Below are 72,089 nucleotides of genomic sequence, written 5' to 3' on the forward strand. Positions count from 1 at the left end.
AGATCTAAAACTAATGAATAAGGAATGGTCCATGTCTTTAGCCTTGTGTGATTAATATTTTATTGAAATATTATCCGTGTACTACCAATATAGGTCCAAAGTGCCCCACACATACCAGAAAGAGTTGTGAATGAATGTTTAGTCATTCTTCTTTGTACTAAGCAATGTCCAAAGGTCTGGTTTCCAATTCCTTCATACATATCCCAGTTGTAATTATTTCCTCATACTCTGAATTCCATTTGATTTTTCATTTGCTTGGCTTGCTGCAACTGAAGCCACCCACATTGGAGGGTGGGTCATCCAAAGTGCTCTGAATATAACTCATTGCTTATCTTTCATATTTGTTTCCTGGACTCAGACAAACCCAAATATAGCTAGCACCCACACATGGAATGTCCCTGTCTACAGACATGTACATGGAGCCTCTATACATTAGTAGTTTGGTGTATATAATCTGTACTAAAAAACATTCTAGACTGTAATATTAACTGTTCCCTATTTCTCCTTTGAGGAATTTATTATCTGAATTTTTCACCAAGAGGGTTTTTAAACCCACAGGTCCAGGGTTTTACTGAGAGATTTTAGGACTTGTTTATCCTGGGGCTTATACACCAACTACTGTTTAAATAAAAAAAATTTAATAATTTTTCAGAATAAAATAAAAAAGCAGCTCTTTTAATTTATTTCTACGGGGTGGCATTCTATTATGCACTCCGACAGTCGATGTCTTCTTCATATAATTGAATTGACAATATCCATTAATGCACCAAGGGGCTACATTTATTGTCAGTAGGTCAGATGTCTCAGCATACATAAAGAATAATATTTTACTATATAAGAAAATAGAAAAACAAGTATAATGTCATTAAAGGACCTGCAATTGGTAGGCTGTGTTCAAAAAGGGAAAGGACTCAGGTAAATTGTCTGTAGGCTTCATGCAACAGATCTTTTCCATTACTGGCTTACCATGCTTTGTTCCTCACTGTGTCTCTGTGTGAAGGTGGCCATCTTGGTAGAGAAGCAGAACCTTGCTTCACGTACAAGTCATGGGAACATGGGTTCTTCTAAAGTTTTGATTTTTCATTATTGCTCTGTTAGATCCTTCTAGGTATGGTCAGCTTTTCCAACTCTAGGCTAGGGTATTGGGTTTCCAGCACATTTTACATTTGCAATGTTATGCAATTTCTTAAATAATCACTGCCAATGCTATTTTATAGATAATACAGAAGGAAGTATGAGACATTAAATGTGTGTAGTGCATACAGTTATCTGGCAGCTGTTTGCTTAGCTTTCATTAATTTCTGCTTTGTAAATGCTGTGTATTTGCTATTTATCTTTTTTATCAATAGTAGCGTGTTTATTGATATACTCAACTCGAAGCAGCAAAGAATATCAAATGGATGACAAGTAATAGATGGATTCATGCTCTATGGTAATTTCTACTACTAAGGAGCAGTTAAAAAAAAAGAATATTATATGTGTGATTTTGCTTTAACTTTTAAATGTTTAGTCATCTAAAAAATTATTTTGCAGTTACAAATGGACATTATTGGTGTAAACCACTGGTTTCTTCAGTACTGCACGTTAAATTAATTTGTATTCTACCTCATTCACTAAAATATAAAATGATAAATAAAAATTATTGTGTGGTTCAGTTCACACCTTCTATATGTTATTCACCTGGATACATCCCTGTTGCAAAACTGCCACCAATGCACTTGGCCTGATATACAAAATTTTTAGTAATTCAGTGACAGAGTCCACAATTTATCACAAAAAAAAGGCTAGCTGGGCACTTTGCATCCATCATAAAATCTAGCGTTGCTTCCTTTAGATCCAAAGGTTTTGTATACACAAGCACTGGATGGAAAAGTGCATCCATCTCATGTAGCTTCCATGGCCTGATGAGCTTGGCTAGTAAGTGGGCCCTCCAGGAACAGGAATGAAAAATAAAATGGTCTATTCTGTGACGTGGACCCAGATACTGCAGGCTACATTCATTTTGATGCAATTTGTTAACTGCTCCAATCATTTGGGTTAACACTTCCATCTGGGTACAGCATTTGGAGAGAGTCTGGAGGGCTGAAGGTGCACATACACATAAACATGAAAAAGCATGATTCACCTGCTCTCACTTTGCAACAATTGTTTAGGCCCAAAGTGTTCTTTTGCATATGCTGCCATGATAACAGCTTAGGTTGGATGTGTTTTGAGGACTTTTTTTTATATTTTGGAGCAAATAGGTGGAATGCTAACTTAGCCAAGTCAGTAAATCCTAGATTTTGAAGTAAAAAAATATTTATAGGGGTCCTAAGGTCTTTTTTTTTCTATGAGGTAGATGTAACAGCACCAGTAGTGGTATTAGTGGTTGCTAAAATCTTAAAGTTCGGCTTCAGAATATTAGCAACCCCCCTCCTACTGCTTCTTTCCACATCCCTCTAATAATGTGTTTGTAAGGGTCCCTCGTTGGATGGCAGCTCCCACTCTGTTGGACCTGCCCCACTTCTTCTTGGATGGCATAGTCACCTACCTGTAATTTCAGAGATCCTCTGTCATATCTTATCACTCTTCTCCTGGCCGAAGGCCTGCCCACTCACATATTCCTGGCCTGAGGCCTGTTACCCAAAATAAAGAATGTCCAGTCCAAAAACATTTTCTACTTCAAACCATTCAGATATTCATTCTGGCACAATGAAATTTTTTTCTTCATAACATTACATTAATTTATATGACTGCTTGATAGTAGCCTATAGTGCAGAACACTATACCTACTTTAAGAGACAACTAATGTCTGTTAGTTGTCTCTTGATACAGTCATAGTACCATTGCCGCCATGTTCCCAGGTGTTATAGCTTCTTTCCACAGATGGCTCTCACTTAAGGTGTTCCTTCTTCACAAATAAGGTGTTCCACACTTAGACCTGAGTCTGTCCTAAACCACGCCACAGGACTGGCTTGACAAAAGTCAGAGGTGGCAAGGTTTATCCATATATGAAGAATAGGGATGAGCCGAACACCCCCCGGTTCGGTTCGCACCAGAACTTTCAAATGGACCGAAAATGTGTGCAAACTTTAGAACCCCATTGAAGTCTATGGGACTCGAACGTTCAAAATAAAAAGTGCTAATTTTAATGGCTAATATGCAAGATATTGTCCTAAAAAGGGTTTGGGACCTGGCTCCTGCCCCAGGGGACATGGGTCAATGGCAATTTTTTTCTTTAAAACTGACGTCTTTCAGGAGCACTGATTTTAATGACGATTAAAGTGAAATAAAAGTGAAATATTCCTTTAAATATCGTGCCTGGGGGGTGTCTATAGTATGCCTGTGAAGTAGCATGTGTTTCCTGTGTTTAGAACAGTCCCTTCACAAATTGACATTTAACAGAAAAAAAGTCATTTGAAACTGCTTACGGTTTTAATGTAATATCTGGTTCCAGCAATATGGATGAAAATCATTGAGAAAAATGGCATGGGTAGCCCCCCCTGCCCATCACCAGCCCCTTTGGGTCTTTTACGGATATTAGGGGGAACCCCGTATCCATATTAAAAAAAGGAAAGGCGTGGGCCCCCCAGGCCCTATATACTCAGAACAGTAGTATACAGGCGGTGCAAACAAGACAGGGACTGTGTAGGTTTGTTGTGTTAAGTAGAATCTGTTTGTAATTTTGAACTGGTACATTTTTAAAGTGTAGCTCCAGTCAAAAAATCTATTTTTAAGATTTTTGGAAACCATAGGGGAGGGTTATCACCCCTGTATGCTCTGCAGAAGCCGAGTACGCACATCTGGCGGGAAGGGGCGGGAAGGGGTTAAAAAAAAAAGATTCCAGTGGTGCTAATCCACTCGGATGATCATCTCTCCGGGGTCCAGCGATGGCTGATCTGATCCAGCGACGGGTGATTTTCAGTCCAGCACTGTCCATACATGCATCTGTCTTCTGTCTCCACTGCGGAGACACTGCGGGGATCCCAGCGCTGACGTTTAGTGACGTTTAGACGTTTTGGGGCCACCCGTCACCTGACCCCGCCCCCTCTAACGCTGGTGAGGGAAGCCATGGGGTTCCCCAGTGACGTATGGGTGACCCCGCCCCCCTCTGATGTAACGCTGGATCAGATCAGCCATCGCTGGACCCCGGAGAGATGATCATCAGTCGCTGGATAGCAAGAGTGGATTAGCACCACTGGAATCTTTTTTTTTTTTTTTTTTTTTAACCACTTTCAGACCGGACCATTTTGCTGGTCAATGACCAGAGGTCTTTTTACAATTTGGCACTGCGCTGCTTTAACTGGTAATTGCGCGGTCATGCAATGTTGTACCCAAACAAGATTTGGGTCCTTTTCTTCCCACAAATAGAGCTTTCTTTTGATGGTATTTGATTGCCTCTGTGATTTTTATTTTTTGCGATATAAACGTAAAAAGACCGCAAATTTTGAAAAAAAATTATATTTTCTACTTTTTGTTATTAGAAAAATCCAATAAACTCAATTTTAGTCATACATTTAGGCCAAAATGTATTCAGCCACATGTCTTTGGTAAAAAAAAAGTCAATAACTGTATATTTATTGGTTTGCGCAAAAGTTGTCACATCTACAAACTAAGGTACGTTTTCTGGATTTTACGCAGCTTTTAGTTTACGACTGCCTATCTCATTTCTTGAGGTGCTAAAATGGCAGGGCAGTACAAATCCCCCCCAAATGACCCCATTTTGGAAAGTAGACCCCCTAAGGAAATTGATAAGAGGCATGTTGAGCCCATTGAATATTTTATTTTTTTGCCTCAAGCGATTGAATAATGACAAAAAAATTTTTTTTCACAAAGTTGTCACTAAATTATATATTGCTCACACATGCTATGGGCATATGTGAAATGACACCCCAAAATAAATTCTGCTGCTTCTCCTGAGTACGGGGATACCACATATGTGGGACTTTTTGGGAGCCTAGCCGCGTACGGGGCCCCGAAAACCAAGCACCGCCTTCAGGCTTTCTAAGGGTGTAAATTTTTGATTTCACTTCTCACTACCTATTACAGTTTTGAAGGCCATAAAATGCCAAGATGGCACAAAACCCCCACAAATGACCCCATTTTAGAAAGTAGACACCCCAAGCTATTTGCTGAGAGGCATGTTGAGTCCATGGAATATTTTATATTTTGCCACAAGTTGCGGGAAAATTACAAACTTTAATTTTTTTTTATTTTTTTTTCACAAAGTTGTCACTAAATTATATATTGCTCACACATGCCATGGGCATATGTGAAATGACACCCCAAAATAAATTCTGCTGCTTCTTCTGAGTACGGGGATACCACATGTGTGGGATTTTTGGGGAGCCTAGCCGCGTACGGGGCCCCGAAAGCCAAGAACCGCCTTCAGGTTTTCTAAGGGCGTAAATATTTGACTTCACTCCTCACTACCTATTACAGTTTTGAAGGCCATAAAATGCCAAGGTGGCACAAAACCCCCACAAATGACCCCATTTTAGAAAGTAGACACCCCAAGCTATTTGCTGAGAGGCATGTTGAGTCCATGAAATATTTTATATTTGGCACAAGTTGTGGGAAAATTACAAACTTTTATTTTTTCTTTATTTTTTTTTCACAAAGTTGTCACTAAATGATATATTGCTCACACATGCTATGGGCATATGTGAAATGACACCCCAAAATAAGTTCTGCTGCTTCTCCTGAGTACGGGGATACCACATATGTGGGACTTTTTGGGAGCCTAGCCGCGTACGGGGCCCCGAAAACCAAGCACCGCCTTCAGGCTTTCTAAGGGCGTAAATTTTTGACTTCACTCCTCACTTCCTATTACAGTTTTGAAGGCCATAAAATGCCAAGATGGCACAAACCCCCCCCCCCAAATGACCTCATTTTGGAAAGTAGACACCCCTAAATTTAGGAGTACACTAGTGAGACTCACAGGTAAAAAAGCACCTAGGCTGTCAGCGACTGTATCAAAACGCTACAAGAAAAACTGTTAGCGATCGCAGGGATCAGGCCTGACTCTGCGAGCGCTGCAGTTATGCGTGTTGTGTTTTGTAAGTGACAGTGATCGATCGATACTGCACTTGGGTGGGCTGGTCTGGGCTTGGCGGAGGGGCTAAACGCAGGTGCTAGCAGGTATCTGGGCTGATCCCGCTAACAATGCGTTTTGGGAAACCTAAACTGCTGGCGACGCTAATATAGATCTGATCAGATACTATATTACTAAGGGAGGTGTATGCTTTGTGCGTGGGTGTTAGCGGTACTGGCACTAACCTGACGCTGCCTGGGGCGACGCAGACCTTATCTGACCCTCAAACTTATATCACCCGCCGGGTGATCAGGGGGTTAAACCTTTATTAGGTAATAAATGGCGGGTGCCCTGAAACTATAAAAAAATAACTAACCAACCAGCGTCACCTGTAACAGTTATATGGTGATCACTGGTGAAAGGGTTAACTAGGGGGCAATCAGGGGGCTTTATGCGGTAGTATATGGGGGTCCCTGGCGCTATAAAAAGCTGCGGCGAACCTAAATACCTACCTGCCTAACTAGCGTCACCTGTGACACTAATACAGCGATCAGAAAAACGATCGCTTATTAGGCTGGGTTCACACTGGAGCGATGCGGGAACGCCACAAATCCGCGGCGGGTTCCCGCATTCGCATGCCTCCCGGCGGCAGTTCACACTGCCCTATGCGAACTGCTGGGAGTGTCAGTGAAATGTTAATGACACCCCCAGATCAGTTCGCATATCGCAGTGCGATCTGCAAACTCGGATCGCATGGTGTGAACACCCATGCGATCCGATTCTGCTGCGGACCAAAAAAAGGGTCCCGTGCGAGTTTGCGGGGAGGCGGCGGTGCGACGCGAATTCAGCCATACTATCTGTATGGCTGAACTCGAATCGCACAGAGATCGGATGTGATTTGCACTGCAGTGCGGTGCGAATCACATCCGTTCTCATAAACCGCTGCAATGTGAACCCAGCCTTAGTGACACTGGCGACGGGGGGTGATCACGGGGTTAAACCTTTATTGGGGGGTTAGGGGGGTACCTTAGAACTAAAGGGGGCTAACCCTAACTGCCCTAACAGTTATTACAGTCACAAATGACACCCGCCGGGTGATCAGGGGGTTAAACCTTTATTAGGTAATAAATGGCGGGTGCCCTGAAACTATAAAAAAATAACTAACCAACCAGCGTCACCTGTAACAGTTATATGGTGATCATTGGTGAAAGGGTTAACTAGGGGGCAATCAGGGGGCTTTATGCGGTAGTATATGGGGGTCCCTGGCACTATAAAAAGCTGCGGCGAACCTAAATACCTACCTGCCTAACTAGCGTCACCTGTGACACTAATACAGCGATCAGAAAAATGATCGCTTATTAGGCTGGGTTCACACTGGAGCGATGCAGGAACGCCACGAATCCGCGGCGGGTTCCCGCATCGCATGCCTCCCGGCGGCAGTTCACACTGCCCTATGCGAACTGCTGGGAGTGTCAGTGAAATGTTAATGACACCCCCAGATCAGTTCGCATATCGCAGTGCGATCTGCAAACTCGGATCGCATGGTGTGAACACCCATGCGATCCGATTCTGCTGCGGACCAAAAAAAGGGTCCCGTGCGAATTTGCGGCGGGTGCGGCGGGTGCGACGCAAATTCAGCCATACTATCTGTATGGCTGAACTCGAATCGCACAGAGATCGGATGTGATTTGCACTGCAGTGCGGTGCGAATCACATCCGTTCTCATAAACCGCTGCAATGTGAACCCAGCCTTAGTGACACTGGCGACGGGGGGTGATCACAGGGATAAACCTTTATTGGGGGGGTTAGGGGGGTACCTTAGAAGTAAAGGGGGCTAACCCTAACTGCTCTAACAGTTATTACAGTCACAAATGACACCAATGCAAAAAAAAAAAAATAATGCAATTGGTGTCACTGTGACAAAGGGGGCAGGGGTAATTGGGGGGGTGATCGGGGGGTGAAGGGGGGGGTGTGAGTGTGCCTGGCATGTTCTACTGTGTAGTGTTGTGTTGGTGCAACTCACCGATCCTCTCTCCTCGGTGCCGGAACGAAAAATACCGACACGGAGGAGAGATTACATCACTTCCTCTGCCTGTGTTTACATTACAGGAGAGGAAGTGATGTCACGGAGCATTTCCATTCGTCGGGAGCGATCGCGAGGGGGTGGCCATGAATGAATGGCCGCCCCCTCATCCCGGATTGCTCCCGAACGAATACCGACCGCCGCAGGCACCGGGGGGGCCCAATCGGGCCCCCCACCCGCGGGAAGGCAGGGACGTATATATACGCCCATATGCCTGCCCGTGCCATTCTGTCGACGTATATCGTCGTGCGGCGGTCGGCAAGTGGTTAATAAAGGAATTTTTCAAAAGTGTGTTTGTCTTATTTAACAATTTTTACACTTTCTTTGTGAAATGGTAGGGGTACTTTTGTACCCCCTTACTATTTCAAACAGGGGGGGCCAGGATCTGGGGACCCCTTGTTAAAGGGGGCTTCCACATTCTGATAAGCCCCCCGCCCGCAGACCCTCACAACCACCAGCCAGGGTTGTGGGGATGAGGCCCTTGTCCCCATCAACATGGGGACATGGTGCTTTGAGGGGTCACAGACCCCCAAAGCATCCTCCCAATGTTGAGGGCATGCGGCCTGCTAGGTTGCGTGCTCGGATAAAGGGTCTGGTATGGATTTTTAGGGGGACACCCACGTCAAATTTTTTCTTAAATTTGATGCGGGTTTCCCCTTAATATCCATACCAGACCTGAAGAGCCTGGTAATTGAATTTAGGGGAACCCCCACGCTTTTTTTTTTTTACCAATGAATGAATTGTCGGCTAATACAGAGAACACTCATTGAGTGTTCTCTGTATTACAGGAGCCGACAATGGAAAGTGATTTTAAAAGACTTTTTTTCCTTGCGAAATGACACTTTGTGCAGGGACAGTTCTAAGCACGGGAAACATACGCCCCTTACCAAGCATACTATAGACACCCCCCAGGTACGAAATTTAAAGGAATATTACACTTTTATTGTTTCACTTTAATCGTTATTTAAATCACTGCTCCTGAAAAAACGACCGTTTTTAAAACTTTTTTTTGCATTGATCCATGTCCCCTGGGGCAGGACCCGGGTCCCCAAACACTTTTTAGGACAGTAACTTGCATATTAGCTATTAAAATTAGCACTTTAGATTTCTCCCATAGATTTGTACAGGGTGTTCCGGCTTTTCAAATTTGCAGCGAACAGCCCAAATTGTTCACTGTTCCTGAACAGGCGAACAGGCAATGTTCGAGTCGAACATGAGTTCGACTTGAACTCGAAGCTCATCCCTAATGATTATACTCAGCTAGAGGAAGGCAGTAGCGTTAGCACAGAGAGAGGGGATGCTCAAGAAGGACAGCAATCTGGCAGTCATGTTCCACAAGCTGCAGCATACTGCCAGGTTTGCTCCAGCGATGAAGAGGGAGGGGATGATGAGGGCACTGACTCCACGTGGGTGCCTGGTAGGAGAGAGGAGGAGAAGGCACATGTCCAATGAGGCAGGATGCCCTCCGGGGGCCAGCTTAGGGGCAGCACACTGACCGAATCACACCGCAGAGCTCTGCCTGTGCAGGGCGCTGCCTCTGCGCATTATTCTAAAAGTTCTTTGGTGTGGGACTTTTTTGAGATGAGTGCATCAGATCGCACCGCTGCTATTTGCAACATATGTCTCAAGCGTATCTCGCGTGGCCAAAACATCAGCTGCTTGGGCACCACATGCTTGACCAGACATATGTTGACCTGCCATGCAGCTCCTTGGCAGGCGAACCTCGAAGACCCACACCAAAGAACAAAGCAGACCTCTCCTTGCTCTTCATCAGCTGGGATCTCCAACCCCACAAGACCTTCAGTCCTCTCTGAAACCTGCTCTGAGAGGAATGAAGGTGTATAATTAGGTGTGTCACAGCCAGGTGCTTGCGGGACACTCTGCTAGCAGTACACCCACGTCCAATTATAGCAGGCAAATTTCCCTGCCCCCAGCTGCTGGACTGTCGAAAGAAGTTCACTCCCAGCCATCCACATGCCCAGCGGTTGAATGCTAGCTTGGCTAAATTGCTAGCACTTCAACTGCTGCCTTTTCAGTTGGTAGACTCGACCCCCTTCCGTGAGTTTGTACAATGTGCGGTTCCTCAGTGGCAGGTCCCCAAACGCCACTTTTTCTCACGGAAGGCGATTCCGGATCTCTACTAGCATGTGGAAGGCAATGTCCTTGCCTCGCTGGACAGGGCGGTCAGTGGTAAGGTGCATTTTACCGCTGACTCATGGTCCAGTAGGCATGGACAGGGACGTTACCTGTCTTTCACGGCCCATTGGGTCACTCTTCTGGCAGCTGGGAAGGATGCAGGACAAGATGCAGTAGTGTTGGAGGTTGTTCCACCACCACGCCTCCAAAATGCTACTACTGGTTGTGAAACACCTCTCTCCTCCACCCCCTCCTCTTCTTCTTCCTCCATGGCCTCTTCCAGTGCTCTGTCCTCAGAACCAGCGGTGCTCCGTAGGTGTTCAAGGGGCTATGCAAGTACGCAGGCAAAATGATGCCACGTCGTGCTTGCGCTGGTTTGTTTGGGGGACAGGAGCCACACTGGGGCAGATATTTTGTCAGCTCTGCAGGGGCAGACCGAGAGGTGGTTGACGTCACGCCAGCTTAAACCAGGAATGGTGGTTTGCGACAATGGAACTTCCTCTCCGCCTTCCGACAGGGACAACTGACCCATGTGCCCTGCGTGGCTCACGTCCTTAACCTGGTGGTGCAGGTTCTTGGGCAGGTACCCGGGCTTACAGGATGTCCTGAAGCAGGCCAGGAAAGTCTGTGTGCATTTCCGCCGATCATTTAATGCCTGTGCTTGGCTGGCTGAGCTCCAAAAGGAGTTGAACCTGCCCAAGAACTGCCTTATATGTGACATGCCCACCAGGTGGAACTCAACGTTGGCCATGCTGCAGCAGCTGCACAAGCAGCAGAGGGCCATCAATGAGTACCTGTGCTACTACGGCACCAGGACAGGGTTAGGGGAGCTCGGTTTTTTCTCACCACACCAGTAGGGCATGATCAGGTCACTGATCAGCACTGTCCTGTCACCATTTGAGGAGGCCACAAGAATGGTGAGCAGTGAGAGTGTATGCATCAGTGACACTGTATCTCTTGTCCACCTGTTGGAACATACGCTGCGTGGAATAATGGACAGGGCACTTGAGGCAGAACAGAGGCAGAAAGAGGAGGACTTCCTTGCCTCTCAAGGCCCCCTTTATCCAGACACTGTTCCTGCTGTCCCACCCATCACACAGGAAGAGCACGAGGAGGAGGAGAAGGATGATTGTGTCAGCATGGAGGTGGAGGCTGGCACTCAGCATCAGCAGCAGCAGCAGTCTTGTAGGGATGATTTACAGTCCCAAGAAACCCATGGACTTGTATGTGGCTGGGAGGAGGTAGCTGCGGACCATGTTGTCCTTAGTGACCCAGAGGACTCCGGACCGAATGCCTCAGCTAACCTACGCTGCATGGCCTCCCTGATCCTGCAAAGCCTGTGGAAGGATCCTCGTATTCTTCAGATCAAGGAGAGGGACCATTACTGGCTGGCCACTCTCCTTGATCCACGGTACAAGGGTAAGGTTGCCGACCTTATCTTGCCGTCGCAGAGGGAGCAGAGGATGCGACATCTCCGGGAGGCTTTGCAGAAAGGTCTGTGCAACACGTTTCCAGAGACTTGGAGGTTACAAACTCCTGGTCCTGGACAACGTGTTGCTGACAATTTTTTAGTCCGCAGCCCCAAGGTATGATCGGTTCCAGCAACCATCGCCAGCGTCTGATTTACATGGTGCAGGAATACCTAGGGGCAAGGTCAGACTTGGACACCTTTCCCACCGAAAATCCTCTGGCTTACTGGGTCTTGAGGATGGATCACTGGCCAGAGCTTGCACAGTATGCAATTGAGCTACTGGCCTGTCCTGCATCCAGCGTTCTTTCGGAAGGCACCTTCAGTGCTGCTGGTGGCTTTGTTACCGATCACAAGGTGCGCCTGTCCACCGACTCGGTTGATCGACTGACCTTCATAAAGATGAATCAGTCTTGGATCACGCACAGCTACCAAGCACCTGAAGCTGATGTAACTGAATAATTTTTTTTTAAATATCACATCCCTTCAAGACTGCCTATGCTGATGCTGAGTGACTATCCTGTTATCTTGATTGTCTATCCTCTTCCTCCTCCGCTGATATCTTGGAAGAACATTTTTGATTCTGGGTGATGCCACCAGCCCAATTTTTAAGCCCCTGTTTAACAGGGGCGTTTAATTACAATTCTTGATGCAATGCTTTGCAGCAGGGCTCATTCCTGCACCACAACTAGAATATAGGGGAGAGGTTGCAGTGTCGTGGCACCAGCACCAGTGCCTAAGGCCCAATTTTTCAGCCCCTGTTCGTTTAATTACAATTTTTGATGCAATGCTTTGCAGCAGGGCTCATTCCTGCACTACAACTAGAGTATATGGGAGAGGTTGCAGTGTCGTGGCACCAGCACCAGTGCCTAAGGCCCAATTTTTCAGCCCCTGTTTATCAGGGGCATGTAATTACAATTCTTGATATAATATTTCACAGCAGGGCCCGTTCCTGTGCCCACCGAGAGTAACTGTGAGGACTTATAGTGTTGTAGCACCAGCACCGCAACCACCAAAGGCCCAATTTTTCTACCACTGTTCAACAATGGCATGTAATTACAATTCTTGATATAATCGTTCACAGCAGGGCGCTCCAGCGCCCACCAAGAGTCACATTGAGGGCTTAAAATGTTGTGGCAACACCAACACCTTGTTTCTTGTTTCTGCAGAGCATATAGGGCAGGCCTCTACTTTTAAACATCCAACTTACAAACGTCTCTTACTTGCAAACGGAAGGGGACAACAGGAAGTGAGATGAAAAAAGACGGACGGCAAAACAAATTATACAGGGGTGATAACCCTTCCCTATGTTTTCCAAAAAGCTTAAAAATATATTTTTTGACTTTTACACTTTAAAAATGTACCAGTTCAAAATTACAAACAGATTCTACTTAACACAACACACCTACACAGTCCCTGTCTTGTTTGCACCGCCTGTATACTGCTGTTCTGAGTATATAGGGCCCTGGGGCCCCACGTCTTTCCTTTTTTTAATATGGGTACGGGGTTCCCCTTAATATCCATACAAGACCCAAAGGGGCTGGTAATGGGCAGGGGGGGCTACCCATGCCATTTTTCTCAATGATTTTCATCCATATTGCCGGAACCAGATATTACATTAAAACCGCAAGCAGTTTTAAATGACTTTTTTTTCCGTTAAATGTCATTTTGTGCAGGGACTGTTCTAAACACGGGAAACACATGGCGCTTCACAGGCATACTATAGACACCCCCAGGCACGATATTTAACCCCTTCCCGCGGAGCGTACGCATATGTGCGTACTCGGCTTCCGGGGGTATACCGGGATGATGCCCGCACCTGCAGGCATCATCCCGGTACGGTTTTTTTCAGCAGGCGATTGGCTATCCAGGCATAACAACGGATGCGGCTAAAAGCCGCTCGGCTGTTATGCCGGAGGAGCGGGAGGTGACGTTCCCCCTCCCGCTGCCTCCCGCCGCTGTTACCGGTGCTCCCGCTCGATCGGGAGCACCGATTAAAATTCTGCTGCCTCCGGCTGCTGGGCAGGGACTGGAATGAAGCCGTAATCGGCTTCGTTCCAGTCTCCTCATCGTAAACACGGAAGCGACGTCATGACGTCACTTTCCGTTTACTCGGCTGCCAATGGCGCCGGTTTAAAAAAAATATCCGGTATTCAGAATCGCCGTTTTCGGCGAACTGAATACATTGAAGTGTAAAGGAGGGGTGGGGGGTCTTTTAGACCCCCGATCCCTCCATAAAGAGTACCCGTCACCACCTATTACTGTCACAAGGGATGTTTACATTCCTTGTGACAGCAATAAAAGTGATCTTTTTTTTTTTTTTTTTAAACAATTTAGTCATTTTAAAATAAATAAAATAAATAAAAAACTAAAAAAAAAATTTTTAAAGCGCCCGCCGTCCCCGCGAGCTCGCAAAGCAAAGAAAACGCATACGGAAGTCGCGCCTGCATATGTAAATGGTGTTCAAATCACACATGTGAGGTATCGCCGCGATCGTCAGAGCGAGAGCAATAATTCTAGCACTATAACTCCTCTGTAACGCTAACCTGGTAACCGTAAAAAAAATTTCAAGCGTCGCCTATTGAGATTTTTAAGTACCGTACTTTGTCGTCAATCCACAAGTGCGCGCAATTATAAAGTGTGACATGTTTGGTATCTATTTACTCGGCGTAACATTATCTTTCACATTACGCAAAAAAATTGGGCTAATTTTACTGTTTTTTTTTTTTTTTATTCATGAAAGTGTCCCTTTTCCCAAAAAGTTGCGTTTAAAACACCGCTGCACAAATACTGTGTGACATAAAATATTACAACAATCGCCGTTTTATTCTCTAGAGTCTCTGCTAAAAAAAATATATATATAATGTTTGGGGGTTCCAAGTACCGTATTTTTCCGTCTATAAGACGCCCCCATGTATAAGACGCCCCCCACTTTTGCAACCCAGAATTAAGAAATCCATATTTTAAACAGGTAAAACAGAACACAGTTTTATTTAGTAATTAACTTTTACATACCAGTATATTATGCATCATATCACTTTATTCAACCTCTGTTGCATCAATGTTCTCTTCTTCATCACTAGTTCCAGACAGAATTCTTCTTTTGCATCATTGCTGTCTTCTGAGTCAGTCAACTGTCTCTCTGCAGCTCTATTCCCATGCTCTTTTGCATAGCTAACTACACTGAGTTTAAATTTTGCAGAATAAGACAGTCTCTTACTTTTATTATTCTGTGACATCTTGGGCTCAAAACGCTCTGCTCTCTGCATCTGCGCAGTCTCCACGTCGAACGGGATCGTATCTGCGCACTCTCCACCTCCTCCTCTACCTCCAGCTGACGTCACTAACATATGGCTCGTGATTGGAGGAAGCCGTTCACAAGCTATGACCATCTAGGCACCCGCACGGCTCTCTCCCAGGCTGACTGACCGTGTATAAGACGCTGCTCGAATTTCAGGCTAACAATTTAAGGATAAAGTAGCGTCTTATACACGGAAAAATACGGTAATTTTCTAGCAAAAAATATGGATTTTAACTTGTAAACACCAAATTCCAAAAATAGGCTTAGTCATGAAAGGGTTAAAGGAATATTTCACTTTTTTTTCACTTTAATTGTCATTAAAATCAGTGCTCCCGCAAAAACGGCCATTTTTAAAACATTTTAGGCATTGACCCATGTCCCCTGGGGCATGAGCCAGGTCCCCAAACCCTTTTTAGGACAGTATCTTGCATATTAGCCATTAAAATTAGCACTTTTTATTTCGAACGTTCGAGTCCCATAGACTTCAATGGGGTTCTAAAGTTCGCATGAATTTTCGGTCCGCTCGAAAGTTCTGGTGCGAACCAAACTGGGGGGGTGTTCGGCTCATCCCTAATCCGTAATGAAGAACTGCAGAACAGTGAATTTCTGACCTTAGAAAGATAGAATATAACGGAAGACTATGTGTTAGAAATGATTGCTGATATTTGCATTGTGACCAACGGAAACTATAGCGGTCACATATGCATTAATAAAACATTGCCTGTGTAGATATTTTGAATATCAAACCAAGGGTGATGTTTTATTTAAACTATGTTCATATAAAATGTTAAACGAAGCTGATATTTAACCAACAAAATAAGAAAATACCAGTGCATCCTTTACAAGGCTACTCTTAAATATATAGTACAGGCAAAAATATGAAAATTTGGTTGCTTATAGATGCTATTGTTATCATGTTGCATTTATAGTAATTATGTTCAGAACTGAAAATGCAATTTGTAAAAAATATTTTATTCATTCTTTTTAATATAAAACATTGCATAGGAATATTTATAGTTTGCAACCAGCAGATGTAGCTCAATGCTCCCATTCCTCATCTGCTAATTTTTACAGGGCAAACTTTACTATTATACTGTTAATAGTCTGTGTTGTAAATAGACCCAACTAAAAGCTCACATTACACACCAAGCTGAATGAATCAGTCTTTAAAGTGGTTGTAAACCCTTACAAACTACTTTGACCTACAGGTAAGTCTAGATTAAGGCTTACCTGTAGGTCCAAGCAATATCTCCTAAACCTATATGGTTTAGGAGATATTTGCCCGAAAACGCCGCAGACAGCGGCGCGCAGGCGCACTGAGCGCGGCATTCTCAGCGGCGGAGCTGCCACGCGTGTCGGCTCCTGTGCGCATGCGCGGGAGTGACGTCATTGCGGCTTCGCCGAATGACAGCGGCGGAGCTGCGAGACCCCACCAACAAGATGGATGCGGCGGACTACAGGGGACAGCGGCGACTTCGCTGGCTCCTGTGTCAGGTAAGTGACACATAATGGGCTACTATGCGATGCATAGTAGTCCATTATGCTTTGCCTTTGCAGGGAATGAAAGAGGAAGTAAACTCATCAGAGTTTACTTCCTCTTTAACCACTTGCCGACCGGCTCATGCCGATATACGTTGGCAGAATAGCATGGGTGGGCAAAACAACGTATTGCCGTGTACACACATATCAGACTATCTGGCGGACTTAGTCTGGCAGACAATGCAAAAGGTGAAACTAAGAACTACAACTTGGTAACATTAGGTGGCTGAGGGGAGGGGAGTAGGATGGGGGAGGACGAGGTAAGGGGAAGAGGAGTGGAGCATACCTGTGATCTGAAGCAGTTTTCTGGGTTCTGCACTAAGCGAGCCATACCAGGGACAGGGTCACTCTGGGGGAAGGTCAGATAAATGAATGTCCTTTATAGGACAATAGTGCCGTCAACCATGCGGGAACGCAGGGATAGTTCTGCTAGCTCCAGCAGTTCCCGGTTCAGGCTGGAAGTTGTTTGAGTCATATCAGACACATGATCCATCTATGGTTTCCATATCATGTCAAAGCGCTCTCTCACACCTCTGCATATTGCTATCCAATGTTCAGCCTCTCTGATGTCATTCACCTTTTTTATCCATTCCGCCCCTGAAGGGATTCAAGACTGTTTCCAATAAATTGGGAGAAGGCGTTTAGCCGCATTTAAAAGGTGAGGTAGGATGCTTTTTTTGTATCTACTAATCGGGATCCAAGGGATGTGCAGGAAATACGTCGGAGATAACAGAATATCTATAGCTAGGATTTCTTTTATTTGTGATTGAATGTCTGCCCAATATGGTTTCATCCGAGGGCATTCCCACCAAATGTGTAGGAGCGTGCCTTTGGGGCCACATTCCCTCCAGCACTGATTGGACACCGAGGGATAGATACGTGCTAAATCGGTCAGTACCCTGTACCAGCGTGATAATATCTTGTAGTTAGTTTTTTGGGTTTTAGATTCCATAGAGCTGGAGTGAGTAAGTTTATAGAGATGTGACAGTTGTGTTGTGGAAAAGTTAAGCTTTAGATCCCTCTCCCATGCCCGTATATACGTTGGTCTAGTGTTTCCAGTGGCAGTGCTTAGTAGGCTGTATATTTTCAAAACCATGTGGGGGATCGGTTCCTCTTCTATAAAAAGTTGCTCAAAGGGCGTGAGAGAGGAAACGTCTCTTATAGAGTGGCCATGGACCTCAAAAAAGTGGTGGAGTTGTCTATACCTCCAAAAGTTCATTTTAGAGCTGCTATGCCTGGACTGCAACGACTCATAGCTTACTAATTTCCCATTACTCATCAGTTTTCCGCAACTGCCGTTACCGTCGTCCACCCTAGGGCCAAAAAAGGCCATTTGTTTGCCTGGTGGGAACCATAGGAACCCCCCCAATGGGGCCAGTGGGGACATAGGGGGGCAGACGTAAGGTTGAGTTTACCCTGTCTCAAGTTGAAAGAGCGTGCACTGTCAGTGGGGAGGCAGTGTCTGATAGTCCTCTATGTTCCGAGACAGCCATGGAGCATAAGCTAAATTCCTCCCCGCCAGCCATTTTCCTAAGGAGATCCAACATTTGGACTGGGTGTGGAACCGCCAGTTAAGGATTCTCTGGAGAGTGATGGCCCTATGATATCTCAAAATATCTGGGATCCCTTAGCCACCTATCATTTTTGAATGCTTTAGTAGCTTCAGGGCTATTCTCGTTTTTCGTACGTTCCACACAAACACTGACAGTGTACTATCTATCTGGGAAAATACGTTTCTGGGCAGGGGGATTGGTATCATCTGTAGGAAAAAAAGTATGCGTGGCAGAATATTCATTTTTATTATGTTAATCCAACCTAGCCATGTAAAAGCGGTCTTGGTCCATTGGGAGAGATCCCTCTTAACTGCAGTAAGTAAGGGGGGAAGTTTGCCGCATAGAGGGTGTCAGAGCGGTCTGTTAATTGTATACCTAATTATCTAATGGAAGATTTGGCCCAGGTAAAGGGAAAAGCGACTTGAAGGCTGGTTGTCAGTGAGGGGTTAGGTAAATAGGTAGTATCTCTGATTTAGAGAAATTGATCTTGAAATTGGATATTGACCCGATCTCTTAAGTTCCCTCATCAGGACTGGCAGCGAGGTCAGGGGCTCTGAGAGGTAGAAGAGCACGTCATCTGCATATGCCGACAGTTTGTGCTCCGTGTTTCCAACCTTCAGACCATTTATATCTGCATTTGCTCTTACAGTACATAGCAATGGCTCAAGCACTAGAGCGAAGAGGAGGGGAGAGAGGGGGCACCCCTGTCTCGTGCCATTCCGAATTGGGAACCAAGAGGAGAGCACTCTGTTTACTTTGACCTGCACGCAGGGAGCAGAGTATAGGGCCATAATTGAGGTCAGCATGCGCATTCCCATCCCCTGGGCCTCCAATACCGCCTGTAGATATGACCAGTCGACACGGTCAAAAGCCTTTTCGGCATCCGTAGAAAGGATTATGTAGGGTTTTTGTTTGTGGTTGCTACAGGCCCAATGTATGAGTTGGATGGCTCTGATAGTATTATCCCTTGCCCCGTTTGATCGGGATGGATAATCTGAGGCATAAGACTCCTAAGCCTATTTGCCAGAACTTTGGCTAGAATTTTAACATCGACGTTAAGGAGGGATATAGGTCAGTAGCTTTGGGGGATCACTGGGTCCTTGTCATCTTTTGGCAGCACTGTGATGTGTGTCAGAAGCGCTTCAGGAGGGATGGGGGTCCCCACCGCAATGGAATTAAAGTAGTTGCACGTATAGGGTGCTAGCAGGGGTAGAAAAGTTTTATAATATGAGCCAGTGTAACCATCTGGTCCAGGGCTGTTCCCTTTAGGCAAGGACTTCACCGTGGATTCTATCTCCCAGGGGGAAATCGGAAGTTCTAGGTCTGCGCATTGATTGGCAGTTATATGTGGGACGCCAGCTGAGGCTAAGTAATCCCGGATGGCAACTGATCTGGGTGTCTAAGTGTCTGGGGGATGTTCAGGGTTCAGATTATAAAGTTGAGTGTAATATTCTTGGAACCCTGAAGGGATTTTGTAGGACTGAATCGAAATGTCGCCAGATGTGGAGCGTAACTTTTGTATATAAGTCTGAGCATGCTTCTTGCGAAGAGCCCTTGCAAGCATGCGGCCGCATTTGTTGCCATGCTCGTAGTACTTGTGTGACAAGTGTCTGGCTTGTTTACGTGTCTGTCGATCTAGTAATCGGAGAAACAGATTTCTCAAGTCGGTCAGCCCCTTCAGCGCCTCAGGGCCTCCGGTTTGTTTGTGTTTAAGTTCTGTCTCTTGAAGGGCGGTCAATACCCTAGTGAAATCTGGTTGATGCATTTTTTTAAGTTTGGAGCCTAAGGATATTAGCTCTCCCCTAATTACTGTTTTATGGCCCTCCCAGATTATGCCCACACTGAGCTCTTCCGAAGCGTTTTCCTTGAAATAATTAGTAATGGCCTCTGACACTTTGGCAGCTACTACTGTATCGTCCATTAAGTTCTCGTTTAACCTCCACGTACAGGCCCTATGGGAGCTGGATGGAATCGTGAGGGCCACACCATCCGGTGCGTGATGTTCCTAATGGATGCGGATTGTAAGAGCTCCAGCGTGGGGTGGTCCATATAGATATGGTCTATGCGAGTATATATATCGTGGATGGTCGAATAGTAGCTGAAGTCTCTATCTGAGGGATGGAGGAACCAACTGTCGAATAGGAAGTGTGTCTGGAGGGACTTGCGGAAATGCTTTAAAAAAGCCTAGGAGCATGAGGGTCGGGAGCTAGATGTGTCGAGTGAAGAGTCCGGGTAGACATTAAAGTCCCCACCCAGGATCACAAAGCCTTCCTCAAATTCTGCCAGTAAGTCTAGAATGGTGTCTATGAAAGTGAGTTGGTTAGAGTTGGGTGTGTAGATCGAAGAAAAAGTATATTTTCTACCCGCGATGTTACCTTTCACAAAAATATAGTGACCCTGTGGGTCAATGCCACTGCCTGTTGGATGAAAAGGGCAGGTCTTGTGAATCGCAATCGGGGTGCCTTTGGAATTAGAGGTAGGGGAGGTGCTGTGGAACCATTTATTAAAGAGATGGGTGGGTAGTCCAGGCAGGGAATGATGGGTGAAGTGGGTTTCCTGTAGGAAAACCACTTGTGCCCCTAACTTCTTAAGTTCACAGCATAATTTGTTTTGTTTCCCTGGGGAGCATAGACCCCGTACGTTATAAGATATTACCTTAAAGAGGGATTCCACCGACAAAAAAAATATTAAAAGCCAGCAGCTATACATACTACAGCTGCTGATTTTTAATAAATTAACACTCACCTGTCCCGGGGTCCAGCGATGGCGCTCGGCTCTCGGCTGCTGCCGTCACCATTCTAGGTGAGGGAATCAGGAAGTGAAGCGAATAGGCTTCACTTCCCGGTTCCCTACTGCGCATGCGCAAGTCACGCAGCGCAATAGGAATTGTCCGCGCTGCCTCTGGGACCCGTGTGTGTCCCAGCAGGCAGCGAGGCAGGACAAGAAGAGGCATAGACTCCCACGGGAGTCTATGCCCGGAAGTGGGTGTAAATACCTGTCTTTGACAGGCATCTCCACCCCCCTCCCCCCTTAAAGGTGCCAATTGTGACACCGGAGGGGGGGAGGGTTCCGATCAGCAGAAGTTCCATTTTAGGGTGGAACCCCGCTTTAAGTGTAGTCATGGAGGATCTGGAAAGCGAGAGAACTGTCTAATGATCGGGCCCGTCCGGTGCAGAAACCGAAGTAGGGTGATGCTCCTGGGAGGAGAAGGAAGGGAGGAGGGAAGGTTAGAGAGAAGATAGTAGGGAAGAAAGGAAAAGCACAAAGAAATATCTGTTAAAACAGCCAAAACACAATAGCATAGCATTAACTGTGATGGTAAATAAAACATCTGTAAGCTAGGTGTGAGATCCCCCCTATTAGAGGGGGGGACCCCAGACTACAGCTTAGTGTCCCAATAGGGGACAATACCCAGAAATGGGTGGCCTACGTGGGGAACGTGTGCCGACATCTTACAGGGTGTTGAGATTTATTGAGATGCACTGACACCAGCACCGTGATAGAGAGCATTGACACCAGCACCGAGATAGAGAGCACTGACACCAGCACCGAGATAGAGAGCACTGACACCAGCATCGAGATAGAGAGCACTGACACCAGCACCGTGATAGAGAGCACTGCCACCAGCACCATGATAGAAAGCACTGACACCAGCACCGTGATAGAGAGCACTGACACCAGCACCGAGATAGAGAGAACTGACACCAGCACCGAGATAAAGAGCACTGACACCACACCAGCACCTTGATAGAGAGCACTGGGACCACACCAGCACCGAGATAGAGAGCACTGACACCACACCAGCACCGTGATAGAGAGCACTGACGCCAGCATCATGATAGAGAGCACTGAGACCACACCAGCACTGAGATAGAGAGAGAGCACTGACGCCAGCACCGAGATAGAGAGCACTGACACCACACCAGCACTGAGATAGAGAGAGAGCACTGACACCAGCACCAAGATAGAGAGCACTGACACCAGAACCGAGATAGAGAGCACTGACAGCAGCACTGATACCAGCAACTCGCTGCGGGACCCAAAAATATGATGCCACTCAACCTCTTCAAATAGTATGTGCATATAGTACAGTGTGCTTTTTTTGTACAAGGAAGTGAGCCAAAGGTAGAAAAAAGGTCTGTGTGCTCGATTAAATAAATCGTTTATAGAGTTATGCATATACATGGTCTACTGGTCACATGTTGAATTCCTCCGAGATCCATGCCTCATTCATTTTTAGAAATGTGAGGTAGTCAACACTTTCGTGAGCTAGGCGAGTGCGCTTATCGGTCACGATCCCTCCTGCTGCGCTGAACGTCCTTTCGGACAGGACACTGGACAAGGGGCAAGCCAACAGTTCCATTGCAAATTGGGCAAGCTCTGGTCAGAGGTCATGCCTGCCCACCCAGTAGTCCAGGGGTTCATCACTCCTCAGAGCATCCACATCGGCCGTTAACCCGATGTAGTCGGACACCTGTCGGTCTAGGCATTCCCTGATGCTGGATCCGGATGACACCTGTCGATGGGTCGACCTCATATCAGAAGTCACCAACACATCTTCAAACCGCCCTCTTCTTGCAGGCGCTGTTGGATTGGTACCCGCAACTCTTTCTCTGGGAGTGGTTATTCCTCCTCTGCCAGCGCACGCAAAAGCAGAATGCAGCAAGGCCTGGAAGTGCTCCATTCTGACAGCCCTCTGTGACAGTGGTAACATTTCTGCCATTTTGTGTTTGTACCGGGGCTCTAAGTACGTTGCCACCCAGTACTGATCCTTGACCCTTATGCTTTTTATACAGGTGTCCCTGTTAAAACACTGGAGCATGAAAGCCCCCATTTGCACTAAAGTGGAAGCGGTGTGGTGGCCTGGCTCCTGCTCATCATCCAGGATAATGTCGTCCTCCTCGTTCTCCTCTCCCCATCCACAGACAACAACAGGGATCCCAGAAAGGTTTAAAGCATGCTCTTCTTGCTCATCCGCCCCGGCACCATCCTCCTCCGACTCCTCTTCAGACTCCTGTTGTTGACTTGTCTCAGATAGAGTAGCCCCCCCTGGGAATTCATCCAGCATTGTGACTTCCTCATCTTCCTGCTCCTGCTCCTCCACGGCTTGATCAATGACATGACGCAATGCACGCTTCATAAAGAAGGCATAAGGTACCATGTCACTGATGGCGCCATGGTTGCGACCGACCAGTTTGGTGATCTCATCAAATGGCCGCAGAAGTCTGCATGCGTTGCTCATGAGCAGCCACTGGCGCGGTGAAAAAAACCAAGCTCCCAGAACCTGTTCTGCCGCAGAGTTCGTACAGGTAGTCGTTAACTGCACGTTTCTGCTGGAGCAGCCTATCAAGCATACAGAAGGTTGAGTTTCATTGCGTCGAGCAATTGCAAATAAGGCGTCTGACCGGCAGATTGTGTCACCGCTGAATATCAGCAAGGCGAGCCATGGCCATGTAAGATCTTCTGAAATGGGATTTTCCTTGCCTGCCGCAAGATGTCCTGGACCCCAGGGTATTGGACAACTAATCACTTCATGACCAAGTTTAAGATGTGTGCCATGCATGGCACGTGTGTAATTTTGCCCTGTTTCAATGCGTGTAGCAGAATGGCACTGTTGTCACACACCACTTTACCAACTATCAAATTGAGCGGTGTTAGCCACTGATCTGCCTGTGAACGCAAGGCTGAAAGGAGTGCAGGGCCAGTGTGGTTCTTGGCTTACAGGCACAACAGACGCAGCACAGCATGGCAACGTCTCACCTGGAATGTCGAATAGGTTCTGGGGATCTTGGGCGGCACAGCTGAAGAGACGCTAGCAGCGGAAAAGGAGGAGTCAGCCGAGGAGGAGAGGGAGGAGGATGGAGTAGGAGGAGGAGGAGAAGAAGAGGCAGGCCTGCATGCAATCCGTGGCGGTAAAACCAAATCTACACGGGTGCCACGGGTTACATGCTTGACGGCTGTCAGAAGGTTCACGCAGTGGGCAGTAAAAGTTATATACCTTCCCTGCCAGTGTTTGATAGACCACGTGTCTGTGGTCAGATGTATCTTGGCACCGACACTGTGTGCCAGAGATACATTCACTTGCCGCTGAACATGGCCATATAGCTCTGGGATGCCCTTCTGTGAGAAATACTTCCTTCCTGGGACCTTCCATTGTGGTGTTCCAATGGCCACAAATTTTCAAAAGGCCTCTGAGTCCATCAGTTTATATGGCAGTAGTTGGCGGGCTATCAGTTCTAACAAGCCAGCCGTCAACCGTTGGGCAAGAGGGTTATCCGGCATCATCATTTTTTTATGCTCGAACGTTTGGCCCACAGAAGCCTGCCTTTTTTCAGAAAAACATGAGGACGGCATGATGGAAGGTGGAGCGGAGGACAATTGTTAGGAGAGAGGAGAAGGGGAAGTAGAAGACGAGGCTGGATGGTGGGAGCCTGGAGTGTGGCTTTGTGTGTTCTGTTGCTCCCACTGGGCTCGGTGATGGCAGCTCATGTGCCTTCTTAAGGCGGTCGTCCCTAGGTGAGTGTTGGGCTTACCGCGACTTATGCGTTGACTGCAAAGATTGCAAATGGCAACACTATTGTCAGCAGACACGTTAAAAAACGCCCACATTGCGGAGCCATGTGCCGGCGTCCTGGGAGCGCCAGAATTGACCGTACATGGTTGATGCCTCGCTCCTGATACATTAGCAGTCTGCTTTGTCCCTCCTGTGCAATCTAAGTTCCACCTGCTTCTCCTCCCTATCTGCTGGTCCATATCTCCCTCTGAACCCCCCTCCTCTTCCTCTCTTGTGGGCACCCACGTGACATCACTAGACACGTCATCATCAACGTCAACTTCCCCAACGCTATAATTAGAGATCTCGGAGTAGGCAGCAACAGCGGGGACAAACCTCCTCCTTGGGCTGATCTGGGTACTGTCGACAGACTGCTGAGGGGCGGTTGTTGCTACCTCCTCTTCCTGATCCAATGCCAAGAATGGCTGCGCATCAGAAATGTCTTGTGATGCATCAGAAAATAATTCCTGTGACTCAAGCGGAAGGTATATGGTGGTGGTGGTGTTGGTTGTAGTGTCTTTGGGGGTGCACACAGCAGAGAGTGAATAGGGTGCAGATTGAGAGGATGAGGAGGGTGCAGAAGAGTAAGGCTGAGTGAGCCACTCAACCAAGTCTGGTGTGTCCTTTGACCTAATCGCACGCACCTTCTGCAATTTGCCACTTTGGCTCAAGTCTGTTGCTCCTGCCCTACCCCTACCACCCCTGCGGAAGGGCCTGCCTCTTCCTCTGCCTGTCATTTTTTAAATGACCCTGTGACAAAAGTCTCTAGAGAAGTGCAGTATGTATGTGGAAGAAGGTATATAACACCCCGCTTCAATCTGTCATTTTTGGGGGGCCACTGTTCTATCACACCAGTTATAATACTTTTTTTTTAATTGCATTTGTCACTCTTTGTAGTATCGCTGCAGAACCACTGAGCAGTCACAATGCTGCACAGTGGAAATGCACTATACTATGCTTTCTATAGGTGCAAGTATTTTATACGTGTATTACACCCCTATATACTGCACACCAAATAGTACACCTATACCAGTCCTTAAAAGGACCTTTGTGGACCTACCCTGTTTCCCCTAAAATAAGACCTAGCGTGATTGTCGGTGTTGGCTGCAATATAAGCCCTACCACCCAAAGAAGCCCTACTCTGTTTCCTCAAAAATAAGCCCTACCCTGAAAAGAAGACCTATAAGGACTTTAACTAGGGCTTATTTGGGGGGTAGGGCTTTTATTGCAGCTATCACCGACAATCACACTAGGTCTTATTTTAGGGGAAACAGGGTAGTAGCTAGTGATTTGCAAACTGTCCCTCAGTCCCTACACTGATAAAAGACAGCTGCAGAATCAATCAGCACTCAACTCAGCAGTCAAGTATAATAGGCTTTCTATATTTGAAAAAATGTATATTATACGTGTACAACCCTATGTACTGTACTCCTATACCAGTCCTTGAAAGGACCTTTGTGGACCTAGTAGCTAGTGATTTGCAGACTGTCCCGCAGTCCCTACACTGATAAAAGACAGCTGCAGAATCAGTCAGCACTTAGCTCAGCAGTCAAGTATAATAGGCTTTCTATATTTGAAAGAAAGTATATTATATGTGTACAACTATATACTGTACACCTATACCAGTCCTTAAAAGGACCTTTGTGGACCTAGTAGCTAGTGATTTGCAGACTGTCCCTCAGTCCCTACACTGATAAAAGACAGCTGCAGAATCGGCCAGCACTCAGCTCAGCAGTCAAATATAATAGGCTTTCTATATTTTAAAGAAAGTATATTATACATGTACAACCCTATATACTGTACACCTATACCAGTCCTTAAAATGACCTTTGTGGACCTAGTAGCTAGTGATTTGCAGACCTAATAGTAATAGCTAGTAATTAAACTGACTGTCCCTGCTCCACACAGCGTCTTGTCCTTACACTGACAAAAGATAGCTGCAGAATCGGTGAGCAGTGCACTCAGGAATCAGCAGCACAGCAGTCAGCAGCAGTGCACCAGAACCCTATATACTGTACACCTACACCAGCCCTTAAAACGACTTTTGTGGACCTAATAGCTAGTGATTTGTGTCACTACAGTCTGTCCCTGCTCGACACAGCAACCTCTCTCTACACTGACAAAAGACAGAATGTAAAATGGCCACCAGATCAGGTCTATTTATAAGGTAGGGGGAATGTCCAATTGTCCATGTGCTGAAGTGTCTCAATTGGCTGTCCTGTACCCCATGATGGATGTGTCATCATGGGTCAAAGTTCTTTCACAATTTAAACGCATATGTCCGCTGCGCGAACAGCGCCAGAAGTCCGCCGGTTTAGCGAATCGTGAACACGCAAAATTCGTTACGAACCGAACCGCAAGGCCATCCCTAGTTGTCTGTTTACATCAATCTACCCATAGAGCTGCACTGAGTTTCAAACCAGGTCCACCTGAAAAATGTACAGGCAGATCTGGTCAGAAAGCCCATGTGAAAGTATCCTTAAGCCTGGTACACACTGAGTTTTTTTCATTCAACTGAAGGGCTGAACGAAAAAAAGCTGTAAGCTCCGGTCGGAGCCGCTGTACTAACTATGTTAGTATAGCGATCTCCTCTGCTGAGCTGTTTTGTTCTGACAGGGGGATGACCCCTGCGCCAGAACACTATTGGCCATTGGCGGAGAGCGCTGATCAGGAATCGATCGGCTGCTGGTTTTCTGGCATGCTCGTCCAATAGAAGTCAGCCAAACGGCCAGCTTCTGTTAAACAGGGTAGCCTTCACACAGGCTGAATGTCGGCCATTTTTTTTTAACCAGCCGATGTCTCCCAACATTTGGCATGTGTGTAGGGGGCTTTAGGCTTTTCTTCCACAAAAAAGGCTTTATGCTTGCTCATTATTGGATGATAAAAGTCAGCACAGCCTCACCTCATTCACTAAGCCATGTGAAAATGTATTTGCAAATGAATATGCTTTGCTGCTTTACTAAATCAGACACACTGTATAATTTATACTATATTATTTTAGCTATAAATGGCAAACATAATGTACTAATCCAGAATAAAGCCAGCAAATTATCATATGGGTTTTCTATTTTTATACAATAAGATAAAGCAAAGGGAAATGATTCTTTGAATGCAGTCATACTGTATTGCCAATACAAAATAATAGGGAACATAGATGTACGGTGGTGACCTCTTTAAAAAAGAGTAACTGGATGTCACTGCCAAGACTGAGGGCTTCAATGTTACAATGAGGACATTTCATGTCATGTCATGTCTTTTGAGTCACCATAGCAGCAGAGGTCAGTCACCACAGTGTGTGCGATTTCCCAATTTTACATTATGGAAGGTGTGGGATAATTGGCATGCATGTCACAGTCTGTTTGTTCCTGATACATCTCTTTCTCATCCATACTGTATAATGTCACTATGAATAAAATAAACATACATTATTCACAAGTCTATGTGCAGACATTCACTGCATAAAAAGGTCCAGCCATGAAGATTGCTATTTACATTAGAAAACATATTTTTCAGTGATTCAATTTTATCTCTGTATTAGTATTATAATGTATCACAACTTTCTATACCTATTTATAGTGTACATGTCTATCTATTGTCTTTTACATTATTGATCTAATCTATCTATCTATCTATCTATCTATCTATCTTTATCATAAGTAAGTCAAAATACTGCTAATACTATGTGATATGTGATACACCTCTAAATAAATCAGTTTTATCTTTTTATCTATCTTTGTAGTTATTATTATTATTATTATTATTATTGTTATTATTTGTACCTCTTTTTGTCATAAGCTAGTTGAACTTCTGCTAAAGTTATTTCTGAAGATTTTATATAATAGCCTTCTAAACAGAACTATCTATCTATCTATCTATCTATCTATCTATCTATCTATCTATCTATCTATCTATCTATCTATCTATTTATTATAGTTAACATTTCTTTATCATAATTAAATTGTTAACTGTTTTTAACATGAGTTAACTGCCTTTATTTCTATTAGTTGTATATGTTATCCTGCTTTATCTATCTATCTATCTATCTATCTATCTATCTATCTATCTATCTATCTATCTATCTATCTATCTATCTATCTATCTATCTATCTGATAGTGGCATTTAAAATTTAAAAGGGAATGTTTCCTTTGTACTTGTACTAGAAAAAAAAAGAGTCCTCTAGGGAGAATCCCGTCTATTCAGACGTAAAAAGTTTTGATGTCAGGCAACAGCTAAAAAGTGGATCAGGTTTCGTGTGCCTTTTTCTATATTTATCTCTGTGATTTAATGCTGGGCAGAGGGTTTAAATGGCATCAAGCAGTTGGTGTGAAGGGGAGAAGTGCAGTTGCTGTGTTGTTATTGAAGGGAAACACATCTTAACAGTCGAACACGATGGAACTCTTTGAAACCAGCCCTTACTTTTTCCCAGAGCAAAGATTTTTCGACAATGAAAATTATTTTTCCACACGGCTCCCCACTTATGATCAGGCTGGATTTCAAGATCGTGGCTCCATGGGTATTTGCGCTGATGGTGTTATACTGCAAGGAGCAGGCATTGAAGAGAAGGTATCTCCTCATGCCAGCGTAGGCCAACAGGACCACTGTCCCGGGCAATGCCTGCCATGGGCCTGCAAAATGTGCAAACGGAAGACGGTGTCTTTGGACAGAAGACGAGCAGCTACGATGAGGGAAAAACGCAGGTTGAAGAAAGTAAATGAAGCTTTTGAAGCCTTAAAAAGAAGCACTTTGTTAAACCCTAATCAGAGACTTCCTAAAGTTGAGATCTTGAGGAGTGCCATCCAGTACATAGAACGCCTGCAAGCTCTGCTGGCATCCCTTAACCAGCAAGACAGGGACCAAAGAGATTTGCTATACATAACAAATGGAGGGCAGCGTGTGGTAAGCATCAGTGATTTTGGAAAATGAATCATATAAATACAATACTTTGCTTGTTCTTTATCAATAGATACTTGTTAAGATCGATGAATCGGTACATTATATTTAATGTCAAAACATACACTGTACATTTAGCAATAGAGATACTACCATGGCATCAGATACCACCTTGGCATTACTCACAATATCCTACAGGGGAAACAAGGTGTTCCTGTGTGCAAAGATGATGTGCAGTTTATAGACAATGACAGTACCCAATCATATTTTACATTTCATCAGTGTAGACCAATCAGAACACTGTTAGATGATTAATGATTGTTTGCTAAGTACTGCACTGAGTACATTACTGTTTGCCTTGTCAAACAGGTCTATACGAACAATTTCCTGTATAACTAATCCTTAAAATACAAGTTTTACAGCTGATATTTTAGTATGATAGATTTGGATTTTGCTAAATAATCTATATACAATCATGAGTGAATCAGAACAATTAACATTATTCCTGGGAGTTAATAGAATAATGCATATATAAAATAAGATAATGACAACTTTTCCCGATATGCAAACAGTAATTAAAATAATTAATGCATCTTTAATAAGAAAACTTGGCATCTTTTTTACACAGGTTTAGTACACTAAAGTACTAAAGTAAAGTACACTAGTACTGCAATGAGGTGCCCAACTTTAAAATCATGCCTAACCTGTTTTTGTTGGTATATGTGATTATGTGATTATCAAGCTGAAAATAAAGTGATAATTCTAAGGTTGCTATTATTCGACTTGATTTGTACAAGCTTCAGTTGTAATAATCAATCATCTTATGAAGCAATAATGAGTAATAGCAAGCATTCAGAAGTACTTATTTGCACACTTTGAGGTTTTCCAACATTGTGCAAATGGCTGCTGTATGCTTTTTTAATAATTTGCTTTTCTCAGTTTAAAAAGGAATAATACATTGCATGTTCCTTTATCTACACATCAGGCAAATTGTAAAGAGGGTTTTTATCAGGTCTAGGAAAGACACAATTCAAGCAAATACAGTAGATCTATTACCACTTGTCATTCTTGGTGAGAGATCTGCTTATGTATGAACAACTTTACACATTCTCTTTTACAGGCATACCCCACATTTAAGTACACAGTGGGGTTTATTTACTAAAGCCAGAAAGTGCGAAATCAGGCTCACTTCTGCATAGAAACCAATGAGCTTCTAACCCCAGCTTGTTCAATTAAGCTTTGGTAATAAAACCTGGAAGCTCATTGGTTTCTATGCAGAAGTGAGCCTGATTTTGCCCTTTCCTGCTTTATTAAATAAACCCCATTGTGTACTTAAAAGTGGGAAGCCTGTATCTTGTTTTTTTTCTCCTAAATGAAATCCCTTGCCTACTTAACCAGAGAGTACCATCTCAATCAATCTCTCCTTGCTGACCTTGACCAAGCCTGGATGTTAGCAGCATAACAATGCAGACCACTCAGTACAAGAAATTCATTAGCTTTGTTATGTATAGGTCTGGGATCTTTAATTCTTAAAGTCATTATCCTGTAGGGACAGTAAAGTAAATAGGGATATATTTAAAGAAGTCTATGCATAAGGCTCATTATGAACAGTTGAACACCTAACTCTTGTAATACAAATATCCCAAGCTTGATAAATATGCTTCTTCCATTAACTTGTACAACGCAGGTTTTACGGAATTCCTAAATTAATGATTGTCTGGATTTTTTTTTGTTCAAAAGTTATTTACCACTATACTAAAGGTGAACAAATGCTATGAATATAGACAGCAAACATAATATGATAACACCAATACTATACAATATAGTAAATTCTATTTTAAACAGAAGAAGCAGAAACAAAGAGGTGCTATGATGTATATTCCAAAAGTGCACAACTTGTGTGCTTTGTTGGGACCATTAATATAAAAATTTACAGTGGTTCATGCATTAAAAATCTGAAGCAAGTAGAACAGGTTAGTAACTGAAAAATAAAATATTTTTAGCATAAATTGTGAATCTGCATTGTTCTATATAGCTTGGATTATAATGACTACCGGTATATGTATTAAAATTATTTTCTAATGTTACGTACAATATAGTGAACTATGTCGGTTGTATATAAAAAAAATAATGAAATCTTTACTATATATATATTTATATTCTTTCATTAATAGGACAGATGTGGTTTAATGGGATTTTAAGATTTTGCTGAACTGTTTAGAGACTGTGAAGACAACACATGTTGTGGATTCTGTCATTGGTGACAAGCGTGTCAAATGCATTGCTGTCATTAGGCTGGTTTCTTGCCTTCCACATTCGTGTAGCACTTGAACTCCTTAGTATGTCAATGCTAGTAGGGCTTACGTGTGACCTCATCACTGCCTGGACTAGCAAAGGTTATTTGGTCACTGGGTAGAGAGTGAGTGGCTGGTGACAGTAAACAGCATGCAGCAGCCTTGCTGGTACTAATCCTCATGGGACTTTGGGCAATCAGCTTTGAATGGCTGTTATGTTTACTGCTCAGTATGTCAGTCAGTTACTTTGATAAAATCCTCCACGTGTAAACTAAATCTACCAATTACTTCTGCTTTTTTGTTAAAACAAACCTATCCTTGTTTAAACTGATCTACTGCAATAGAATATCTGTCATACGTGATGTATCAATTTTGAGAAGTTAAAAAAACAAAAAAAGTTAACAAACTTTTAGTTTATTAAAATGACACAAGCACTGCTGTGTACCGTAATCAGAATTGGAACTTAGCATTTTTGGTATGTCCTATTTAAACCTTTAATACCTTTGTGTAAAATAGTAAAAACAAATGTACTGAGTCATAGCTGAGCACTACAGCAACTTATTCAACAAGACCGTTTAACAATAACCTTATTCAGCCGCAACATGTTACATCACCTAATTAATGAGTTACTGCTTTTATTAAGGCAAGATTCCAGTAATATAAATTTTTAATGAAAAATCAGTAGATTGAACCATTTACTATCCTACTATATTTAAATGGTTCATTAATTTAATAGGAAGTTTTGAAATCGGAGGGGGGTTACAAATTTTACTGCTGCACCCTTGATGCATCCACCTAAAGCTAGGGGTATATTGGCTGGCATGCTTATACTGGAGCACACATGCTTAAATCCCCACAACCCACAATCTGTCTGTATGCATGGTGTGTGGTTGGTGTTTTTACAGGAAAAAAAGCACTTAAAAAGGTAAAATAAGTGCAAGAAACTTAGCAGAAACTTGGTCTGGAAGAACCTGTTGACTTACAATTGTTTACCAATCCCGCTGATCAGGGAAAGATGACCATCTTATATCTGGTGGCAACTTAACATTACACTGGACTGTTACCGATTCAGAAAAAAAAAAAAAGCTTTAAGCTTGCTTAGTTATTGAAATGTTCCATAAGCAAGCCTTCTTTTCCAGATGATAGGTTCCTTTTAATGGAAACCTGCTGCTAATTCAGGGTATTTAATACTTTATAAATCACTGACCAGGAATAAATATGCAGATAAGGGGTTCTGACTCTGCTCTGACTTTTCTGACCTTCATCTAATGTCTCTGAATACTGAGACCAGGTATTTTGTAGAGCTGAAACCTAGATTTGTCTATATTGTATGAATGATTTGGGGGTCTTTGTGCAATAATGTGTTCTTTTTTTGGTCCACAGCAGATCTTTAAGGGCCACAACCTTAGGACAGCTGGACAAATAGTGCTAAAAATGTCATTGCCTTTACACAGTTTCTCCCTTGTAAGTGCAGAGATAATTGACACTATGGAATGCAATTGCCAGAGACACAGATCTGTGCATTTGGGGTCTTTTTAGTGTCTGAAAAAATAGCCTGAAACAATTTCCTAAATAGCTATCATTATAAAAAATAAAAAAAATTCTTGGGATTTAGGCAACTTTTTCATTTTGCTAATCTTTAATAAATATTTACCTTCATATTTTTTGTTTTAGATGAGCTATCTGAAAATGACAGAATGAATTGTTTTGGAAAGCAAGAAAATCTGGATAATTGCCAATCTTTTAAGTAACCTTTCACTGATAAAGGAGTGGTGGGCATTTAGAGCTACATAAATATATACAGATCATGTACTGTAGATGGCATTAAAAACTCTAGATGAAGACCACAATTCATTTGGTTCTCTTGATGCATCTTGTAGGGACATCCACATACACTTGCGAAGGAGGATGTGACAAGAGCATTAACCCATGATCAGAAAACATATCTTATACTAAAACGAAAGCCAAACTTTAGCTCATATACCCCAGGGGGTCTTGAAGAATGCCTATGGAAGAATCTAGGGAGGGAATTCATAAAGGGTGTTGTAGACATGCTTTAGAATTCCATTGGGCCTTCACACCAAAATTGTCAGTGCCTGATTCATGTACCTGTCAGAAATAGGTACATAAATCTGTTTGCAGTCACCACTGAGGTTGGAGTGTTCACACTTGACACTGCTGCCTCACTGTGCTCCCTCCTTGACAGCTTATGGCAGTGAGCATAGCTATAGCCATTGTTAATTCTAATAGCGGCTTCTGAATCCACTCACTGCCAATCACTGTCAATCAAATGTAAGGCATACCTGATGGATAACTAGTCTCTCAGTTCTACATTGGGCTTCACTCACTCAAGAGGTGCTCTGGCCATAGGAACTAGTTCCCCATCAGGTCTGCCTCCCCTCACTTGTCATGTCCCAAATATGGGTATTCTTATATTTGGGTACTGACATCACCAGTATCCTCTGGGGATAGAGCCACATTCATGACAGCTTCCCAGCACAGGTATGCCGCAATCTGTGCAATGGTGTACCTCTGTACGCTAGCTCAGAGCTGGTCTTAATTACTGCCAGTTTTCTAATCTGTAAGTTGGCAGTAATTCTGTTACTGCCACATCTACAGGTTCTGAAATTGTGCTAGTAAGAACTACCTGACGTTTATGCACATGTCAGTACCAAATCTGGTGAAAATGCTTGTCTGGATTAGATGGAGGTAGTTTTAAAGGACACTATTGCCAGAAAAGTGACAAAAATGCTATATTGAATTCCCCAGTATATGTTTAGAAACAAAAATTGAGAATCACAGTTATTATATTGTTCAAAATTCCTTAAACAAAATGACACAAGACGTTACGGACTATGCATTTCAGAGGCATCTTCAATCATTTCTAATTAATATTAGTTTTTATAGTTTATTATTCCATTAACCTTCCATTTCATACCTTTAATTTATTTATTATTCTTAATCCTTTAGCATTGATGAAGGGGGGGGGGGGGTGGTCATTTGTAACCCCTGAAGGTGCATTGGTTGCAATATTTTGTGTCATCTCTACTAAGGGCTAATACGTTTAGATTTCTGGAATCTCTCATAATTGGTGTGGTGCTCGATTTGTGGTTAACGTTTAGCAAAAACAATTAAAAAATTAAAATGACAGGGGTGTTAATCAGTCAACATTCTATCTAAAACAAAAAAAGTTTTGTCTCTAGATACATTTTAACTTATTGCCGATCATATACTGTACATGTATGGTGGCAAGGCGGCTCTCCTGTGCAAAATCACGTACACGTACGTGATTTTGCACCACCAGGTCTGGGGCACACATGGCGCCGCTGGCAACCCGTGGGAGCCAATCAGCGGGTCCGGCAGACCTGATGTTTGCTGGGACCCACCGATCGTTATTGACAGAGGCAGTTCGCCATTCTGTTAGTAGGAAAGAGATCCGTGTTCCTCCTTAGCAGAAACACAGAATCTCTGTCTTCACACAGTTATAGCACATCACCCACAGTTAGCAAGCACTCCCTAGGGACACGTTTAACCCTTTGATCACCCCTGATGTTAACCCCTTCTCTACTGGTGTCATTAGTACAGTGACAGTGCATATTGTTTAGCACTGATCATTGTATTGGTGTCACTGGTCCCCAAAAAAGTATCAAAAGTGACTTAGTGTCCGATTTGTCCACCACAATGTCACAGTCCCTCTATAAGTCGCTGATTACTACCATTACTAGTAAAAAAAATTAAATAAATAAAAATTCATAGTTTGTAGAAGCTATAACGTTGCACAAACTAATCAATATACGCTTATTGGGATTTTTTTTACCAAAAACATGTAATAAAATACACATTGGCCTAAACTGATGAATAAAAGACATTTTTAAATTTCTTTAACCACTTCCCGACCAGCGCACGACGATGTACGTCGACAGAATGGCACGGGCAGGCAAATTGGCATACAGGTACGTCCAATATTCAATGCCGCCCTGCCATCGGGAGCGCGCCGCCGGCGGCGCGCTCCCGCGCTGGTCGGGACCCCCGTGAGTCCGGTCACGGGACCCGCGGACTCGATCGCCACAGGCATCCCTGCGATCGTCTCACGGAGCGGCCGAATGGAGGAAATGCCGAGTAAACAGCATTTCTCCATTCTGCCTAGCAACTAGTGACGCTGATCTCTGCTCCATGTGATTGGAGCAGAGATCAGTGTTCACTAAATGAAAGCCCAACCCCCTCACAGTTAGTAACACACCCCTAGGAACACTTAACCCCTACACTGCCACCCACTGGTTAACCCCTTCACTGCCAGTGTCATTTACACAGGAATCACTGCATTTATATAGCAGTGATTACTGTATAAATGACAATGGTCCCAAAAATGTGTCAAAAATGTCCGATCGGTCCCCCACAATGTCGCAGTCACAATAAAAATCGCTGATCGCCGCCATTACTAGTAAAAAAAAAAATAATAAAAAATTATTAATAAAAATGCTATAAAACTATCCCTATTTTGTAAACGCTATAACTTTTGCGCAAACCAATCAATAATCGCTTATTGTGATTTTTTTTACCAAAAATATGTAGAAGAATACATATCGGCCTAAACTGAGGGAAAAAAAAAGTTTTTTTTATATATTTTTGGGGGATATTTATTATAACAAAAAGTAAAAAAGAATGCGTTTTTTTCAAAATTGGCGTTCTATTTTTGTTTATAGCGCAAAAAATAAAAACCGCAGGGGTGATCAAATACCACCAAAAGAAAGCTCTATTTGTGGGAAAAAAAAGGACGTCAATTTTGTTTGGGAGCCATGTCGCACAACCGCGCAATTGTCAGTTAAAGCGACGCAGTGCCGAATCGCAAAAAGTGGTCTGGTCTTTGAAGGTCTGCAAGTGGTTAATTGGATATGTTTTATAGCAGAAAGTAAAAAAACATTGTTTATATTTCAAAACTGTCACCCTTTTTTTTTTGTTTATAGTGCAAAAAAAATAAAAATGCAGAGGGGATCAAATATCATCAAAAGAAAGCTCTATTTGTGGGGAAAAAAAGGATATCGATTTTATTTAGGTACAGCATTGCACAATTGTCTATTAAAGTAACGCAGCTCCGTATCTCATAAAATGGCCTGGTCATAAAGGGGGATAAATCTTCCGGAGCAGAAGTGGATAAAGTGAGAAATTCAATCAGTAATCTGAATAGCTACTGTGGGTTATAGCACTCTGTACATTCTCACTCTTCACACTATTTATTTGTATCTTTTTTCCTATCTTTATTTTTTATTTTGTCTTAGTTAAGAAAAATAAACCCTTTTCATACAAAGCCTACCTATTGATGAGTGACAGCAACAAGCTGTGTATGTGTGTCATTGGTTGAGTCACTCAACGTCATGTATACATCAAATTAGTTAGCTACGTTCCATATCTATTGGAAAATAATTTTGGCTATTCCATTTACTCAGCATGCTTGGATAAACGTTACGTAGATTCAAGTGCACAGGCACTTCTGTTTTTCATTAGGGTTGCAGTAATTCCTGTATATTTATTCAATTTCACAGTATTATTTAAGGCAATGAGCTTTATTGCTGGAAGTGCCTAAAACTATTAACATGTAATTTCAATTGAAATTAAAGACAAACACTTGGCTTTAGACTGCATTATAATTTATGGCTTTAAGCGATTCCATCTTGTTTGTTAAACGTATTAATTTCATTCGATCAGTTGAAAGATGGTTGGAGTTATGTTATGTTCTCCCCTTCTAGTTTCCATTGCCTAGGAAGGATCATACATAGTCATGTCATGTACTACAGGCTGTAGAGACTTGTAAATGTAATTTGTACATCTTTGTATAGCTCTCCTAGTTGCAAAATCATGTAATAATATCATGCACAATTTAACAGTAACATCCCAGTAAAGTGACAAAATAACAGTACATAATCTTTTTTTCACAGAACTGAAAGAGGAACATATGCTGGGAGAAATACATAAGGCGGCATTGATCTTACCTCTTTCTGAAAACACTGGTTGCCTGGATGTTATGTAGACACAAAGGCTTTGATAAGTTCTGAGTCACTGATCCAGAACAAGTGTACAACCAGTGAAATCAATGATAAATTTAAACTCCAGATCAGCATATTTATATTTTTACAACACAAATCTCCTTTAATTATGCTAGAAAAATTAATGAATGGGTCATGTACACCAAATATTTACCAGTATTTTGATTAAAGTAGAAGTATAGCCAAAGCTATTTTGGCTTTGCATTTCCTGTAGGTCACAGGAGTGCAGATTGTTCTTCATTCATGTGACCCTTTTTCAGCCAGTGGGCTAAAGTCTGCTGTAGGGTTGACTTCACTCAGCCAGTCCAGGCTCAGAAAAGATTTCAACCATAAGTCGGGATCCACCCAGATGCCTGGACTGGCACCAGACTCAGGCTCTCAGTGATCCACTGAGAGCCTGAGCCAGCCCCCTCCACAGTCCCCCATTCCAGTGAGCACTGGAGGAGCAGAGCAGATAGTCGGTGACTGACAATCACTCAGTTCTGACTGCAGAACTGATGGGGGTCAGATGCTGCATCCACCAAGGTGGAAGTGTAAGTAATGAAACTTTGCAAAAAAAAAAAAATTCTAAATTGTATATTATATTCTAAAGAAACATCTTTTCTGTGTGATGAAGATGAAGCTGAAATTAAAACTATTTTACCATCCAAAATTTCTGTTTAGCCACTTTTGCGATCTAGGAACCCATTCCAGACAACATGAATAGATTGGCGACCTTACATTTCTCCTTTGTGTTAGGTTCACCTTGGATGGACCAGACCCATCCTATCACTTATTTACCTTTAATTCAAAATGTCTAATGGTATGTGGTCAGACTGTCCTGTGCTCAACACAGAAAGGCCTGGATGTTTAGCAAAGTCTGTAAGATATCTATATCTGATGCTCTCTGACATCAGCCTCAGGTTTGCTTATTGCTCCTGCCCACCACTGTAGCCCTCCACTGTAGCCCACTGCTCTCACCCACCACTGTCGCCCTGCTCAGTGGAGCAGCAAGACATTGATGAGGCCACCCCTCTGCTCTTCTATCCTGTTAGTATGTTTGGGAAGGTAGGATGGACAGCAATGTGCAATGAAATACAGCCTGATTGGCTCACACTGCCACTTCTGCTCTCCCATTTCGTGGTGTCTGTTCAGAGAATTATGAGAACCAGACATCGAGATATATTCAGATAATTATGTTCGTTTTGCATAAAAATAAAGCTGGCAACTTTTTAATAAATGTATTAGATAGATTACATAGTGTACTAGCTTATATCTGCCCTGAGTTTATCCTAAACTCTTCTTCCTGTGATTTTACATCATGAATAATGACATACAGGCTAGTTATATATGTATATTTCTGAAGAAATATACAGAATACATTATAACTCTTAATAATGTACAGATTAGATTATTTCACCTTTCCTTACCAGATATATTAGGAAACTACATGTATTGGCACACACAAACAGGCTGACTAGATTGAGAAAAACCAATAGGTAAACTGATGCACAATTATCAGGAGACTTCAGTTAAACTCACTGCATTTGTATGCAAGGTAGGATGACACATAGGGGCTTTCTTAAATCCAATGTATCCCATAATGCATCACTTCTATAATGAGTGGTAGGTATCGCCTGAAAGTATCATGTACAAAATAATGCCTCTTCCCTTGTGCTAAACACATGTATCAAATCTGGTGCTCAAAATAATATTCACATCACTGTGTATTGAAATCAATGGGCCTTTTTTCAGAAAAACCTGAAGCTGTGACCGAGCTGACTCCCAAGTTAGTTCACATAGCATTTATATGCTTAGCTAGTTCTTGGAAACATAACAATTATAATTTTATTCAGTGGAAAAGTGTATTAATATCTGTGTAGAATTAACAAATGGTATGTAATGACGAGAAATAAAGGAGGTTTCATTAGTAAAAAATTGTGTTGAAGTCCATTCTTACATTCAAAATATATGTGCCACATATGTATTAGTTATGGCCATAGTTAAACTCAAGAAGGTGATTAAAATAATCTCACTAGACTAGGAAACCTACATTTGTTTCCCCATGGAAATGCCAGCTTGATGGTGCTATAGTTGATGCCTTGATGCCTCATGGGCCTGTTTAGATACCACCAGGTTCATTGCTGCACCAAGTTTGTACCTTCTTTCTTGTGTTTGTGTAAGTTCCCTCCAGTTCTTCTGGTCTTCTTCAAAAACAAATTGTCGGCTGCTTGGTTTCTGCTTCAGTTGAGCCAAGATTGTATTAGAATGTTTGTGGGAGTACTAAAAATATTGGACTGCAAGATTCAGTTGCATTGATGATAAAAGGTACACTGTAAAGTACACTGAGCAAAATTATAAACGCAACACTTTTGTGTTTGCCCCTATTTATCATGAGCTGAACGCAAAGATCTATGACTTTATCTATGTACACAAAAGGCCTATTTCTCTCAAATATTGTTCACAAATCTGTCTAAATCTGTGTTAGTTATCACTTATCCTTTGCCGAGATAATCCATCCAGCTCACAGGTGTGGCATTTCAAGATGCTGATTAGACAGCATGATTTTTGCACAGGTATGCCTTAGGCTGGCCACAATAAAAGGCCACTCTAAAATGTGCAATTTTATCACACAGCACAATGCCACAGATGTCGCAAGTTTTGAGGGAGCGTGCAATTGGCATGCCGACTGCAGGAATGTCCACCAGAGAATTGAATATCTCTACCATGAGCCATCTCCAAAGGCGTTTCAGAGAATTTGGCAGTACATACAACCGGCCTCGCAACCGCAGACCATGTGTAACCACACCAGCCCAGGACCTCCACATCCAGCATATTCAGCTCTGAGACCAGCCACCCGGACAGCTGCTGCAATACACGGTTTGCACGACTAAAGAATTTCTGCACAAACTGTCAGAAACCATCTCAGGGAAGCTCATCTGCATGATCATCTTCTTCATCTGGGTCTCGACCTGACTGCAGTTCGTCGTTGCAACCGACTTAAATGGGCAAATGCTCACATTCGATGGCATCAGGTACTTTGGAGAGGTGTTCTCCTCATGGCTGAATCCCAGTTTTCACTGTACAGGGCAGATTGCAGACAGCATGTACGGCGTTATGTGGGTGAGCGCTTTGCTGATGTCAACGTTGTGGATTGAGTGGTCCATGGTGGCGGTGGGGTTATGGTATAGGCAGGCGTATGCAATGGACAACGAACACAGGTGCATTTTATTGATAGTATTTTGATTGCACGAGATACCATGAGGAGATGTTGAGGCCCATTGTTTTGCCATTCATCCACAACCATCCTCTCATGCTGCAGCATGATAATGCACGGCCCCATGTTGCAAGGATATGTACACAATTCCTGGCAGCTAAAAACATCCCAGTTCTTGCATGGCCAACAAACTCACCGGACATGTCACCCATTGAGCATGTTTGGGATGCTCTGGATCGGCGTATACGACAGCGTGTTCCAGTTCCTGAAAATATCCAGCAACATCACACAGCCATTGAAGAGGAATGGACCAACATTCCACAGGCCACAATCAACAACCTGATCAACTCTATGTGAAGGAGATGTGCTGCACTGCGTGAGGCAAATGGTGGTCACACCAGATATTGACTGTTTTTTAGACCCCCCCGACCCCCACCCCCCAATACAGCAAAACTGCCCATTTTAGAGTGGCCTTTTATTGTGGCCAACCTAAGGCACACCTGTGCAATAATCATGCTGTCTAATCAGCATCTCGATCAGCTACACCTATAAGGTGGATGGATTATCTCAGCAAAGGAGAAGTGCTCACTAACACAGATTTAGAACAATAATTGAGAGAAAGAGGCCTTTTGTGTACATAGAAAAAGTCGTAGATCTTTGCGTTCAGCTCATGATAAATAGGGGTAAAACAAAAGTGTTGCATTTATGATTATGCTCAGTATAAAGCAGCATTTTAGTAGAGGAAATGGTAAACTAGATAGGCTGTTGAATTTGGAAAAAAAGTTTATTGACCAAGACAATGTAGACCACTAAGAGTGACAACAGTGAAAAATTAAGCAATACAGCAGTTCTGTATAGCAAAGCAAAAGACAGAAGATTTTCAACATGTTTATTTGACCATTAACTAAAGTTTGTATTCATAAAGGTGGAATAGGGTAGCCTTGAAGTTTGGTAGTTGGTAGGTGACCTTAACTGTCCCTCCTTGATTCACTGCTGTAGGGCCTCGTCACGTGAATGTGAGGGCTTTAGGGGTGCCTGTTATCAAGCTACAACATTTATCTTCAAATCTGTATAGATTTACATTGTGCATATTCCTTATTGTAAGGTCCAGATCTTTATGAATGGTTATGGGCACTTAAAGTATCACAAAGACAATATATTTATATTATTTGTACTCTAATTATGTATTTTGGAGCCTGAAATAGTGGTGTGTCAAGGAGAATCCATACAACCTGTCTACTACAGCTACTGTTGCCAACGTGGAGCTTCTCTCCTGAACACAAGTAAAATGTTACTTATGTCTTGTAGTCCCATTTATGTGTAGCTCTACCTTTCCAACAAGTAGTACCTATCACTCCACTTTTTAACAGCTGGTGCAAAAACCCAAACTGCTGCTATGATTATAAGCAAACGAGTAGGTGAACTGTCATTCCAGCCTACAATGAGGAAGAAAAAGGGTCTATACATATGCTGCATACATACATATGCCAGAATGAATAAGTGAATTGATCCCTTGCCTCAGCTAGGGTCAACTTGAAGTCATAATATCATGTAATTCTTTTCTATTTTAGGTATCCAGTGAATGTGGATCAACTTCCTCATCTTGCAGCCCTGAGTGGAATGAGTCCGACTTCAGTGGAAGTCAAAGTGGTAAGAGGAACGATCTTATCATTTTTCAATCTCCCCTTCACTGGCATGAAACATTTTTCTCAGTGATAGCTGGTCACATTTGTGAGATACATCTATATTTGCTAGAAAAATTTTAATTTTGGAGGAAAAACAAACATAAAAAAACAAACACACACATATATATATATATATATATATATATAGTAGCTCACAAAAGTACACCCCTCACATTTTTGTAAATATTTTATTCTATATTTTGATGTGACAACACTGAAGAAATTATACTTTACTACAATGTAAAGTAGTGAGTGTACATTTGCTGTCCTCTCAAAATAACTCAACACACAGCCATTACTGTCTAAACCGCTGGGAACAAAAGTTAGTACACCCCTAAGTGAAAATGTAAAAATTGGGACCAATTAGCCATTTTCCGAGGATCGGAAAAAAAGAATCATTGCTCTACATAAAGATGGCCTAGGCTATAAGAAGTGGCACTGTGGCCAAGACCATAAAGTGGTTTAACAGGACAGGTTCCACTCAGAACAGGCCTCACCACGGTCGACCAAAGAAGTTGAGTGCACATGCTCAGCGTCATATCCAGAGGTTGTCTTTGGGAAATAGACATATGAGTGCTGCCAGCATTGCTGCAGAGGTTGAAAGGGTGGGGGGGTCAGCCTGTCAGTGCTCAGACTATACGCCCCACACTGCATCAAATTGGTCTGCATGGTTGTCATCCCAGAAGGAAGTCTCTTCTAAAGATGATGCACAAGAAAGCCTTCAAACAGTTTTCTGAAGACAAGCAGACTAAGGACATGGATTACTGGAGCCATGTCCTGTGGTCTGATGAGACCAAGATAAACTTATTTGGTTCAGATTGTGTCAAGAGTGTGTGGCGGTAACCAGGGGAGGAGTACAAAAACAAGTGTGTCTTGTCTACAGTCAAGCATGGTGGTGGAGTGTCATGGTCTGGGGCTGCATGAGTGCTGCTGGCACTGGGGAGCTACAGTTTATTGAGGGAACACTGAATACCAACATGCACTGTGACATACTGAAGCAGAGCATGGGCCGTAGGGCAGTTTTACAATGTGATAACAACCCCAAACACACCTCCAAGACGACCACTGCCTTAATAAAGAAGCTGAGGATAAAGGTGAGGGACTGGCCAAGCATGTCTGCAGACCTAAACCCTATTGAGCATCTGTGGGGCATCCTCAAATGGAAGGTGGAGAAGCGCAAGGTCTCTAATATTCACCAGCTCTGTGATGTCATCATGGAGGAGTGGAACAGGACTCCAGTGGCAACCTGTGAAGCTCTGGTGAACTCCATGACCAAGAGGGTTAAGGAAGTGCTGGAAAATAATGGTGGCCACACAAAATATTGACCCTTTGGGCCCAATTTGGACATTTTCACTAAGGGTTGTACTCACTTTTGTTGCCAGCGGTTTAAACCTGAATGGCTGTGTGTTGAGTTATTTTGAGGGGACAGAAAATTTACACTGATATACAAGCTGTACACTCACTACTTTACATTGTAGTAAAGTGTCATTCGTTCAGTGTTGTCACATCAATATTTACAAAAATTTAAGGGGTGTACTCACTTTTGTGAGATACTGGGGGTTATTTACGAAAGGCAAGTCCACTTTGCACTGCAAGTGCAATTGAAAGTGCACTAAAAGTGCACTTGGAAGTGATGTCGCTCTAAATCTAAGAGGTAGATCTGAAATGAGGGGAAGCTCTGCTGATTTTATCATCCAATCATGTGCTAGCTAAAATGCTGTTTATTATTTATTATTATGCTGATTTATTTTCCTTGCACGTCCCCCTTGGATCTACAGCTACTTTACGTCCAAGTGCACTTTCAGTGCAAAGTGGATTTTCCTTTAGTAAATAACCCCCACTGTGTGTGTGTGTGTGTGTGTGTGTGTGTGTGTGTGTGTGTGTGTGTGTGTGTGTGTGTGTGTGTGTGTGTGTGTGTGTGTGTGTGTGTGTGTGTGTGTGTGTGTGTGTGTGTGTGTGTTGTGTGTGTGTGTGTGTGTGTGTGTGTGTACACATACACAGTATATATATCGAATTGACCCTCATTGAGACTGAAAGTGATGGGAAATTGTTATTGTTATCAGAACAATAGGTGATAGAAAATCTTCCAATGGTCTTCCAGTAAAAACTTTCTAATTCCCCTCTTTTTCCAGAGATTTCTTCTCACTTTCTTTTGCTGAGGAAATCTTCCCAATATGACGCAGACAGCAAAAAAGAAAAAAAATAATTGTACAAGCACTTTAACGCTTTCTTTTTTTATCTACTCCTTTCATTTAAGTTTATTAACTTTACATTTTAGTTTATCAGTATATAAATTGGTGTACAAATAGGTGATTTTAAAAGCTCAACATCTCTAGGTTTTAAGTCTTCAATTCAAGTTAACCTAATTACCTACTCTTTAAAATTCAAAGTTGTCAGTCATCCCTGTTTGACACTGTGAAATGTGAATATGGGCGCACTTATGTAACATGATCAAAAAGGAAAAACTAAAATGGTTTGCTAATGATGTCCCCACCTAATGAACACAGTCACCTGTTTCTTTGTCTTGTCTATTTAACTATTATGACCTTTGCAGCTCTTCAATAAAAAGAAATGTAAATTCTAATTATTAGAAAGGCAATATTTGAGCTTATTTAACATGCTAATGTGTTACACAACAACCAATCAGAAGGAACATTTCATTGTTCTGACTTCATTAAACTTACATTTGTTGAGGACTAGTATGGGGAATTAAGCAGATTGCTCGTTATATGCCAAACTACTACTAAGAATCTTCTCAAAGCGATGAATCAAACTCAGAGCTGTCTAGGAAATTGAATTGGCAATACAGGAATCAAAAAGTGAGGAAGCTTAATGAAGTGCATACATCTGGGAGGAAATCAGATGCTTCTTCATACTGAGATTGACAAAGTATTTACAAAGGGCTCCGACCAAGCAACTAAGCAGCTAGGGCATGTAGCAAAAGTATCAGAAAATGAGGGCATGTCATAGCAAAGCAAGATATTCTCCAAATTGAGTCGATATTACACTTTTCTTGTACAAGTGTACAGTATAGAGTTGATTTACTAAAACTGGCGAGTGAAAAATCTGGCGCAGCTCTGCATAGAAACCAATCAGCTGCCAGTTTTTTTTTCAAAGCTTAATTGAACAAGCTGAAGTTAGAATCGGATTGGCTGTCATGCACAGCTGCACCAGATTTCGCCCTCTCCAGTTTTATTAAATCAGCCCCAATGTGTCCTTTAACCTAAATACATACATCTGAGAAAAGATGTCTTTAAAACTTTGAGTATCAAGAATAATTCTGAAATGCATTTAAATCCAGAGGTACTTTCCACTGTATTAAAATTTTCTTCTATTTGGTTTAAAAAGCAATAAAAGCTTTACTTACGGGAGCACCTACAACATTGCCTAAAATGTTCCAATTGAACAACCACTTTTTAACCTCAAAATAAACATTCTCTATTTTATCAGGAAAGATACGTTAAAGCTAACATAAAGTATTTAGAAAGACCGACATGTGTAATTAATTGAGAGGGTCCATGGGCTTTGTATTCATGCACAACAGATCTGAACAGATTTGCATGAAGTGTAAATGAATTGTTCTTCCAGCAAAGGTCAAAATTCCGTACTTTATGTTAATGGATTAAATAAGAACAGAAATCCCTTCAGGCCTCAGATTCTGCATTACAAATGATATGCTCTGTTTAAAAAAATCACATGCCCCCAATAAATGGTTTGTGAAGGTCATATTTGCAGTAATATACACTGATGCAGAGTGCCAGGCAAAGAACAATAGATCAGTAATGTTTAAGCTGTGTGTTCAAGCAATGTGACTCAAAAATAAGAACATACAGGAGGTTATTTACTAAAGGCAAATCCTATTGTGCACTAGAAGTGCACTTGGAAGTTGCAGTCGCTATGGATCCAAGGGGAAGACTTGAAATTAGGGGAATCTCTGTTGATTTTATCATCCAATCATTTGAAAGCAAAAATGCTGTTTTGTATTTTCCTTGCATGTCCCCCTCCGATCTACGAAAATGGAATAAGAGAGGGACTATGGACTTTTTAGGCACCATAACATAGAAACATTTTTTGTATATAAAGTAATTTTATTCATTAAAAAGAGAATTTGTTTTTTATACAAGGTTTTAAAAACTCATCACAACCAATAGTCATATCCATGTACAGAATCTAGTATAATTACTGCTGCTGTAACCTGACCAAGTTTCAATTAGAAGCTATGGACAATCTACAGTGACTGCACTTTCAAGTGCACTTGGAAGTGCACAGTGGATTTGCCTTTAGTAAATAACTCCCACAGAGTGTTAAAGGGCCTTATTAAATACATGAAAATGTGTCAGCTAGATCTTTTCCATAATGTAATACATTAATTGTATTTTTAATTTCTTATTTCTTTAGTTTAGAATAAAAGGCCAAATGAAAAGAAAAACTTCCACTGAAAAAATATATATATATTTTAGATGAAATACAGTGAAGGAAAATTATTACAAATATCCAATCATGTACAGAGGACTTAAAATAGAACTTCTCCCCACTTTGTTTTACAGTTTAGTAAAACAGGTCCCTGCAGTATAGTTGCATTTACAATTATAATTTTTTGCTATTGTGTTTCCTTTCAGGTTGGAAACTGAAATTTAATATGTACAACAATTTTATAACAATTAAAAAATATATTTATATTTAATATTTTTACAGATATGCAGCTGCTTACATTCAGACCCTTTCTCTAAATGAGAATGTTTGCATGTTGTCTAAAAAGAGTAATGAGGGAGGGGGATGAATCACTCATAAGTTATCTAAATTTGACCTTGAGCTATGAATCTCTGTAAACAACAGGTTTTATTGTTAAGGCAGGCCACAGACTGTGTGAATTTCTTTCCTGCAACCGCGGATTGCAGGAAATAAATTCACACAATTCCCCCATTAACACAGACAGTGACTATAGCAGCCGCTAGCGATAATCGCAAGTGAATTCCGGCAGGCTGGTTGCACCCAAGTTCATCAATCGATCAACTTCGTACAGCTTGCCCACACATGGTTTGAATCTCAGCCAGTTCTTGCCAAACCCGTCCAGATTCTAACCATCTATGGCTGGTCTTAGAAAGAAATCAAAAATATACTTACATGTAAAAGGAGAATAAAATTCCACTGCTGGCCAAACATCTAAATATAAAAAAAATTGAAAGTAATTATTCATAATTACCTGATTAAAGAAACAACACTATTTGATATTGAAAGTAAATAAGCAAAAGTGTGTATAAAAAATAACAATATGGAAAAAAATAGGCAGATGAAGGGTTGGTCTAGGTCAATCTCAGAGTTAGAGTAAAGCCTCGCACACATGATTGGATTTTCTGCAGACAAAGCCTCTGACTTTTGTCCAAGGGCAAAAACTTGTCTTACATACAAACGGCACACAATTGTCAGCCAAAGAACACAAACGTAGTGACGTACTAGACATAATATGAGCCGATAAAGAGGAAGTTCAATCATCAGGCACCATTCTTTGGGCTCCTTCTGCTAATTTCGTGTTAGTAGAAGTTTGGCGAGTCTTGACTCATGCTTTTCATTTTACGGTTTTCAGTTTGTTTATGAATGGCCATTCATCAATCAGACATGTTGCAATCGGAGGAGATAATGCGTTATTTATTATTGGCCTTGGTGTTATTGCTTTGACCCAAGTCCAGTCCAGGAACAGGAGGAGGAGGATTTCTTGGACCAAAAATTGTCTACTTTAATAATCGTGACTAATTACGTCAGATGCCTTTGCTGCTAGAGCTCCATGAGAATCATCCGGATGATTTTCGGAATTATCTCTGAATGACAGACCCCTGCTTTCACCAACGCTTGGCATTGTTGACCCCCTATAGTAGCCTCCCTGGCGGTATGATTCAGTCCGGTTTTAGGTACTGAAAGCGGTACAATTATTTTGCATGGAAATTTGGCGTTTTATTTTGTAGTCCTGTAATTCTTAGGAATAACTCTCTTAAATCTCCTCAAACCAGAGTCTAGTGGACATCCCGGGTATGATAAAGTTTATAATATAATAAAGAATAATAAAAATTATTCAATAATGTAATCAAATCCTAAAACACTGAAAAAGGGACATGTTTTGGTTGCTATGGGCAATCTCCAAATTCCAGGCAGAAAAAACAGTATTTATAATATAAAAGTGCATGGAGGGCACTGCACAGACCACTAGGGACAAAGGGGGTGTGTAATTTTTAATACAGCACGGTAATCTGTAAGATTACAGTGCTGTGTGTGTTTTGTGTCTTTTTACTTTTTTGAATTTGCCGCTGTTCTCCGCTCCTGTGCGCCGTAACGTCGCAGAGAACGGAGCTCGGCGGCATTCGGCACTGTGAATCAAGCGGAGGACAGCTCGATCATACAGCGCGGGGGACATCGCTGGATCCAGGGGACAAGGTAAGTAACTCTCCCTGTGTCCCCCCCTGCATCCAGCGATGCGATCCCGAGTCTGGCTCGGGGTTACCGCTCCTATTAGTAAATTCCTAACCCGAGCCAGACTAGGGATTAACGCTAGGGGGGTTAAGAAGCAGAACACATGCATGAGGCTTTTATTATATTTTTTGATTGAATAATGATTTGATTTGGTATATTTTCTATATTTTTGGATGCATAGAATGCACTTTTTGGTTAAGTTCTCTTGGCAGGGAAATGTCTAATTGTATTTGTTTACTTTTTTAAATGCACAATAAAAAAATAGTGCAGAATAATACATGGCTATGTGTTTTATTTCAAATCACAGTTTGGGAGTAGGCAGTTACATTTAAAAAAAATACAATGTAAAATTAATAAGAGACACCAACATAGTTGTATCTTTGATCTTAAAACCAAGGGATAATGTTGTTGTGGTAACTTGCCTAAAAAAAAAACAAAAAAAACAAGCATAATAATATTGTTCTTGGTATCACTAGAAAATAAAATCCTTTTAAAATACGTTTGGCAGAACTCCATCAGTATCACCAGCAAAGCAGTTTTATTATTACCCCATTAAATAAGAAGAGAATGTGTGCTGCATTTCGACATTTCTTAATTTGGCATGTCACGAATGTTAATTCTCCATTATGAACGCTGGTTTACAAAATCGACCACTTCTGGCTCATCCTTTCTTCCGAGCATGCATGTTTGTACTTTGGACTTTTGTCTGACAGACTTGTGTACACACGATCCAACAACAGACATTTGTCTGCAAAATTTTTAAAGCCTGCCATCCAACATTTTTCTACGGAAAATCCAACGAAAAATTGTCTGATGGAGTGTACAAACAGTCGGATTTTCCACCAACAGCCCGTCATCACACAATTCCCATCGGAAAATCCGATCGTGTGTACGAGGCTTTAGAGTTCAGAGTAAAAGGTTAGGTTCAGTATATTTTAGATAGGATCTACAAAAACAAAAACACTTTTTTAAAATTAGTATTAGTCTTGGTTAGAGCCAGCGTCAGTGTGCTTTAGGTAGGATAATAAAAAGCAAAAGGCACACCGTTGTTTCTGGGCCCTACTACCGGTACTTTGTCATAAATATGAAAAAAATATAAAATAAACTATAAACATTCCTTAGTGTATTTCTAGATATTTACCTTAATATGTTATCAGTGCAATACTATAAAAACATACATATATAAGTATTTCAGCTTGCACCACATTGTTTGAACAATGCAAAAGTGGCTGTACTGCCTTTTATTATGTGCAAATAGCCCAGTTAGGATATCAGATGAATCACCCTCAGGAGATATTTTTGTCAATGTTATCTGCCCAGAAGTCTTTCTAAAGCTACACAATTTACGTAATTTTCTTGTTCTATTTCAAAGCATTTTTACTATCAAGAGGTCTATGATGGGCAGGATAACTTTACTAGAAAACTATAAAAAATGTAAAATTAAAAATGTAATTATTCACAAGTATAAACTGTCTCCAGTGTAATAAGGCACCAATACAAAATCAAGTCAGTTTTGTAGTTGATTTCACAAATGTAACTCCTGTTTAAGCATTGAATAAAATGGAAAGACAGATGTGGCCCATTAAAATGTCTTCTGAATGATGAAAGGTAAATGAGCAAAAAAATTACAAATGAATGATAAAATAATTATTTATAAATGAACATGAGATTTATATCATGGGTATGTGGAGGTAAAATGATAATCTGACAAGGATGCAGTACTTTAGTGATATGTCTCTATAGAATACATATTTGCTATCTATCTGGCATCCTAATTCCTTCTGTTTCCTCTTGCAGAAAACCTTCTAAGTGATGATTCCTCAGAGCAACGTGACATAAGTTCATTGTCTTCGATCGTTGACAGCATCACATCTGGAGAGGTGTCTATAAACTATTCTGAGCAGCATATTGGAAACTAAATTATGCAAGATGTTGTTTGTGGACCTTCCTGTAAGCTAATAGCACACTGGAAGTAACATATTATGGACCGATTCTCGTAGCACTGTTGTCTGATAAAATGACTTAGAAATGAAATCTCCTCTCAGTGACGCCATCGACATTTGGTGGTACAGGGTATTAAGTGATATAGAAGGTATTTGGAGAGAAATGGATAAGATATTTAAACCTAGATCCTCTCAATAAGTTTTGTCCAACCTAATCTTTAGGATAAAGATATTTAATAATGAAACTTGTCTCTACTATTCATGTAGCAAGAGACTGAAGAGCGACACTCATACCACTGGCTAATATTTGGTACATTTTGCTTTTATTTTCTAAATAAGTTTTTCTTCTAAGCTGAATGCTCTAAGCATATGTGATAGAAAGTAAAGTAATAAGAGAGTATTTTAAAAATTGCACAGAATATCATAGACGTCATCAAAATGGCAATATTAAGTTAAACATCCACTGATCACTCACTTTGGTTGAGGGATATTAAAAGTACTCTTTTGCATGTAAAAATTGATCTATTTCAGGAGCAGTGTGAGAATACCACCACCTGTGAATATTTACTACGTTTGAGCTGATCATGCCAGGCCTCAAGTGTTTAAAAATACAGCATGCAAATGTCTCCAGGACTGGGAGACCTTTAAGGCCTGTTCAGAAATATTTTCTTTGCAGCAAAGTATTCTTTTTCAAACTTCTTTTGGTGCAGAGGGGCAAAACATTTACACCACTTATGTCCGTCATTAATGCCTGCTCAGAGGAAGTTGATTTGTAATGTGTTCCAAGCAAAGCAGATTTTTCCTCTCAGAGAAGTGAACTTTCCTATACTTCCCATGATGCTTGTCTTAAGACACATCCCAATGTACCAGTTATTGCATAATCACTCATTTGTATTAGTAACAATTATTCAGTTAGGCTTCTGCCTGGGATTCTTTTATGTAGAAGAACAGTGTTGTGCCTGGTTTAGCTATGCTGGACATAGCTTGAGGGGCATTAAAAATGCTCCAATGGGCCTGGCTCCTAGCAGCAATTGGAATAGAAATGGTCTGTTGGTTGACATTTATTATTTGGACATATACCAAATTACACTCTTCTTTTGGAACAGTGAAATTACTGTCACTGAAATAGTACTTTCTGTGAGTTTATTCCACACTGTTTGCATGCAAAAGGTACCCAACATATTTTCACATATATTCTAGTGCTAAAACTTTTAAAGACATTGTTATGCACAAAACAATGTCCTTAAGTAATAAATCCTTATGTGATCCCTGAAAAAATGTTAAGGTAGCAAGCAAAAGGGATCTAGGCCAAATGATTTACAGTACTTGAATACCACCGTTTTAGAGTGAAGATTATAACAGTGTTTAAAGAGTATATGTCACTTGACAGCTTGTCTTGTAAGATGAACCCAACACCTGCTTATTTTCACATTTGCCATACTCCCCTTGCCACCTCCGTGCTCCATCTGAGCCCTTAGTAAATAACTGGTACTTCCAAGCATGTGAGAGAATGTGACCTCATCAAGAACTCCTGGTTCTGACAGCTGAGGGGAGGCTTGGTGAAGTTGAATATAAGTAGGAAGGGGGTTCTTGTTAAAACAACTCATCACTTTTCGTTGAATGGGCAAAGTGATAAAGTCTCTTTAATGTGAACAAAATAACAGTTCCACTGTGCTCTGTTTCACTTTTTCATAGCATGTTGCCTGCTATAAGAAAGATAAAGTAGATACAATTTAATGCACAGCTTGGAAGACTTACTTTTTATAAATGCACTAAGTTGACTATATTGGTCGTTTGGATTTAAAATATTTTCATACCAGCATTTGTTCTGGTAGTGAGAACCCAATCCAAGTAGAGGAACAAATGAAATGCATTAGGCTTAATTCACTAAGCTTTAACATAACTGTGGGGCTCTTTATTTTATCAGTCATGTGACAAATTTTTCAAACCTCAGCTGAAAAAAAACTGTCACTGTTTTTAAAATAGGGATCCTTGTCTTTGTGTGCTATCTTTGTGAATTGAGTCTCATGTGAGCTGTGTCAGCAAATGACACCTAGAAATGCATGCTAGTGGGTTTCTAGCATGAAAATCTGTAAACTCGTAGCACTTGTCTGCTGTAAATATGTATAACCTTATACAGAATGCTGTTTCTACTGTAAACCACCTTTAAATAAATCCTTAAGATATGTGTTGGATAGCTTTTCCTACAAGAATAGAAATTCTTAATTGATTATGATCAGTTATTGTTTTCTGAATTATTTAAATAATTATTAATATTCCTTTATGTGCCATATTTAAGAAACTGGCCTTAATTGTTGCCATGATAACACATAATTATTTAATTAAATTATTAAATTAAATATGATTACACCTAATTAATTTAAAAAAAGAGAACTCGATTTAACTTTATTTAAAACTCAAACCAGCTTATATTTATTAATAATATCCTTAAGGAGTATAATTAAAACACCACAAAGTTATTACTAATATTAATTATGGTTTGGACAACATTAAAAAAACTTCATATAAATTCCATCTTTTGGTATCAGATTTTTTTTGTATTATATTTTTATCAAAGGGGTGGGATTTATATAAAATGATGTGGTTTAAATAAAGTTTTTTTTTTTTATTGTTCACTGGGGCCAATGGGTTTTTACTGATTGCAGTATTGTTTGACCAATTTTAGTGTAACAGCCATTTTTTATTATAAATGTGTGGGTTTGCCTTTTTTATTTTTGCTAACTTATTTGTATGTTTTTTTTAATAAAGATTGTTTGATTAAACAGTTTGCTGTAGCCATTTCTTTAAACATTCACATACTATAACAAAGCCGAGGTTCAATTTAGCACCTTGCTCTGGGTTGCATGGTCTAGAGAGGAACTAGGACATCCAAAGTCACACCTGAGGAGCAGCCACTACTGTTCTTACAGTAAATGAATCAGGTCAAAGGACAATTTATAGCGTGTGAAAAATATATGGGTGAAATAATGGATGGAAATTTGTGGTGAGGTAATGAGCAGCATGCAAGTGCCAATGGGAATGGCTTTAACTCTTAATTTATATAAATAAAGATAGGTAACAGCGCTAGGAAAAAAACATATAAAGAGGAACAATAGCAGCCAGCACAGTTCGTTGATCATCAAACTCAATAAAATATAGTCCAAAGTGCAGCACTTATTCAAGTTCAATCATTGAAGAGACTGCTGTAGAATCACTCTATGATAGTGAGAAAGCATCCACCATTTCCAGGAAGTGCAGGGAAAGGCACACAACACCCGGGTGTATCAAATCTGCTTACCAGAACACAAATAGAGAAGAGCATCAAAATATATCTCAGCTTCCACTCTCCACCAGATGAACAGATGATCACCAGGACCACTCTTAGTTGATATCAATCTCTCACAACCACCATGCCTTGTCTGAAACAAGTCCCTTGTTTCAGACAAGGTTCCCCTCTGGGACCATCAGTAGTCCACGTAGCAGGCTCTTATGGCACTTGCAGATGGATCTTAGTTAGAGATTAACTCTTAATTATATTAGTGAGTTTTTGTAAATTATTCCAGCACTGCCATAAAAATCCTTGCTTACTTGACTTGACTATTACTTTAGAATTCATATAATTCCGGCACTAGGATATATTTAGCAAAACGCGTTAACCCCTTTCCATATCTTGTCACTGATGCTGTTATATGACGGAATGACACATTATCATATCGTCTCTGGGTTCAGTGCATGAACTTTTTGGGGCTCCAACCTTAACCTTACACAGTTGTACAGGCTGCTCTCCTGTACTAAAAATGCTCAGTCTGAATTCAGTGCACCATATGAGCTTCTCAAGATGTACAATAGAAGCTACAGCAAGTCAGATAGAACCAGCCTATATTCCTGGCTGGAGTACATCCAGCATTATCCAACCCTTCCTCTCCAGCATGATTGTCTTTTGGCGTATCCCTTTCATCCATTGGATTTCAGTTCCTACAATCATGGAGGTTCAACAGCACATGGTATCATTTCTTAGGGTGGTTTGCATGCAAATGCAGTCTGCCTAGGAACTCCAAATACATCAGATGGACATTTACCCATCAAGACAGTTTATGAGCAAAACCTCTTGGTAGAGTAATCCCATTTGCATTAGTGCTGAGGGCTCTTGACAATAGTACTGAAACAGGGTGCTATGAATAGCACCCGCTGGCCATTCCCATCATTTATGATCTACCTGCATTGCACAGAGAAGCAGAGACCCGATTAAGGGATTCATTGGGTCTAAAATAAAGTATTCATCAGGGATTCGGATGCTTTTTGTGGTAGAAATGTGTTCAAATGGCAGAAAGCTAACCCACTGGAGCAGAATGGGTCTGTCAACATTCCTACACAGATTAATATAAAATCACCCTTACCCCCTTCTAGTTCATGTTATGTTTTAGAACAGGAATACCCCCCACCTGTCCCTTCAACGTCTAGAGGAGGTTTTGCTAATAGGGTTAACCAAAGAAATAAAAGAGGGAGGGGGAATAAACATCTGGGCCCTAGAGAGCCATTTAATAATAATTCTTGGCAATATTATGATTATAAGTCACATAATAGACAGGTCCATTATCAACAAGAATATAATTCGTATCAAGGGAGTATGGCAGAGGAACACCCCAGTATCCACCCGTAAATGCTCTGCCTATTTCAAATAGATTTGCTCCATTACAGTACAATGGGGCCTGTGAAGGAGAGGATTTTTCAGGAGCACAGAGTGACCCGGGGAGGGGTCCCTATGCCCACCAACAGAACCATCCAGAGTGGTGGAGATATCAGCCCCAACGAACGCCGCAATCAAATGGCCAACACCGAAAAAGAAAAGAAAGAGAGGAAGGAGAGGGGGTAGGAGAATTCAAAAGACAAAGACCCCAATAGGTGCTGGAATTTATAATTTAAGTGGCTGTCCATTGAGTGAGAATGAGTTGAAAGTTCTGGCTAGAGGACTTAAATTTGCTCCCGTCCGTAATTTCAACAAATTCCATACCTATGTGAATATTCAGAAATTCATTAGGAATTTGAATATGAAGAAATATTTTCTCTCGAACCCTGTTAGACAAGTGAGACCGTCTGAGGGTCTTCATTCAAATCTTCGGAATAAGTCCACTTTTAACCCTCTTAACACTGATAATACATTTTTGGAGGTTTTTAAAAATGTGGTAATTGATGATTTGGATAAAATGAAAATACATAAGGTAATGGACCCCCATTACATTAAACAGGGTATGCAGTCACTTAAAAATAGGAATGACATCATCATACGCCCTGCCGATAAGGGGGGTGGTTTGGTGATTTTAGAAAAAAACAAATATATGTCCGAAATGAACAGACTTTTAGATGATAGGGATACCTGTCAGGTTCTAAATAAAGATCCAATGTTACGTTTTAAAGATGAACTACATTGGCTGATAGAAGAGGGAAAAGGTACTAAGATCCTTAATAAGAAAGAGTCGCTATATCTAGATCCCTTGTTTTGTAGAACTCTGATTATTTATAGCTTGCCTAAGATACACAAGGATTGTGTTAACCCCCCTGGAAGGCCCATTGTTAATGGGATGGACTCTATTTTATCCAGGGTGGGTCAATACATCGATAGTTTCCTACAACCATTGGTGTCAAAAACTGAGGCAGACCTCAAAGACACTTAACATATCATTCAGATTATTGAAGCATTGAAATGTTCACAATCTAGCATATTGGTTACTGCTGATGTTGGCTCACTGTATACGATCATTGGGCATAATGATGCTCTCTCATCGGTACAGTGGGCCATGTCTAAATTTTCGGACCTACCTGTGATTCAGATGAATTATCTCCTTAAATGTTTGGATTTTTGTTTGGCCAAAAATTATTTCTGGTTCAACCAACAGTTTTATTTGCAGACGAGGGGGGTAGCCATGGGGGCTAGGTTTTCTCCCAGTGTGGCCAATCTTTTCATGGCCCACTGGGAGGAGGATGTGGTTTTCCGTGACCGCCCCCCAGAATTGATCTGTTATAAAAGGTTCATAGATGACCTGATAATTATTTGGGAGGGGGATCAAATTAGCCTGGATAGGTTTGTGAAAGTTATGAATTCTAATACCAAAAATATACAACTTTCCTGGAATTTTAGCCAGGAAAAGTTGGTATTTTTGAATCTGGAGATTTGTAGGAAGGGTGATGGCTTCAGGTTATCCAACTACCTGAAGCCCCCTCGCTGCGAGATCAAATAGCCCCTGGTGTGGTTGAACTACAATACAAGCAGAAAGTAGGCTATTTTCATTTTTGTCAGTGCGGGCGTTGCACAGCATGTAAACACTCTAAATGTAATATTAAAAAGAGGAAATCCTTTGTAGCCGCAACTAGCAATAAAGAATACAATATTGATCAGCTGATTACGTGTTCAACAGTGGGGGTTGTGTACATGCTTAAGTGTGGCTGCGGCCTCCAGTATATTGGCAGGACCTCCAGGCCTCTTCATGTTAGGCTTGGTGAACATGTCAATAATATTAAGAAGGGCCTAAAAACACATAGCGTGTCCCGACATTTTAAATTAGTACATGGACAAAGTCCAAAAGGCCTGAGTTTTTGGGGTATCGAAAGAGTTATTAAACATTGGTGTGGAGGCAACTTTATCCGCCAATTAAGCCGTAGAGAATCCTATTGGATTCATGAAACTAAAGTATTAGCTCCAGGGGGTCTCAATGTTGACTTTGATCTTAATTGTTTTATTTCTGATAGATAAATGGTATATATTTTTTTCTTTTTTATTTTCTTTTCATTTTTGTGATTTTTGATTTCTGTTTATTTCATGCACGGATCAGGGTTATAGCGGGGGACATCATTTTATAATGTCATTTCATAAGTTCATAATTTTATTATTTTTTGGTCCTATTCAATAGGGATATGTCTATATATGGTCCTTTTAATCTTTGGTATTTTTTATTATTGGACATATGAGGAATGGATTCCTCATTAGACATTTGATCTATTAGTTATCTTATTAATTTATATTGGGCACTGTGAACGCTTATTATTGGTATTGCGCAAGATTAGCCATATCTGTCTAAGCATTTATGATGCTGACGATCCCAATTGCTATGTTTTGTTAATTGTGGATAACAATATAATAAAAAGATTTAGGTATTCAGTTCGCTCTCCTCTCTCTAGTTTGTAAATTATTTTCCGGTGTCACGCCAGGTTCATTTCCCTGGTGGGAATGACTGACATGTTTGTGAAACTCTCATTGGTTAGATTGATCAGCTGTTCATGCCGTCACCGCTGAAGAAGTCCCGCCTATTGTTAGGGACGCAACACATACGGAATACCACGTGACTATAAGTCGTGATGTCACCCTCCCATCCGAACGCTGATCCGTGCATGATTACATACTGGAGGCTGCTTCATGTATATCGCTTGTCACCTAGCACTGGGGTACAGTGCTTTATAATGTGAGTGCATTCTTTTATTTATTTTAAATTAATTTTGTTCATTGTTCATACTGAGAGCACTAGATGTTGTTATTCCATCTTTTCTATGACAAATGGAATCATCATAACCTACTTGGGATATGGGATATGAGTAAAGCTCTGGAGTGCCTATGCCTGAATGTGAAGTCCTCTGTTTAACCCTTGATGGGAAATGCTGTTTCTGACCTGTCTGATTACTCAGGGGTCCAGCGCGTAAGGTGAGAGTCCATTTCTGCTTGACGGTGGAGGGGATCACGTTTGTCACCTTGATACCCGCTGGATTAGAACACTCAGCACATATGGACTTTTGACTCTCATCTTTATCCTGCATTTCTATCTTGTTATTGATTTTGTATTATTTTTAGTTATATCTGCGCTGTACTGCCTTTTGAATAGTACTAAAATAAAGTATGTAATGAAAATGAAAATGTATTATCATGTTCGGGACCGAGAAGGCAAAATAAGTACAGATTAAGCTTCAGCTTCAAAGAGAACAGAGGAATAAAATATCACTGTTGGAATGGGGGTAAATATTATAATTTTTGGACTGTGACTGGTGTTTATGGGAAGTTGTAAAGGGTGAATAAAATAATGGAAATGCACAAAAGCTTAACGCTGAAGTAATTAAATAAATCACAAGAAGAAAGCATTAAAGGTATAGCTAATTGGTATTTAGTGGTATGCATTAGTTAAAACAGGGGTCTGCCAATTAGTCATAAGTCCAAACTTTATAAAGAGAGACTTGTTAGGGAGATAAGGACCAGCAGCATTCACAGAGGGCCATGGCTAAAAGTGCATATAGTTAAATTATGGTTATTATTGGGTGAAGCTTACTAGAGTCAATAATGTTTAGTGACTAGGTAAGCTCAAATATCAAAGTGCTAACTGCATGTCTCCCAAACATTCTGGTTTCTACAGGACTATCCCAGGATTATAACAGAATGTCAGAGTGCTATGTATTGGGCTGTGTCTTGGAACCAACTACCAAAACACTTGTTCCAGTACTCAACTCCACATGCAGGGATGGGCAATTACAGTTGCCGCTGGATTCTTTGCTGCTAGATAAGCGTTCCACACAGTGGACAGTGCCACATCATTGTATGTAAGTAGTTTGATAATCCTCTGTTTCCCCATAGGACCAACTTAGGGAGAGAAGGGGGAAGTTCCTCCTTTCGATTCAGGGCAGTGGGCGGAGCTGTGCGAGCCATTCCTTGGCAGACCATCTGCCAGATTGAGGTACGTCTGGACCCTCCGATGTGTGGTGCAGCATGGCTTCTTGTTGGTGTGACATTTTTTCCGAACTGCATGCTGCAGTTGGAGGCATTTTGGCCGTCATCGGTGCAGTGTTATGGGGCCTTGGCGTCTTTGATGAAGAGATTGGGCACCCAATGATAAGGTATAACCATACAGGTTCTGTTTTTTCAAATGCACACTTTGGATGTTTCATGCACATAAGGGTCTCTTTCTGCTATTCTACACTGTGATAGACATGTGGGTTCTCTGTAGTGTTCATCATGGGAATGAGTCCATCAGGTCCCATCATGCCGTGAGATGATTTGCACAGTGCTCCTCATTTCCTGTGCATCTCACATCGGCCTCGTCTATTTGACAGCGGCTTCCAGCCTTTTTTCATTTTAGTGCAGTGAACACAGGTTGCACTTTCATACATCACTTATGTATCGGGCAGAGGTAGGGTGTGTGTCTCTGGGGTGGGTGCAGCCTCTTTGGCTGTTTTTCAGGGTTATTTTGCGTGCTCATGCAATTTTATGTGCTTATGCAATTTAGGGTTTCATACGCAATTTTTAATTTTCTTGTGCAATTTACATTCTCATGCAATTTACATTCTCATGCGGTGTACATTCTCATGTGGTGTACGTTTTTCATGCAATTCACGTTTCTCGTGCAATTTACGGTTTCTCGTGCAATTTGCGGTTTTCATGCAATCTACGTTTCTCATGTAAATTTACGTTTCTCATACAATAGTTTTTCAGCAATTTTACGGTTTTCTTGCAGTTAACGTTTTTCATGCAATGTACGGTTTCTTACGCTATTCTCAGGCAATTTGCGTTCTCATGCGATTTACAATTTCTCATGCGATTTACAATTTCTCATGCAATGTACGGTTTCTCATGCAATTTATGATTTCTCATGCAATTTATGGTTCTCATGCAAGTTATGGTTCTCATGCCTCATTCACGTTTTTTTCCCATGTTTCTTACGTTTGTCATGTTTCTTACGTTTGTCATGTTTCCCATGTTTCTCACGTTTCCCATGTTTCCTGTGTTTTTTGCGTTTCCCATGTTTCTTGCGTTTTCCATTTTTCTTGCGTTTCTCGTGTTTCTTGCGTTTCTCATGTTTCTCAGGTTTTCCATGTTTCTCACGTTTCCCATGTTTCTTGCATTTCCTGTGTTTCTTGCGTTTCCCGTGTTTCTCACGTTTCCCATGTTTCTCGCCTTTCCCATGTTTCTTGCATTTCTCACGTTTCTTGTGTTCTTACATGTCTCATGTTCTTAAGTTTCTCATGTTTCTTACATTTCTCACGTTTCCCATGTTTTTCTTACATTTCCTGTATTTCTTACATTTCCCGTATGTCTTACGCTTCCCATGTTTCCCATGTTTCTTACGCTTCCCATGTTTCTTACGCTTCCCATGTTTCATGTCATATGCTTTTTCGTGTCATTGCCTTTTCCTTCACTACATTTCTGTTAGCTTGTGCGTACATCCAGGATCTGTCACGTCTACAGATCCATACAGGCTGAGGTTTCATTTTTAATTGATTGTCGTCCCACAATCTTCTCGCCTGTAGTCCATACGTAATGCGTGCACTTTCACCATTACACCTTTACTACTACCCACCACAGTCTGTGGGTACCTTAGCCCTGAGTGTTCGTTTTTTAATTTCCTGTCTTGGTGCTGCAGGTTGCTCTGGCTCGCTTACTGCATACACTAGGGTGGTGTTGTCATTAGCTTCACATTCATTGGCTGTTGGTCTTGTCATTTCTGCACCCACATCCTCATACTTGTCAGGTACCAGGGGTGTTGCTATGTCAGGGGGTGGGTTGTCTGTTATGTTCTCTGGTAATTTTCACGCAGCTGGCTTGTCCTTGTTCTTCCACTACAGGTTACCCATCACGTCTATGGGTTTAACAGTTTGAGGTGATCGTTTTTAATTGGCTTGTTCGGTGGCAAGTCTCCTTATCTGTTCTTACGCTGCTCACATATTTCGTACAAACTCACGTTTCTTATGCAGTTTAGTTTCTCATACAATTTAGTTTCTCATGTAATTCACGTTTTTCATGTAATTCACGTTTCTCATGCAATATTTTTGTTTCTATGCCAGCTCACGTTTCATGTTTCTCTAGTTTTTCCCAGGTTTCTCTTGTTTTTTTCCAGGTTTCTCATGTTGTCCTGTGTTTCTCTCATTTCTCATGTTTCTCACGTTCATCAATTCACATTTTCGTGCAACCTGCGTCTCACATGCAGTGTGTGCTTTCCTTGCAGCCCTGGTTCTTATGCTGCTCATGTTTTCATCAGCTTGCGCTACTCATGTTTCTCGTTCAGTCACGTTCCTTCACAAAGCTACATTCCTGTCACTGGTTTCTCAGTCTGCTCATGTTTTTCTCGCAGCATATGTTACTGACCCAGTTGTGTGTCATTTCCACACTACCTTAATTTCCTAGCTACGTCCGGCCAGGAGTTGCGCAATAGTATGGAGCTATTGGTAAGTAAACCCATTGCAGCTCCAGCAGCTTCTACGTGCTCAGGGGCTTCAGTGGATTCTGGAACTCTCAGCATTTAGGCCGGTACCAGTAGGCCCAGGTCTCGGACGCAGATGCCAGCGTCACGCCTTTTCTTCGGTTTCTAGAATTTGTGATGGGTTAGGGTCCATTGGGCGGAGGCAGCAGCCTTGATCGATAAATCTTTATTTTGTATACCAGGAAGTCTCACTGCTTGGAATGTTTTCCAGGCTTTCCGGTCAAGGTTTTCTAGTCCTGATGGTTAACATCCAATTCCTATTTGCTTTTCTGTTTTTTGCCACTTCCAACTCATATCAGCCTACAGCACTATCGGGGCGTATCTGTCTGAGACTCAGCATTTCATGTTGTTGGAAGACCCCGATAGGCCTTTCTTTATTTTCTACGCACTCTAGTTAAGCATCCTCAGGGATCCAGAGGTGTAGCCCTCCTGTGCTCAGCAGACTTCCCATCGTGAGTCATATTTTTGCGTGACAGGTAGCGCAATATCTGGCCTTTTATGGTTCCTAAGGCCAGGGGAGTTGAGCTTCTGGCCCAGGGTCTTGCATACTTTTGGCCAGTCAACTGGTTTGTCACCCCAGCCTTTTAAGATACATTGGCATGCTCACAGATGTAGAAATCAGGAGGCGGCACTGTCATTGGGTTCTTGGACCTGGGCAAGGCATGGTACCCAGTGTTGGTTAAACCAGCTCGTCAGTGCCACATCTGACAAACGCAGGGATGGTCCTCTGTTGCCTTTTCCTAGGGCTCCCCTCTCCACAACTCAACACATACTTGGCCAAACAGGGTCTGGACCCTAAGCATTCTTTGGCTATTCATTCTGGATAGGAGCAGCTTCTGTGGCTTTGCGCCAGGGGGTCCAGGCTATCATTATTTGGAATTTCGGTAGGTGGAGGTCGTCTTGTTTCTCTGGGTATGTCCCAGAGCCACTTTTTGTGATTTCATAAGTGTTGTCAATTTGGTAGTTTAAATGTTAACTCAGGGTGCAATAAATCAATTTGTTAAGCTTTCATCCTACTGTGTTTATTTTTGCCCCCTTTTAGGCATACTGACCACGTGACCCCGGCACACCTCAGGTCAATGTTCTCTGTTGCTCTTTTGTTCCTTTCCTATACTATCCACAGATTGACTTTGAGTACAAGTGTAAGGCTGACTGCAGCCTGTATTTGTAGGAGGAGTCAGGTTGCATAAAGCCTGCCCTCCTTTGGCTCCTTTCTTGTGGTTGTAGGCTCTCGTGTCCCACCCACCCATTCCCCCTTTCTTTTCCTTTTCATTCCAATTCATACTTGGGTATGCCCCCTTTTAGGCATACTGACCACGTGACCCCGGCACATCTCAGGTCAATGTTCTCTGTTGCTCTTTTGTTCCTTTCCTATACTATCCACAGATTGACTCCGAGTACAAGTGTGTTTATTTTCTGTAGATTGATGGAGACCAGTTCATCTATTGTAAGGCATGTGGGAATACCCATTGTTATTAAACCAATTCTAAAGTAATACATTATAACAAAATCTTAATTGATATATTTTCAGCAAAATGTGGAAATGGATGCTGCTGTAAATGGAGAAACATGCATAAATGATAAGCATATTTAAAAAAGATATACATACAGTGCCTTTAAAAAAGTATTCATACCCCTTGAAAATGTCCACATTTTGTCATGTTACAACCACAAATGTAAATGTATTTTATTGAGATTTTATGTGATAGAACAACACAAAGTCTTCTGCTGAAAGGGGAGAAATGTGACGAGAGGACCCATGGAACCAAGAATCCCTTGGAAAGGTTGCAAAACCCATGTTTCAGCTCCCCATGCACCTCTTTAGTCTAAGTCACCCTGTGCCATCCTGGCACAGGGTGACTGAGAAAATATATCTTGGATTACTTAAAATGGCAATATTTATTTATCCACAATATCTCTCAGGATATATGGTAGGCTGACCACAGGTTAGTCTGATTTTGTAGGAGTCAGGATGTATTTAAACCCGCCCTCCATTCTCCTTGCATGTCAACGGTTTCTCGTGTACAGGCACTACTTTCAGTTCATGACATCAGAGCGCCAACAGGGACCCCCATTGTGGGAGGTCTCTTCCATCAGAGAGCGGGGGAAAGGCTTCCTCCCACCTTCGATTCGGGGGGTTCGCTTCAACCGCAGGGTACACATGACCACGCTCTGGCTCTGGCTCTGTCAAGAGGGCTCACAGATGGGCCGGCTTCTTTGTGTTTTTCTGGTGACATGTTTGCGGGTCTCTGTAGTTTTGTTCCTGACATGTCACAATCACTATGCTTTGGGGTGATGGTCACTGTGTGATGGTGGTGGCAGCACTGAAGTATATATATTTTAAGCTGATGGTGTTGTAGTGTTTAGTATGTCAGATCAGCAGTGGGCAGCAGTCTGCATTCAAGCTGTTGAACTACAAGTCCCAGGATGCAAAGCGAGCTTCACAGGCAGGACTGCAGAGACAGACAGCTGATGTGATTTGTGGGTACCTTGGTAGCTGGGGGGATGGTTGAGTGGTTGTGTGGGGGTCCCCCTCAGTCGAGGGGGATTACGGGCGGGGGAGGGGCAGTTTGAGGACCACCCATCTTCTTGGTGTGACCAGGGGGGCAGAGATAGGTCTACTCCACATGGCGTCAGGGGGGAGGGGTGGGATCTGTTGCTGCTTGGATGCAGACTGGCAGCTGCCAGGTTTCTGTCATTATGACCTTATACGCATTAAAGGTCTCCCCATCTGTTCTTACGCAGCTTTCAGATCTCATGAATACTCACTGTTACGTACCTGGGATGTGAGCCTGACGTGCAGAGGAAGGCCTCTCGTACAACTCCGGCTCACGGACCACTGGTATTGATACAGCAGCCACAGGAGCACGGTGGGGTATGAGTGCCTGTAAACAGTTCAATAGTCCCTGTAGTAGTGGTGATCAGCAGGCAGGTAGTGGATAAACTCACACGAGCAGGACCAGATGCTGGTTTTCAGGGCTGGGAGCTGAAGCAGGCTGGATGAACGAGATGCAGGTTCAGACAGGCTGGGTCGGTAGGCACAGGTAGATCAGGCATAGACGGTAGGCAGAAGAGAGGTCAGGTCACAAGCCAAGTAGTCCCGGAAGATCAGCAGACAGAATCAGCAGGCAGGATCAGAGTCAAAGGGTAGCCAGGATTAGAACAGGCAGCAGGCAATCACAGGTAACGACAAGCTGGATCAGATTCAGAGGTCAAACAGGAAACAGGATATAACACAGAAGCTGCAGACCAAACAGCAATGAACCTCTGTAGGAGCCCTGTTTAAATAGCCCGCCTGACTTCAGTATTAGTGACAGGTGTGTGTCTTAAAGCGCTAGTACCCATGCGTGCACGCCGGGATCTTACATGGAAAGCCCGTCTTCCCTGACATTGCCCCCTCCCTATGGGCAACCTCCGGGTGCCCAACTGGTTCCTCTTTTGCGGGTTCCTGCGGAAGAAGGCACGGATAAAGTCTGTGGCATGTACATTTCGTGCAGGTTCCCAGGAATTCTCCTCTGGACCATAACCCTTCCACTTGATTAAATATTGCGTCTGACCCCTTCTTTTCCTGCAGTCTAAAACAGCCTCAACCTCAAATTCTTCATCTCCATCAATAATAATAGGTGCGGGAGGACCTGGTCTATGATCTGGAAATGGATCTGGCACAACAGGCTTCAGCAAGGATACATGAAACACTGGGTGGATTTTAAAAGACTCAGGTAAAGTTAATTCAAAAGAAACATCATTAATTTTTCTCCTTACTGGAAATGGTCCTACGAACCTTGGTGCCAGCTTCCTTGAAGGACATAGCATCTTCAAATTTGTTGTAGAAATCCATACTTGATCTCCTGGTTGCAAGGTCAGCTCCCCCCTTCTTTTCTTGTCAAATGATTTCTTGCTGTCTTCCTGTGCTTTCGCGATGGTTTCCTGTAACAACATATTATTACGAGAGAAAAAGTCCAGAGTATCCTGGACAGCTGGAACGGAAGATTCTGCAACAAGATTAGGTAAGAAGGTGGGATGGAATCCATAATTAGCAAAGAACGGAGATTGCTTAGTGGCAGAATGGTTGGCATTATTATAGGAAAATTCCGCCAGGGGTAATAATGATACCCAATCATCCTGGACAAAAGAAGTAAAACAAAGGATGTATTGCTCTAGGGTTTGATTAGTCCTCTCCGTCTGCCCATTAGTTTGTGGGTGGTAAGCAGAAGAGAATGAAAGTTCAATCTGTAGCATCTCGCACAAGGCCCTCCAAAATCTGGATGTGAACTGGACACTGCGATCAGACACAATATTTGCAGGGACTCCATGGAGTCTGACAATTTATTTTATAAACACCCGAGCAGTTTCTGAAGCCAATGGTGTACCCTTTAGAGCAGGGATCCTTAAACTACGGCCCTCCAGCTGTTGCGAAACTACACATCCCATGAGGCATTGTAAAACTCTGACATTCACAGACATGACAAGGCATGATGGGAATTGTAGTTCCTGAACAACTGGAGGGCCGTAGTTTGAGGACCCCTGCTTTAGAGGAATGAAATGAGCCATCTTTGATAAGCGATCTACTACCACAAAGATAGCAGTACATTCTTCAGATGGTGGAAGTTCAACTATAAAATCCATAGCAATCATCTGCCCCTGTCTGTCAGGTATAGGCAGAGGTCTGAGTAATCCCTAAGCTTTGTTACGGGAACTTTTACTCCGGATGCAGGTGGTGCATGCATTTACATAGGCTCTGCAGTCTTTCTCCAATCCTGGCCACCAAAATGAGCATTGTACAAGTTGGACAGTCTTATGAACCCCAAAAGGGCCTGCCAAAGGGTGGTCATGACAAACCCCCAAGATCATTGCTCGAACCTCTTTAGGTACAAAAATCTGCTTACCCCTCCATAATAGTCCATTCTTTGCTTGTAGAGTGACCCCTGGAGGACTGGGTGTTTCTGCAGAAGCTTGCTGTAACTGAGACAAAGGGTCAGTGTGTAATAGTAGAAAGTTTCCAGCTGGTAAGATGCTGTCTGGTATTAGGATGTCTCTTGGATCTTCGAACATGCGCGACAAAGCATCAGGCTTAGTGTTCTTTGATCCGGGCCTGTATGTAATATGGAATGAGAATCTTGAAAAAAAGAGTGCCCAACAAGCTTGGCATGGTTTGAGGCATTTAGCGGATCGCAGATATTCAACATTCTTATGATCCGTGTAGATCAGAATTGGATGGGCCGCTCCCTCCAGCAAGTACCTCCATTCCTCCAATGCAGCTTTGATCGCCAGAAGTTCCCGATCACCTACATCGTAGTTTCTTTCAGCTGACGTGAGCTTGCATGAAAAGAATGCCACTGGATGGATCACTTCTTTGAGGCCTTGACGTTGTGATAGAATGGCCCCAACTGCACTTTCTGAAGCATCCACCTCCACAATATAGGGCAAGGTAGAGTCTGGGTGACTTAAGACAGGAGCAATGGTAAACCGTCTCTTCAAAGTTTCAAAAGCAGCTTGAGCCTCAGAAGTCCAACAGAAACGGATACCTTGTTTGGTCAGCTGTGTAATAGGGTGAATGATAGCGGAAAAGTTCTTGATAAACTTGCGATAAAAATTGGCAAAGCCCACAAAGCGTTGTATTCCCTTCTTGTCTGTGGGGGCTGGCCAATCTAGTATCGCTGAGACTTTCTGTGGGTCCATCTTGATTCCTTCGGTCGAGATGATCAAACCTAAAAACTGGATGCTCTGCTGCTCAAAGTCGCATTTCTCGGCTTTGGCATAAAGTCCATATTCGCGGAGCTGGCACAATACACTTTTAACATGCCCTCGGTGCACCTCTAGTTATACGGAGAATATCAAAATGTCATCAAGGTAGACAACCACGAAAATATCCAGAAAGTCTTTGAAAATATCGTTAATAAAGTACTGAAAGGTGGCAGGGGCATTACAAAGGCCAAAGGGCATAACCAGATATTCAAAGTGTCCAAATCGGGTACGGAAAGCAGTTTTCCATTCATCCCCTTCTCGTATACGAACCAGGTTATAGGCCCCTCTTAAATCCAGCTTGGTAAAGATACTTGCTGATTTGAGTCTTTGGAACAGTTCAGGAACTAGAGGATGGGGATAGCGATTCTTCACTGTAATTTTATTTAGGTCACGATAGTTCACACATGGTCTCAGGGAATGATCCTTCTTTTCTACAAAAAATATACCAGCACCAGCCGGTGAGGTAGAGGGACAGATGAATCCTTTCTGCAGATTCTCATCAATATAGTCCTTCAAAATGCCTGATTCCCGTTCAGATAGAGGAAAGATGCGTCCAAATGGAATTTCGGCCCCGGGTAGGAGCTCAATAGGGCAGTCATAAGGTCTGTGTGGAGGAAGAGTGTCTGCTCCTCGTTTGCTGAAAACGTCCAGGTATTCGTGGTAAGAATCCGGAACTACTTGACATAATTCAGGGTCTGCGCCCATACACAGCAGGGTAGCAGGTGATGGTGGTGAAGTTTCCAAACAGTGTCTCTGACAATATGCAACTTCCGGAATCCCAGTCTATCTGTGGATTGTGGGCCTGTAGCCAGGGCAGACCCAGGATGACGGGGTACAAGGGTGAAGAGATCACGTCTAAACGCAGCAGCTCTCGATGGTTGGTGAAGGAGATAGTCAGCATCGGTGGGGTCTCCTTGGTTACCAGTCCAGATTTAATGCAAGACCCATCTGCCAGAAATACAGTGAGTCCCTGTCCTCTGGTTTGTAGAGGAATGTGTTGCTGAGCTGCGAAGGACTGGTCGATGAAACAGTTACATGCTCCCGAATCAATAATAGCGGTCACTGATACGGTTCTTCCCGACAGCTGGAAGGAAACAGGCAGAGAGATATGAGCTGAGCTGGCAGATAAGGCGGGCAGGGGTGAATGGTTAAGTGAAGAAAGGGTAAGACACTTACGCAGCTTGGCAGGACAGGTACGTACAAAGTGACCGGCTTCTCCACAGTACAGGCAGATGTTATTTACTCTTCGGCGTTGGCGTTCTTCTGGAGTCAATGAAGAACGAATCAGGCCCAATTGCATGGGTTCAGGTGCCTCTGGAGTGGGCAAAGCGGAGTTTCCAGGAGTTGGGTTAGAAGGAGCAGGGATCTTAGGTAACATTCAAGCTGGATGGAAGTGCTGTGCGGTTCTTTCAGACCTGCGTTCTCGTAGGCGGCGGTCAATCTGAATGGACAGAGTGATTAGGGCTTCCAGAGAGCTTGGCACCCCGACCCGAGCGAGCTCATCTTTTAGGCTTTCCAAGAGACCCAAACGAAATTGATGACGTAGGGCTGCGTCATTCCAGCTAGTGTCTGCACTCCAGCGTCTAAAGTCAGTGACATAGTCCTCGGCCGCTCTACGGCCTTGCTGGAGTGCATGAAGGGTGGCTTCAGCGGTTGAGGCACGTTGGGGGTCATCATAAATCAGCGCCATAGCATCAAAGAACATTTGCATGGTGTTTAGTTGTGCGTTGTTCTCTTCCAACAGCCGGTGGGCCCAAGACTGTGGTTCCCCTTGGAGGAGGGAAATAATGAATCCCACCTTGGTGGTTTCCAGGGAAAAAGTCAGTGGCTGGAGAGCAAAGCAGAGCTGACAGGCATTGCGGAAGGCTCTAAATTTACTCCGATCACCGGAAAACCTCTCAGGATTAGGTACACGGGGCTCAGGGGGTAACATCATTACTGTATGGCTGGCTGAAGTCCCAGCTTGGGTGGTAGAGGAGGCAGGATCAGATGCAGGAGCTGTAGTTGTTGGAGTGGACAGGGACTGTACCCGCTCTTCCAAACGCACATATCCTTCCTGCAGCGACTTAACCGCCTGTGTAAGAGCAGCAAGGTGCTGACATATTTCATCCACTGGAGAGGGTCCTCTTGCAGGCTCAGACAGGGCTGTTTGGTACTGTTACGTACCTGGGATGTGAGCCTGACGTGCAGAGGAAGGCCTCTCATACAACTCCGGCTCACGGACCACTGGTATTGATACAGCAGCCACAGGAGCACGGTGGGGTATGAGTGCCTGTAAACAGTTCAATAGTCCCTGTAGTAGTGGTGATCAGCAGGCAGGTAGTGGATGAACTCACACGAGCAGGACCAGATGCTGGTTTGCAGGGCTGGGAGCTGAAGCAGGCTGGATGAACGAGATGCAGGGTCAGACAGGCCGGGTCGGTAGGCACAGGCAGATCAGGCATAGACGGTAGGCAGAAGAGAGGTCAGGTCACAAGCCAAGTAGTACCGGAAGATCAGCAGACAGAATCAGCAGGCAGGATCAGAGTCAAAGGGAAGCCGGGATCAGAACAGGCAGCAGGCAATCACAGGTAACGACAAGCTGGATCAGATTCAGAGGTCACACAGGAAACAGGATACAACACAGAAGCTGCAGACCAAACAGCAATGAACCTCTGTAGGAGCCCTGTTTAAATAGCCCGCCTGACTTCAGTATTAGTGGCAGGTGTGTGTCTTAAAGTGCTAGTACCCATGCGTGCACGCTGGGATCTTACATGGAAAGCCCATCTTCCCTGACACTCCTGTTTTCTAATGCAATTTAAATTTCTTGTGAAATTCATGTTTCTCATGCAATTTACATTTCTCTTGCCATTTATGTTTCTCATGCAGTTTGTTTCTCAAGCAATTTATGTTTCTCATGCAGTTTACATACGTACATTTCTTTATTTTCATCTCGTTCATGAGTCAGATTCATCTACACCTTAGGTCTCTCGGCAATACTCCACTGCAAGGTTACCTATCACTTTATGGGTGCCAAAAGATTGAGTTAATCGTTTCTAATTGGCTTGTACAGTGGCATGTCTCCTCATCCGTTTTGCACATGGCCACGTCACGAGTTCATACATCATGACATCTCACTACTCACTTGCTTGACACGTCTTCAGGTTGCATAGGCCTGAGTTTATGTTTTTAATTTGCCTGATTTGCCTCAGGTAACTCGGCTTAGCTAGTTTATTAAGACTGGTACGCTTCAGTCCAGCACAACATACATTTCTTTTATTGTCATTTCATACACAAGTCAAGTTAATATCTATACATTTAGATCTCACGGCAACGCTCCTCTGCAGGGTTACTTATTACATTCATGGGTTCCAAAGGTTTGAGACAATCGTTTCTAATTGGCTGGTGTAGTGGCAAGTCTCCTCATCCATTTCTTACATGTCTCGTTGCGAGTTCATATGTCATGACATCGCATTTCTCATGTCACTTGCCTGACACGTCTTCAGGTTGCATAGGCCTGAGTTTACATTCTTGATTTGCCTCACATGCCTCAGGTAACTCGTCCTTGCTAGTTTCTGGAGACTGTAACATTTTCAGTCCTGCACAACGTTTACTTTGTCATTTATTCAAGGTCACCTTTACATGAGTAGCTGTAAGAGATTTTCCTTTTTCTTCAGGTAGGTTGGGGTTCATTTGGTTAACTCTTGTTTATGACAGTGTTTGTTCTCGTTTTGCATAGGTCATTTCTCTGGCAGCTGATATTGAAGACTTTGCCTCCATCCATCCCGCTCCAGTTAGGGGTTCTGTACATGGTAGCATGGCCTCCTTGTAACCTCCAGGTTCAGCTGTCACTCTGGCATTGGTATAGGTTCAGGTGGAGAGGTCTGTTATTTTGCTACTAACTATCCTTTGGGTCCTTAAGCAGCCTTTGGCCATTGGATACTTTCGCACTGGCACTCAGCTGGATACTCTCCCATGC

At 42.4% G+C, this 72,089-nt stretch overlaps 1 protein-coding gene across 1 annotated transcript; it reads left to right on the forward strand.

The window, feature by feature from the left end:
• The first annotated feature begins 28,955 nt into the window (after positions 1-28,955).
• MYOG (myogenin) lies at positions 28,956-53,941 on the forward strand. The gene is made up of 3 exons (XM_077481659.1): positions 28,956-29,543; positions 42,640-42,718; positions 51,013-53,941. The coding sequence occupies exons 1-3, from the start codon at positions 29,037-29,039 to the stop codon at positions 51,132-51,134; spliced, it is 708 nt and encodes a 235-aa protein (XP_077337785.1). The 5' UTR covers positions 28,956-29,036; the 3' UTR covers positions 51,135-53,941.
• Positions 53,942-72,089: the final 18,148 nt, after the last annotated feature.

Source organism: Lithobates pipiens, unplaced genomic scaffold (assembly GCF_037356315.1).
Source record: "Lithobates pipiens isolate NorthernLeopardFrog02 unplaced genomic scaffold, aLitPip1_a1.2 Scaffold_16, whole genome shotgun sequence".
Lineage (NCBI taxonomy): Eukaryota > Metazoa > Chordata > Amphibia > Anura > Ranidae > Lithobates > Lithobates pipiens.

Coding starts and splice junctions, on each gene's coding strand:
- MYOG (XM_077481659.1), top strand. CDS start 29,037: ATGGAACTCTTTGAAACCAGCCCTTACTTTTTCCCAGAGCAAAGATTT. Junction 29,544..42,639: donor CAAATGGAGGGCAGCGTGTG/GTAAGCATCAGT, acceptor TTTCTATTTTAG/GTATCCAGTGAATGTGGATC. Junction 42,719..51,012: donor CTTCAGTGGAAGTCAAAGTG/GTAAGAGGAACG, acceptor TTCCTCTTGCAG/AAAACCTTCTAAGTGATGAT.